Raw genomic sequence first — 60,948 nt, 5'->3', positions numbered from 1 at the left:
GTATCTACACCCTCGCACATATAAACAACAATATACTTAATACACTCAAACAATACTTGTATTATTATCGTGTTTATGAAAGGTAGTATACACTCACCTGATCAGAAGATGATCGGATAGCACTACGGCTCGTAGGAGTAGTATTTCTCAGCAGATCTGGAAGATCTCTACAAAAATCGAACTTCTCGCGGGCAGAGCTTCGGCTCGGAAACCGCACTTCTCGGGATCTTCGGGATCTCGGAACTTGCTTCGGGACTCGGGAATATTACCGGGGCTTCGGGGTATTTCTGGCACGCAAAACAATGCAAAACGGGAGAGAGAAGAGAGAAAAATAGCAAAGAAACTCGACAGCCTCGCATCCTATTTATAGGAGGCTGGAGCCTCGGAGTACGCGAGGCGTACTGCTCCGAATTCGTCACTGCATGCGTCATCCGAAGTCCTCGAGTGCGAGTGTCGACATTCTTCGCTGTACGCGGGGCGTACTTCGGATGAGTCCGGTGACTCCTCTTCGGATAAGGTCGGATTTAATAATTAAATTTAATTATTAATTATTTAATAAACTTCGAAAATTCATATCTTCTTCATACAAACTCCGTTTTCGACGTTCTTTATATCCACGCGAAGGTGAGACTACGCTCTACAACTTTCGTTTAGACTCTATCGGCTATTTTTGACTTTATTTTTATTATTTATTTTTAATAGGCCAGGACAGAAAATTTCGTTATAAATTCATAACTTCTTCGTTTGACGTCCGTTCTCGCCTAACATTTTATCGCTTCGATACTAACAACGAGATCTTCGATTCTCATTTAGATCACTAAGGCTACATATCGCTCTAACGTAAATTTCACTTTTTACGTCATTCAGCGGTGCCGGTTCTGTCGCGAAACTTCGACAGGTCATAACTTCTTCGTTATAACTCGGATTTCGGCATTCTTTATATCTTCGGAAACCTTGTTTCAACTACTACAACATTATATAAAGATATCAAGTTTATTATTCACTTAAATTTTGACGCTTATTTTTATTCTTAATTAATCAAACCACATAATTAAGCAATTAAGTACAAAACACATAATACTCAAATAATACACTTCTATTATTTCAAAACTGGTTACAAAGGTTAACCTAGACTATTACATTGCTAAAAATGGCAAGCCCGGAAACACAGGCATTACACTTGTCAAAGTGATGATTCCAAACTCGGGCAACACTTCGCTTCTAACGATTCTATTTTCCTTCGATGAAACCTAGCATTATTATCGCTAAGTTTTAGTCTAATCTTTATTGCGATTAATTATTAGTCTAGATTCATCATTAAATCAAAGACTACTTCATGATCTATCAAGTAAGGAACAACCAGGTATGATCATATAAGAGGTAGGGTTTGTTTGGTATACGAAGTATACTGTTTGGAAATCCCACTGTAAACATCTCACTAAATCACAACCTAGACATCATCCTCGTAAGTAGATCAATCAGTATAACGACTTTGAATCATTGATAAATCTTATTGATAGGTTCATAATAACGATACTATATTTAAATATAAGTTATATTTAAAGTAGGTTAGGCGTATCTCACTTATAACGTGTTTTGCTAAAAATTGGGTTCCGTTGGAGTAGAGCTTCTGGACTGAAAAACTCTTTTTCTCGGAGCCTTCGGGCGCTCTGGGTATTTCCTCTAGCAACTTGAGGTTACTAGGGATTCAAATTTGTTTTAGGAGTCTAGAGAGAAGTTAGAGAGAGAAAGAAAGGCTTATGGTGTGAAGAAAATATGAAGGATTCAGCCTTTATTTATATAGGTTTTATCGTAGAGTAGGCCCTAAGTTTCGTCCGTATCTTCTGCTTACGAGCTCCCTTTTATACGTTATTTATATCCACATGTTGGTATTTATGAGTACTACAACTTTCATTTAGACCCCGTCGGCTAATTCTCATTCTATCTCCGATTTGCAAAAATGTATCGAATTTATCGCACTCGAAGAGTAGGGACTAAGTTTCGTCAATATCTTTAACATACGAGCTCTATTATCGACGTTCTTTATATCCACACATTGGTATTTACGAGTACTACAACTTTCATTTAGATCTCGTCGGCTAATTCTCATTCTATATCAGATTTACAAAGCTGTATCGAATTCGTCGCGCTCGAAGAGTAGGGACTAAGTTTCGTCCATATCTTTCGTATACGAGCTCTGTTTTTGACTGTTTTTTTTATCTTTGAACTCCTATTAATGATATCTTCATTTCTTGTTTACATTATTTTTTCTAAAAATTAACCGATCTAAAATTCAAATTTCGGGTTGTGCACTGTTATGCTAAATGTTGGAAAAACCACAACTTCTTCATACGAAGTCAGATTTTGACGTTCTTTTTATGCACACTCTCGGTTTAACATATACCACAAATTTCGTTTAGATCTTTAAGTCTAAAAATTACTTTATTGTAAATTCACTTTTTACGATTCCCGGTGTCGTGCCGGTTTTGCCGTAAAACTTCGACCGGTCATAACTTCTTTGATATAACTCGGATTTCAGCGTTCTTTACATGTACGGAACCCTTGTGACATATAATATAACTTGGTAAAAATTATTTATTCTAAATAATCTTATATCAAAAAAAGTTATTTTTGAGGCTTATTGTCTCTAAATTGACTAAACCGAATCTGCGAGTGTTACATTGGGCACCATATGGGAGGGTCTAGAATCCTTATTGGATAATTACTTGGTCATTAAGTAGATATCTCTAAGATTTGACTTTTAAATCTTTACATTTTAACCCTTTTAAATTCTACAAGATTCTAGTAATTTTTTAAATACAAATAAATTTTCAAACTAGATCACTAATACTCTTTTTTTTCAATTATTACTTAAATTGTCCTTGTGTAACCCAAAATGGTCATTCTATAAATAGTAACATTACCAAATGTTATAATTGTAGACACTATTTTCAACACTACGATTTAACTTACATCCATGGGAGAGTGTAAAAACATTTAAGTACAATAGTCATTTTGTGTGGTAACCGGACAACATCTGCATTTTTCAAGTTGGTTTTTAATTTATGTATGAAACTTGGTAAACAAATAATAATAATTGAAGTTATTATTTGTGACTAATAAACATATATTTCTCAATATCATTTGTCAATTCGTTTACTTTGGATTTTACTAACAAGTAAGAATTAGTTCACAATACTGATCATCATATTGTTTATCTATCAAGTTTGTAATATAACACCAACTTCCTCCCTCCTCCATCCGCATACGATAAACACTGGGACCTTCCACCACCCTTTGAGCCCTCTTTGTATCTCCTATTGCCATAACTTTTGTCCCCTTCTCATTCTTGGTCAACTCTCCCGTGAAATGGAAGAAAGTCACTTTCTATTGAGTTGTAGGTTTTTAGAAGGTTTATGTTTAGTAGTGGAATGGATGAAGGTTGATATTTGCATACTTAGCTATATTTTTAGTATAGATTTATATCATTTATTAGATAATTATTTACATTTTATGGACAAAAGGTACTTAATAATGTTCAAATTGTATTTTCAGTCTAGAAGGGAAGCTCGAAAGCAAAAGGAAGCAGGAGTTACGATCGGAAGCTCGGGAATGGAAGAAAGAAGAAAGTTGCCTAATTCTGAAGCTACTCGGCGAGTAGGGACGACTACTCGATGAGTACATACGAAGGTTGGCAAAGATATACGTGAAGTACTTGTCGTATATGGATTCAACAAAGGGACTCGACGAGTAGCCCCATATCTATAAATAGCAACCACAAATCCGAATGCGGTCTCTTTCTGGCTTTTGGAGAACTTACTTGGCGACTAAGGAACTTGCTGGAGATCAGAAGAATGTGTGAAGAACCCTAATCCTTTAATATCGGAAGGAATAAGGCAATATAATTAGTTTTTCTACTTTACTTTTGCATAGAACGATGTTAGGGTTACTTAGATTTGTTTTTAGCTTGTTACATACTGATATCATGAACTAAATCAGTTAGTTTCTGTTTTGGGAAAACGAATTTGCTCCTATGGTTTGATACACTCTTTTTATTAATTGTTAATTGGTGATTTTGTTAAATTAAGCTTGTTAAAGACCCTTATGCATTAACCATAACTATTTTCTGTTAATTGCTAAGTAATTAAGTTGCATGAACATCTCTTGATTGCTTATCTCATATAATTCTATGTGAACACATTGCTATATGCCTAGGAATAATGAATATGAAACTAGGATTAACTAGAGAATGGGTAAATTAATGTGTGAGCTTGATTGATACACCATCAACAAGAGGTTAATTGAATCATCACTTCAATTAGCTAATTACAAGTCTTATTTAATCTGCATAATTGAACTAGGAGGCTTATTAGTTTAATCACTTGATCACTGCTTAAATTAATCTATTTTCTAAGGATTGGTAATAACGAATGTGAACCTAATCACCATAATCGGTAACCAATAACAATTAATCTATCACATTAACATAAAAATGAACCATAGGAGTAAATGAGTTGAACCTAAACAAAAACCCTTTTTGATCATTGAATTTAGTTGTTTAACTAATCAACTAATAGCTGAAAACACGTAAAACAACTAAATTGAATGATCAAAAAGGATTTTTATTTAGGTTCAACTCATTTACTCCTATGGTTCATTTTTATGTTAATGTGATAGATTAATTGTTATTAGTTACCGATTATGGTGATTAGGTTCACATTCTTTATTACCAATCCTTAGAAAATAGATTAATTTAAGCAGTGATCAAGTGATTAAACTAATAAACCTCCTAGTTCAATTGTTCGGATTAAATAAGACTTGTAATTAGCTACTTGAAGTGGTGATTCAATTAACCTCTTGTTGATGGTGTATCAATCAAGCTCACACATTAATTTACCCATTCTCTAGTTAATCCTAGTTTCATATTCATTATTCCTAGGCATATAGCAATGTGTTCACATAGAATTATATGAGATAAGCAATCAAAAGATGTTCATGCAACTTAATTACTTAGCAATTAACAAAAATAGTTATGGTTAATGCGTAAGGGTCTTTAACAAGCTTAATTTGACAAAATCACCAATTAACAATTAATAAAAAGATTGTATCAAACCATAGGAGAAAATTCGTTTTCCCTAAATAGAAACGAACTGATTTAGTTCGTGACTTAAGTATGTAACAACCTAAAAACGAATCTAAGTAACCCTAACATCATTCTATGCAAAAGTAAAGTAGAAAAACTAATTAGATTGCCTTATTCCTTCCGAGATTAAAGGATTAGGGTTCTTCACACGTTCTTCTGATCTCCAGCAAGTTCCTTAGTCTCCAAGTAAGTTCTCCAAAATCCAGAAAGAGACCTCATTTGGATTTGTGGATGCTATTTATAGATATTTCAAAACAAGGGCTACTCGTCGAGTAGCCTACAGACTCGTCGAGTCCCTTTGTTGAATCCGTATGCGGAAAGGAATTCACGTATATCTTCACGGACCTCCGTACTGTGACAATCCGAAAATTTTTCCGTCATGATAACCCGTTCCCGTCAGCGAAACCGTCTATCTTTCAAATTTTCCGCTAACATTTCGGGTTAGGTCATTTAAATTGAGACTTTTATAATGACCTTGTGAGTGTCCAAACCCATTAGAAACACATGAATACACCCCAAATTATTAATTGGAAAACTTTTAGTTTCGACCGCGTCAGTTTACGGTAACTTAATCGGGTACGACCAAAAGCCCCGTTTAACGTCAGTATCAAGTAGAATTCCACCGAGCCCCAAACCCGAACCCTATTTAAAGTTGAGTGGGATTCATTTTAAGCTTTTCCACTCTCTCTCTCTACTCTCTCTCCAAAAACTCACTCTTGGATCCAAAAATCACTCATATCAAGCCCCAAATTGGTATGTAATCCTTCCTAACTCATAGATTAACAAGTTTAGCTTGCAAATTCATGGTTAAATCATGAAATAGGACCAAAGACATGAGTTTACGGGCCTGGAACACCCTTGGGCCGCAAACTCATATATATTTTGAGCCTTAAAACCCTTCCAAACCATATTTGGAGCTTAGATACGACTTAGGGGATTACAATACTGGACTTAGAACACCAAAACTTGACTGTGCAACAAACGGATAACTAAACTTTACTTATAAGAAAATATGGGATTTTCTTAGATAACGACTTTATCAGAAAAAACAAAGGAAACCTGTTTATTACTGGACTTAAACAATGTAAATATTTCTATGTAATGTAATGGTTGTGTTTACTACGCTTACTATGTACATTGTTTGCGATACTACATGACGTCCCCCACCCCATAACGAATCCGCCATCGGTTTCGGGGTGTGACAGATTGGTATCAGAGCCCTTGTTTATAGTGAACTAGTATACCAAACCTTACGTGCTATAAGACTATGAACACTAAGGGGCCGAAATGCTCTGAACTAAAAGTATACTTTAAAATATAAGTATTTTCAAAAGTATACAAGTATACCTAACCGCTGGAAACCGTAACTACGAGTAGAACAGAACATAAGTAATTGAGTGTTGTATGTTGCGGTTAAACCTGGACAGTTATGTAGTCGTGTCTAGGGTCAATATAGCATGATCAACTATATTCATTTGAGACACGGCCAACATGTGCTTGGGAGTGACTGTGATGTTCAGCATGCCTAAAACTTACTCAATACCCAAACAATGAGTCGTCGTCACAGCGAAACATGAAATACTATGGGAGTATTTCTAGAGCCAACTTCGTTATAGAAATCCTCATTCCAGCGTTACTCCTCAATCATTCCTTTAGCGATAGTTTATTTGCTTTGATAACTCTTTCCTGCTTATCGCTTATAGAATCCTATATCTGTCATAATGAGATATCCCCTGTTCCATATCTCTTGATTAAATTCCGAGGACTTATGATCCTCTCTTTCCTGGCTATTATAGATTAAGATGCCTCCAAGGAAAAGACCCAACTCAAAGAACAACAATCCTCCTCCGCCACCACCTCCTCCTCAATTTGATCCCGTCATGTTTCAAGCAATTGTTAATGCTGTTGTGGCTGCAACCATATCGCAGATGAACCTCGTTGGTTCAGGCGGGCCAAGAGGTGGTACTCAGCCCCAAAACCAGGAAGGTAGCCAGGGACACCGGAAGGAGTGTTCCTACAAGGACTTTATGAACGCAAAACCCACATTCTTCGATGGTACAGGAGGTGTCATTGCCCTAACTCGGTGGTTAGAGAAAATCGAATCTATCTTCGAGATCTATGCCTGTTCATAATCCGACAAGGTGAAATTTGCTGCCTGCACGTTCACCGATAAAGCTCTGACTTGGTAGAACGGCCGAGTCAAATCCTTAACCCTACCTGTAGCCAATGCTATGGGTTGGGAAGTCCTTAAGGAACTGCTGCTCGCGGAGTAATGCCCTTGGGGTGAAATGTAGAAGCTGGAGCATGAACTCCGGAACCTGAAGATGAAAGGTTCCGATATCGCCGCTTACACTTCCAGATTCGATGATTTGGCGCTTCTTTGTCCGGGAATGGTTACCCCGGAAAACAAAAAGATTGAGAGGTTCATATGGGGGTTGACCCACCCAACCAAGGGAAATGTTTTGGCTGCAAAGCCAGACACATACGACAGCGCCAAATGCCTAGTGCAAATCCTGATCGACCACAGTGACGACCTAGAGGAAGCATCCACCACTCCTGAGCCGACAAAGAGAAGCGGTGAGAAAAGAAAGTTTTGGAAGAAGAAGAAGAATTAGTCTTTACAGGAGTCCTCGAAGAAGCAACAAACAGTGGCAGTCTACGCTGCCACTACCCCTGCTGCTATTTTTGTCGTCGGTTCCTCAGCCCAAGCACCTATCACTGGATATGTTGGTATTCTTCCGTGGTGCAACCAGTGCAGTTACCACCATCATATCCCTAGCCCATGTCGTGAGAATTTTACAAAAACTGTGGCCAAGAGGGTCACCTTGCGCGAAGCTGCAGAACCCCAACCCAATCAACCAATCAAGCTTTCGGAGCGGGCATCAGTCAGGCCTGCTATGGTTGTGGCGAAGTCGGGCATTACAAGAGAAACTGCCCCAAGGCAGCAGCAACTGGCAACACCGAGAGAGTCCTAGCTATGGGACAAGATGAGGCAGCCGTCGATCCCACCGTTGCCGCATGTATATTCCTCTTCGACAACCCTTATGCTTACAATCCTTTTTGATTCTAGTACTAAAAGATAATTTATTAGCTATTCATTCGAACATCTTCATGAACATAGTCCTCAACTAGTAACCAAAACATTTACCATCGAGACGACTAACGGTGAGAAAGAGAACACTGCACCCTTACCCTGAATGATCATTCATTTCTCATTGACCTAATATCAGTTACCATCAAGAGCTTTGATGTTCTTATGGACACGGATTGGTTGAGTCCCAACCATGCAGATATCCTTTGTTACAGCCATCTGTCCCAATCTCCCCTCTGATCAAACTCTTAGGATCTACAGTGATAAACTTAGTTTCAGCCCTCGCATCGCTTCGTGCATCAAAGCTCAAAAGTTTCCCCGAAAGGAGTGCCATGCATTCCTAGCCCATGTGATCAATGAGAATTAGGAAGTTAAAGAACTTGAGAGCATCCCCGAAGTCTGTAATTTTCCTGATGTCTTTCCTGAAGAGCTCCCGGGAATTCCTCCCGAACTTCAAGTTGAGTTTTCGCATCGATCTAATTCCTGGAGCTACCCTGTAGCTAAATCTTCCAATCGCTTAGTGCCAACAGAAATGCAAGAGTTATCCCGTTAGCTTAATGAGCTACTCCGCAAAGGGTTCATCAGACCGAGTTCCTTACCCTGGGGAGCCCAAGTGTTGTTTGTTCCTTTTGAATGTGTATCGACTATTGCGAGTTGAACAAATAAACCGCCAGAAACCAATATCCCACTCGTCGAGTTGATCCTACTCTTCATGCTACTCACTGAGTCCACTCAAAGGACTCGCCGAGTCCATTCAGATCTCCTTACATGCAGAGAACTTTTGAGTCATGCATGGACTCCAAAGTGTAGATCTACCCTTCCCAAGCCTATTCCTCACGTAAATTTGCAAACTTTACGTGTAGAGAAGGAGATCTAGGCAAAATACACCATAAACTAGGGTTTAAGGCAAAGAGGCTCCATAATCAACTCAAGGGAAGATACTTTATGCTTCTCAAGACCATAATATGCTTAGATCCGAAGTAGCAACTTCAGATCTGGCTTCTAACTCAAATGGATATCATTATGGCTAAAAAGCCCCAACAACCACACATAGATCTAGGTGCAAAAGAGTCCAAGAAGTAGTTTATTACCTCCAAATGCTCAGAAATATTGTCACAATCCCAGATCTATAGTCCTTTCTTGCACCTCCAAGTTCCGTCTTCCTTCTCCAAGCTTTAATGCACCCTTCAAGGCAACAAATGGCTCAAACAATGGATATGCCGGCTAGGGTTTGGTGTTCTGGGTTAGAGAGGCAGTAAAGGAACCCTAAGGAGGAGAATGAGGCGCTTAAATAGGCTCCAAGTCCCGAATTTAGGGTTTTCCTCGTACAGACCAGACTCGCCGAGTCCCCTTGGCCGACTCGCCGAGTCGGTCACTTACTCCTCGACCCGGATCCCGCTCGGACTCGCCGAGTTCCTCCTTGGACTCGCCGAGTCGCCCTTTAAAATTAGGGTTTTATTTCCTTTCTTGGCCTTCCAGACTTTGGGTGTTGCACCTCGAAAGTAATGCTGAAGTACTGCAAATCTTTGACTGCTATCCTCCCCGGAAATCCCACACTATCACACCATAAATATTAAGTTAATACCCATCATGACCTTCTTGACTCAATATCCCCACCATGCTCATAATTTCCCAAAATACTCCATAAGTCCAACAGTTAAAACTTGGTCAAAGTCAAAGTCAAAGTCAACTATCAAGGTCAACAGTCTATGGTGACCTCAACTCGTCGAGTACCCTCAGCTACTCGCTGAGTTCTTGGCATAACTCGCCGAGTCACTTGAGTGACTCGTCGAGTTCCTAGTGTCAGTGGTCGTAACTCCTTGGCTAACTCGTCGAGTTTTCCCTTTACAACTCGTCGCGTTCATATGTGTCCAAAGGTTAGGAAAACCGTAGCCGACTCGCCGTGTCACTCATCTGACTCGCCGAGCCCACGACAATCTTCATCGGACTTGCCGAGTCGACCGTGCGACTCGCCGAGTCCCTTCAGTCATTCATCCATATAGAGGCTTTTTAGGCCATGCTAAGGCTCCAAATTGTAGATCCAGCTTCCTAAGGCATGTTTATCACGTAAAGTTGCAAACTTTACGTGCATGAAAAGCTCTAAAGTCTTAAAATGACAACACCAAGCTTGTAAAGAAGTCTCACACTTGAGGGAAGGCTCATATTTGACAAAGCTGATAACTTCATGGATCTAGAGGCCATAGGGAGTCCGTATCTGAAGTTGCAACTTCAAATCTTGGCTCAAACACAAGAAACCTTTCCTAAAACCCTACCCAAAAGAGATCAAAGATGAAATGAGCCAAGGAAACAACCTAATACCTTCAAGAGAGTGCCAACTAAAGTAGATCTTCGCTTCCCACGAGTTCCTTGCTTCAATTTACTTGTTTCCCCAAGAGTTTCCTCACCAAGATCCATCTTCCAAGCTTTAACACACCAAAGAAACACACACACACACACACACAATTTAGGGTTTAAGGGTGCCAAGGAGCTGTAAGGGGAGGTTGGGGGAGACCAATGATCCTTTAAATATGGTGAAATACCCAAAAATTTAGGGTTTCATCTGCCAGCTCCTACTCGTCGAGTCTCTTCTTGGACTCGGTGAGTAGGTCACTAAAACGCGTGGACCAACCCGTTGCTATTTGACGAGTAGGGATGTCAACTCGTCGAGTAGACCTCGAAATCAAGAAAATTCTTATATTAAATCAATACCTGAGAATCGGGGTGTTACAGTAACATAAAAAAATATATATATATCAAGGATGGTCCAAGTTAAAAACGAAAAAAGAAAAAAACAAGACTTAATTCAAAATAATCATATAAAAATAAGGACCATTTTGTAATTTACTCAAATCCATTAGTTTCTTCTTATTAGTCATCGTAGTATTATTAGACTAGGTTGCCAATTTCTATAAATATGATTATTATTATGTATATATTACACTATTAGTCAACAAGAAAGCTCAATCAATTACAAAATTTAACATGGTACCATACCCTAATCGATCTCGATCTTTCATTTCTCCAAAGATGAATTCCTAAAGCAACTAAATAAGTCGGCCATTCTCGTTCTCTTTCTTTCTTAGTTGTTTCTTTTATATTTGTAAAAATATGGTTAGTTAAATCAAAAGACTGGAAATCGGATGCGCAAAAAGTTTTGTTATATATATATATATATATATATATATATATATATATATATATATATATATATATATATATATATATATATATATATATATATATATATATATATATATATATATATATATTCAAAAAGCACATGTTAGTGTGGTTCCAAAAATATAAAATTTGTAAAAAATGAACATCATATGAAAGAAATATGAATTTTATAAAATATAAAAACCAATCGCCCGTAAAAACTTGCGTCAAAAAAATTAACAAAAAGATCAGTTGATTTTCACCTAAAAGGAGAATCATAATACCCCTTGAGATAAGATTTTTAAGACACAGAAGACAAAAAACGAAGCTCGTATGAAGGAGTTATGATTTTTATAAATTAATTTTGGAATCAACTAAAACAACCTAACTGAAAGTTGTAGTACTCATCAAGACCATCGTGTGAGTATAAAGAACGTAGAAAATGAGGCTCGTACGCGGGAGTTACAAAAATTTCAAAATCCATAAATCCATGTGCGCATCACGTGCACCACGTGTAGCGTGCACACTAACACCAGATTTGCGATGATACGAGTGACGTGGCCCAAGAGAGACACGTGTCCGTGCCCGGGTGGAGACAACGCATACAGGTGCGACGCACACCTTTAGAAATACATGATGCACGTCTCAAGACTTGCTATAAATAGCGGGTCGGGTCAGACCATTTCCTCACACCTTTCAAATCCTCTATGTCGATCCTTAAGCCTCCCGACCTCCTTAGTGATCCGGAGTTTCGACGCGACGCTCCCGAGCCCCTGAAAAGCACGCTAATAGGATGAGTTCACTGTTCACGACCCTACTTTTACATTTTCAAAAGTTTTCCAAGAGGAATACATGATAATTAATAAATTATTGATTTCTAAAAACATCATTAGATATTATATCATAATTTGTCATGCAACATTGATGTACTCGAATCATTAGGATAATATTATGTCTGGTAGTCACTCTGCCAAAATGTCACGGATAATATTATACTTAGTTGTTATATTGCATAAATATTTAGAATAATATTACGTCTAATAGTTACTCTGCCCAAATCTTTAGAATAATATTATGTCTAACTGTTACTATGACCAAATTTGTCAGATAACGTTGTATCTTGGCAATACTCTCCCCGAATACCCATTCGATCATGTCCCGTCATGGTATCATTTAACTTATATTTTCACCAAAGGGTTGCCTAGAGTTCTATTCGATGATTTCTGCATCAGTCTCAATATTTGGTCACCTACAACTTCAATTACAAGGGACCATTAGATATTTAGATATACCTTTCCTAGTCACGTTTATTTATTTATTTATTAGACTAGGTTACTATTTCCATTAACATTATTATTATTATTATTATTATTATTATTATTATTATTATTATTATTATTATTATTATTATTATTATTAGACAAAAGTGCAAAAATGGTCCCTGTGGTATGCATTTTTTTGGGGTTTTAGTCCAAACCTCGACTTTTTTGGTTTCATAGTCCTTTTGAGCTAGTTTCGTTGCGTTTTTAGTCCCTCTAAATAGTGAAGTGACTGTAATACCCTTGGGGTATTTATTTTTCATTTTTATTTCAATTTTTTAAATCTAATAGTTATTTTAATAATTAAAAAAAGGGACTCACCTCTCCCTCCATCTCTCTCTCTCTCTCTCTCTCTCTCTCTCTCTCTCTGATGAAGATGAAGTTTCTTCAATCTTTGAAAGCTTCAATCTTTAAATGCTTCATATTTGTACTACCATGTTGCAACCAAAATGAACTCATCTCAAGATAAAAACATCTAAACTCATTATAGAAAAACAAATCATTGGTTAGATTCAAGAACAACACACATACACATATTAAATCTAGATTTATGGGTTTGTTCTTCAACATACATACTCAAGAAAACAAAATTTGAATAATATATTTGATTTTCTGGGTTTGCTCTTCAACACATACAAGATTTTGAATTTTAAATCCGAATACATCGAGTCCGAAAAATGCTTTTTGAATCTGGAACTAAAACATGATTTCATCGTCTAGATCATCATCTTCACCCAGAAGCTTGAGATCTCAAAGAGAAAGTACTCTACTCGAGTTCATATTCCCCTTGTTTCTTTTTTTTTTTTCAACATATTCCTCAACTTTGCAGGACACGAACCTTCAATCAAGAAACCAAAATCCTGAAATACCCACTTTAAAATATCCATCAATGGATTTTCCAAGTTCAATAGGTCACCATATTAGAACCAAGCAGTTATGAGAATCATCAATCAAGCTTCCACAACAACCAAATTGAAAAAATTATAGGATCGACAAACCTGTTTTCTAGATCCATTCACCAGATGATGCTTCGTTGTGTGGCTCCACTATCGACCCATTCCAAATGTCTACCCTCGTCTCCAATCTGACCCATCCAACGCCTCTAGTCTCTTTCGTTCCTTCATTGTTTGATCCATCACGAGTGTCTTTGTTTTGTGTATCTGTTGAAGAAGATGAACATAATATCGTTTATCTCTACTGTCACGACCCATTTATCCCCAAAAAAGAGTTGTGTTCTCCCTAACAATCCATCAAAATCAATTTCAGTTTCAGTAATATAAAGATTAAAAAACAGAGCAACAATCACTACAACTCAATTTCTCCAATAGTCATCACCGATTCAAACTGATAGAATCGAACTCTCCAGAAAACACATTATTCAAATCGGGTCCTCCGAACCCCACCTCCATGACTGCAACTGTGTGATTTTTATTTGAATTGGAAGACGATTAATTATAGGAATATGAGATTCATGTATGAATCTGAAAACACAGCAGCCTCCTATAGGAAGAACATAAGTTTTCCATCCTCCGACGATTCATGACATAGAGGCGGTGGTGGTGTAGGCTTTTAGGGGAGAGAGAGAGAGAGAGAGAGAGAGAGAGAAAGAAAGAGAAATGTGGGTCCAATTTATTTATTAAATTTCTTTTTCATTTAAATTAATTAGAAAAAAACATTAAAGAAATATCAGAAGGGCATTACAGTCATTTCAGTTTACCGAGGGACCAAAAACACAACGAAACTACCTCAAAAGGGCCACCAATCCAAAAAAGTCGTGGTTTGAACTAAAACCCCAAAAAAACGCATACCACAGGAACCATTTTTGCAATTTTATCTTATTATTATTATTACAGCATTGGTTAACGAGAAATATCAAGAAGTTAGACAATCTTACATAAATAATATTTTCTTGTATTAAAATTTTTGATTGTAGCAACGTATACATCAAATTTATCTGATTTGGAGTGATAACGAGTCACGTTGTCAATATCGGATTGACATGTTTAACTTTGAAAATTTTAACCCAGTCTACTCAATCTAATATAATATGTTTATTATATGAAATAAAATCGTATTTACATCTTTTTTTTTTAAAGCGCAACATTTTTAATAATGAAATGAGCTCAGGTTTATCCCACTTAATTCTTTTTTAAAAACAAATAAAACTTACACCTAATACCTAATTAAATATGTTGCATACTCTAATAATTAAAAAAAAAAACTAGATAAAAAAGTTACAAACTTTAATAATCGTTTAAGTTTGAAAAAAAATACAACCACAAACACATACACAAAGATAAATAATTAAAATATTGATTGTTAACTATTAAATTTATAATAAATAATAAATGAAAATAAAATATATATTCTAAGCTGATTGACGAGTTGAAATAATGAAATAATATTGCAGAAAATTTCAACCCAACTTATTAATTATTAGACCGACGGGTCCAATCGCTTTTTGCGAGTTCAATTGATAATAGATTCTCCTTTAAATTTTTCCATGATCATATACCCAATCGCCACATATTTTGTTTACTCATAAAGTATGTCATGCACTCATGCTATGTGTCAAATTAAATCCATGTCAAAACTTAGAGAAACAAATTAAAAATCTTTAATCTAGTTTGGTTAGTTGTGGATCTCCCATTGTGTATCTGTTGAATTAAAAGATGCAAATTCGTAATTGAATTAGCAAATGAGTGAGCAAAACTTGATTTTGAATTCACCTATATTTATTGAACTGTTGATGATTTTTACTCATCGTTGATTGTATTTTATATTGATTTCCGTTTGTTTTATGGTTTTTCCAAAAATAAAATAAGTAAATGCTTATAATATTAAAGTCAAAATACAAAAATCAAAATATTATTATAACTCAATAGGAAAAACATGTCGTAAACAATAAACATAAATGATTATCTCATTTTTCCTTACCTATCATTTTCTAAATTCCTTCAAATTTTTATATGAAACATTCGAAAAAAAAAAAATCCGCGGCATATCTATCACCACAATTTTCAACGCCATTTCGCAAACATCTAATCTATCATCTTCATCCAAATCATTTTCCCGAAGGAAGAACATAGAAATCAAGGAAAATTACTCGATAACATCTATCTATCAAATTACGTCCGTGCATAATCAAGTCAACAAGTATGGAAGAAAATGAAGAAGTCGAAAAAACGCCATTGACAGACACCGTCGTCTACATTTGTATAATTGCAGGTTCTGCTGGCTTAATGTACGGATACGATACCGCGGTTTCAGGTGCTACTTAATTTCTATCAAATTGTAGATGCAATTCGCAGAATTACATCAAAATAGTTGTAGAATATTATATTAAACCTAACCTGACCTTGTGATCGATCGTATTTGTAGGAGGTGTAATGATGATGAAGCCATTTCTGAAAAAATTCTTCCCGGCGATTCTGTTGAAGATGATAGATAACGATATGAAACAAGACCAATATTGTAGATTCAATAGCCATAGATTAACGGCGTTTATCTCGTCGATGTTCATCGCTGGATTGGTATCGTCGTTGTTAGCTGGTCGTGTGACGAGTTTGATCGGACGAAAGTTTAGCTTGATTACGAGCGGAATCCTGTTCTTGACCGGAAATGGCCTTGAAGTTTTCGCACAGAACCTCGCTATGCTTATCGCCGGCCGCCTCTTCGTAGGGTTTGGAGTTGGCTTCGCTAATCAGGTGTGCACTTTTTATATCATGTAAGTCCCTTTAGGAATTCGCATAACAAATTAAATTAATTTTTATTATTATGGTAATTAAAAATATATATGATTAAATAAACAAATAAGAACTCAATAAAAAAAAAACCGAAAAGTTTTATTTACAATTACTTATAATCTGTTTTCTACAAGGCTGCTCCGGTTTACATAACAGAAATGGCACCATCAAAATGGCGAGGAACGCTCAACACAGCTTTCCAATTCTTTGTATGTTGCGGGAGTGTACTCGCCAGCATAATCAATTTCGGTGCGAGTCACTCAAACACCAACCTTGGCTGGCGGCTTGCGTTGGGATACGCAAGTCTGCCAGCCACCCTGTTAATTGTCGGGGCTATATTTATCCCCGACACCCCGTCCAGCTTGATCCAACGGGACAAGCTGGATGAAGCATTGACCACACTGTCCAGAGTGAGGTCAACTAAGGCAGAAGCCGAGGCGGAGCTAAAAGACCTTGTTAGCTCCACCGAAGCCACAAAGTTGAATACACAGAATCCGTATCTAAAGATATTGGAGCTGCGATACCGGCCACAACTGATATTGACCGTGGCGATTGCGGGTTTTCAGCAGTTGACTGGGGTGGGTATGGTGGCGCTTTATGCACCGGTGGTGATGAGGACTATCGGGATGGGGACGGAAGAATCGTTGTTAGCTGCGGTGGTGATCGGGTTTGTGAATTTGGTGTCGGTACTCATGTCAACTTGTATGGTTGATAAAATAGGAAGACGGTTTCTGTTTATAGGGGGTGGCATACAAATCATTTTCTCTCAGGTTTGCTTCTCCTTATGAAAAAAATAAACTAAATGAAAACTCAAAAAACCAACAATAAAAAAAAAACTCAGCCAAATCGAACCATGATCATCCCTGTTATTCAAACTATTGAAACAAATAAAATTGAAGAACTTACTTATAAAAAAAATCAAATGAAGGTATTTATCGCGTGCACACTAGCCATTCAATCACAAATCGTGATCGAGGGGTTTCCAAAAAACTACGGGGTGGTGGTCCTAGTCCTAATGTGTCTCATCTCATCGGCATTCGGATGGTCATGGGGCCCACTTACATGGCTCGTTCCGAGTGAAATTCTACCAATTGAGGTCCGTGCAGCTGGAACAGGCATAAGCGTTGCAACAAATTTGTTAATCACTTTTATCCTGGCGCAGTTATCGATGGCGATGTTATGTTATATGAAATTTGGGTTGTTTTTGTTTTATGGTGCCACGACTTTGCTTATGACTATGGTTGTGGGTGTATTTTTGCCTGAAACCAAAGGGGTCCCACTTGAATCGATGGAGAGTGTATGGAATGAGCATTGGTTTTGGAAATGGGTTCTTTCTAGTTAGATTTTTTTGCAAATGTTTAATGTTTAATTTTCCTCCAATTTTTGGATCCCTCAACGGAAAAGGGTTTGGTAGCAAGTTATGACACACAATTGTGATGGGTAATCATTCTGCAACAAACTCCATAGCATTTTTGTATGTGATTTGGCATCCGGAATGCCTTCCCTCCGAATTTAGCAAAGGGATACACCATTGATATGGACAAATAGACTATCACTACTTGTTAGAATTAGTAGGAAAGTTTTGTAGTTGTTTGGAATTTTATTGTAGAGTTAAATCAATATAGAATGAGATGAAATATGTCGCAGTTGTTTTGAAGGGATTTAGAATGTTTTTAAGAGATGAAAGGATTTAAAGAAATGTTCTGTAATATGGAAAACACTTAGAAAAATTAACAAAAAGAAACGTTAAAACTGGCCCATGCAGGTCTCGAACCTGCGACCTTCGCGTTATTAGCACGACGCTCTAACCAGCTGAGCTAATAGGCCGAATCTGACAAATTACAATAAAAATGTATTAAATAGTTATAGATCCTCCGACTCTGGTTTCAGTTTCTGTTGTCCTAGCCAATCTTAATCATAAGTTTTTTTTTAAGTCGTTATTGCTCATTGCTTTTGTCAATTTAATTGAATTGGTGAACGTTGGATTTGTTATTGAAAGTTGAGACTAACATTATGTTATTCAAGAGATATATTGAAACTTTCAGTGATTTTTCATTGGGGAGGCTTGCAGACTATCATATGATAGTGACATAGTGAGAAATATAGATTAGACTATATGCAAATACACTACTTGATCATACATGCAAAAGTTCATACTTTTATACCATGTAGGTTTTGAACATGTGATCTCTTGTTTATTTTAAACGGCTAACTAAATTTATACATTTTGTTTGTAGTGAGATTTGAACATTTAACCTTTAGCCGAAGGTCATCAATCAAACAACAGTATTTGATTGATACTACTATGCCAAAGAAATGAACTTTTACATAGTTCACAAAAAGAAAATTATATATGTATTTTTTCATGTCATAGCAATTTTAATCTTTGATAGTCTAAAATCAATGCATTCTAGTGAGTCACGACATTAGTTATGACCATTGGTTATTGGTGTCTTTTTGCCTAAAACCAAAGGAGTTCCACTTGAATGGATGGAGAATGTATGTAATAAGCATCAGTTTAAAGTGGGTTGTTTCTGGTTAATAAGCATAAGTTTAAAGTGGGTAGTTTCTGGTTAGATTTGATATCGGTTTAGGTAAAAAGTGTAACATCCTAAGTGCGTTAAATATCTTGGCTTTGCATCATGAATGATTCCCCTCCAAATTTTTGTGCCTTTTTTTTATATTCCCTCCAAAATTAGCAACGGACTACAATTTCGTCACAAAATTGATTGGGACAATTATTGTGTAGCGAACTCCATAGGAGAACAGCTACAAATTATGATTTTTTTAGCAAAACTTTGTAGTTTCAAAATTTTCTTGTAGTGGTAAATAAGTGTAGTATGAGATGAAGTATGTGGCTACTGTGTGGTCGTTCGTTTTCAAAGGATTTTAAATGTTTGTTTCAAATGGTCCTGTGTTTAGAAGGAAAGAGGGTAGATGTTTGTACTTTGTATATATTATGTAAAAACTAAAAACAAAATAAAAGACAATCAAAATTCTTTTAATATGGCCCATGCAGGTTTCGAACCTGCGACCTTCGCGTTATTAGCACGACGCTCTAACCAACTGAGCTAATGGGCCGAATTTGTTTCTTTAGCACATATACTATACAAATACAGATCTCAAGTGGTTTTAATGATCTACCCCAACACCACTAGTACTTTAGACTTGTTTGTAATTAATAATTAATAAATATTTCTTATAGATTTATATCCTTTTTTTTTTTTTTCAAATTTAGATTTTTTTTTGCAAAATTAATATATATATATATATATATATATATATATATATATATATATATATATATATATATATATATATTAAAAATGTCTCAAGTTAGGAACAGTACAATACCTGACCGGGGAACTATTCCTTGGGTTAGTTAGTATACATGGGTTGGTTTAATCCCACCGATCCACCGCCTCACTGATCAACTGCCTCAAATGTCTACGTGTTCTAATTTTGGTCTTCTCCACCTTCTCTCTTATGTTTCGTCTCCACCAATCACCACTCTCTCCGTGAATGCTTTTCTTCCGCTTTCGATTCGTCTTCATCGTCTTATTGTCACCACCTCCAAATTCTTCATACCACGTCTCTTATTAAGTGTTCGCAATCTACCGCCTCTTACCCACGGATAGACCTTCCCGATCCTTCCATCACCACTCTCATTTTCTTTTCGCTTCCCTCTCCCTTTTCCATATCTTTCATCAAACTCCATGTCTTGCCCTAAATCGCCGCTTTTTGCACAAGTATACGGGAAGGTTGAAGAAGCCAAACAACTTCTTCGTTCTTTCACTTCACTTCCGACTCTGTTTTTATTTTTCATTTGTTTCGTTTTTTAGGGAATCTTCTGATTATCACCTTCATCTTTGTGGCGTCGTCTCTACTTCCCTGTTACGTCATCTGCGTCTGCGACTTCCGACTTCCTTCTGGTGTTGTCGTTTTCATTATTGATTTGTTTCATATTATTTCTCCTAAAACTACTAATTTTAGAAGCGGCTCAAGATACACACACACCCCTCTCACACACATACACACAGAGATAGTAGGATTACCGATTCTGAAAATTTTCAGCAACAAACGATGCCGCTGTGCGACGTCGTACAATACCAAACTGGCGGGGATGCAATCATCAACTGTGGTATAAACATCTTTTACAGAACCTACGGCGGTTGCCCCGTCAAAGTTCTAATCATCATAGGTACTTCCGATAAATCTCTTTATCTTTCTTCCTAAATATAATCTTACTGAATTCTTATCGATCATAGGCATTTCCGAACTCTCTTTATCTCTTTTCCCTAATTACAATCTCATTTCATCAATAAAATGACATGATGGTTTTTTTTGGTCAGGATTAGCTGCGACCCATGATTCATGGAACCCGCGAATCTAGGGTGTCCTCGGAACCGTAAAACCAAACGACGACGATGATGATTGGAGCTCCATTGAGACACGTATAGGTAGTGACGTGTGTGTCGTTCACAATCGGGGAGTAGGTCGTAGCTCTATACCAACTAAAAGGTCAAAATATACGTAAGGATATCATTTCTACAATCAAATTTCTCATCTTTTTTGGGTTTATTTTGCTAATTATATTGTGGGTTTTGAAAGTTCTTTATATTAAGCATAAATGAATGAGTTAAAGATGCGATAGATATAATGGACCATTTGGCTTGGAAGAAAGCTCATGTATTTCAACTCAACTATGTTATTTATGTAGAAAGTACATTCATTGCCTATTTGAAGAATTTGAATCTTCAAAATCTAAGATTGTGTTTTATTGTGTGGAGGTGGTATGATTGCTTCTTGATTTTCTAAGTTATTTTAAATCAAGATATAAGAAGAACTCAGAAGATTAAACATCCATGTGAGATTCCGATGGTTTCTTTTTCTTTTTTGTTCTTGAAGGAGAAAGAGGTAACAAACAATGAAAGTTGCAAACTTTAACATTTCCAGTTTTGGTTTTGAAGTTGAGTACGACATCTATTTAACAAATAAAAATCATTAATACATCTTGAATCATTTTGTTCTTGGTACATTTATGTTATATATCTACACCATTTTTTGTTTTTTAGCATTCTAACAAAATTTGGTTTGTTCCCTGTAACTAATCTTTTGCATTTGTTTTTTTATAGTGAGAATTTGTATTGATTAGTCAGTGAAACGTGTCTTTCAGCTCTACTTTTAGGTGACTATTTTGATTGCTTAAAACTCAAATTGTAATCTATTTTTCATCAATTACTTGTGGAATTATATTTGCAAATCTAGAAAATGTTGAGCTGCAGATTATTTATGTGAAACACAGGAAGTATGGATGTACAAATTCTAAAGAAGAGTTCTCCAAACATCACCAGCAAAAAGTTGTATCCTTTTTTATGTTTTTTCTAACAAACAAACCATAATTCTTTAACAGTTTTATGCTTGTGGGCTTGTCTCATATTTTCTCTCTATTATTATTACACTCAAGAACAATTAACTTGAAGACTTTTATGTTTTTCTTCACCTGGGGTTTGGAGGAATGACGATAATTAGAATCCACAAACCTCGTTTCATAATTTCGTCCTGCTATGGACTACTGAAAATCTTTGTGATAGCAATCGACTTCCTCAGGCTTATCAAGTACAAATTTATCAGCCCTTATGTGAAATCATGGAGGTAATACTCCTTAGATTAAATCATCATATTCTTATACTACAACTGTATTTTTTTTAAATAATTATTTTAAACTGTTTGTTATGATAGGGGCATAATGCATTATTAGATCGATCAGGCTAAATAAAATTTTGTTGGGGAAGCATAATTTTCAGTTGGTTCTCATTTAAGGTTTATGATAATTTTTTTAGTCAATTCAATGTATCCTAACGATTTTGGTCCATGTTCTAAGTAAAATGACTATATTACCCTTTCTCTAATTATTTTACGAAGTTTTAATTATTTTATATTCATATACTTATTACTGTAATCTGAATTTTGGGCCTACCCTGAACTCTAGTTCTTCCCTTTTTTTCACGAAGCTGAGCTATGGTAAAAATGGTAACACATTCATTTTATTTGGAGAAGGGTCCAAAACTTTACAAAAACAACAAATAAGGGAACCATGGTGCAAGAAAAAACTTTTCGTGCTTAATATTGCAGATAAAAGGGATATTGGGGGATCATTTGTGTAGTTTGTCTATAACTAATGCTGATATAGATTTAAATGTAAGTTGTCCGACATTACTCTATAGGTTGTGTAATTAGTTGTGTTGTTAACATGCTAAAGTAAAGGTATCCTACTTTGTCTTCTAAAACCTTTTTCAGCAGTTAAGATTGCTACAGATGCAGATCTTGAACTTTACCATCTACGTGACATGCCCACTACTATATTACAATGTTCTTACCTTTCATGTTATTCTTTATAATCTTCCACACACTCGTATTAAACTTATGTTTCTCATTGCAACTTTCTTTTTGGTTTTTTTCCAACCTACATGCCTTTACTCTTCACCTACCTTCTTTTTCCCTCAAAATGGGGCTACATTTGTGATTATCCGCTTGTATCGGAATGTCGTATCAAAGATGATGTTGGTATGTCTATAAAATTTATTTACCATTATGCTCTTAATAATCAAAGTAAATTACTTCATATCTATTGTTGATTTTTTTGCAACATTTTTGGTCCCTGTTCCAAGAAAACGACTATTATTGGCACCCAAAGTTGCAAAAAGCACTTCATGTCTATTGTGTTTGATGTGGTTGATTAGTTTTAAAGAAGATCAAGTTGGGCTTTGTAGTATTTTGTTTTTTTTTTTTTTATTTTGGCTTCATTGAGATTATTGCATTTTTTGTTTTGAAGTTAGGAATGGAGTAAAACCTCCATTGCATGGGGTGAAGGCAATGCTTTTATTGCAATACCAGGAGAGGATGACTGCCATCAACTTGGATATGGATTATTTAATTGAATACATTACCCGGTAGTAAAAAGTACCAAGTTGTGGTGGTTGCATGTTATTTTCTCCATGGTTACATAATATATGTACATAGACAACAGAACCAGCGCACATGACATTTCAACAACCATCTGTTATTTCATTGAGGTGAATTTTTTTACACGATATAGCAACGTGATTTCATTACTTTTTTTAATATAGCGTACTATTATAAATGCAACTAAGTTGCTACAACTTAAGACATGATTGAATATTATATTCTGCAGGTATATTGGAATGATCATTACTTGGAGTGATCTTAACGATGTGAGATAGAAGGATTCACAATGACATAACTAAAGGTATATCAAGGGTATAATATCCATGTTTTTATCTTTAATTACTTTGTTTTAGCATTGCTTGGATCAACATAAGAGTTTTCCATCATAATCATTTCATCATATGTTGACTTTGATTTAAATTTCATAAAAATGGGGTTTTTGCTAGAAATTTTAAAAAGTTTGTTCTTAAATGTGGTGTTGGATAAGATCTTACAACATTTTTGTGTGTGTGGAATGCAAGGATATATAATATTAAATTACAATATCCTTTGGTGATTATGCAAAAGTCATATTTCATTGTTTTTAGTTCCCATTATTTATGGTTTTTTGTTGTTAAAAGGTGTGGACCTAAAGAACAATAAATCAACCAATTACGAAATGGATCGGATGATTCTTGAAGAAGTGTGATTTCTTCCCTGTTATTAGTTTTCATTCCTTACAGAGGTGGTGTTTTTTTCCATCTCATCATGGAATTGAATGATAGTTTCTGATATGACATATTTTTATTTATGAATATTTGACATCACGGGTCTATTAAATATACTGATTTTTTATTATAGTAATATTAATCAACAGAATAAGATGTTACTTGGTCTCATTTCAATACCCTCCAACCCCCGCAACGCGGGGGAAACCTATCTAGTTACTCATTTATAAAATACTATACGTTTATGTAAGTATTTATTATTTAAATATGGTATATTTGGAAATTTTAAATGTAGAAAAGTTTCATAAGGTCTTATTCAGGGTCGGTTGTTGCTTTGTGTTTGTGTTTGTGTTTGTGTTTGTTAGTTTTAACTCCAACGAAAAGACGACATGATATGATAACTTTTTGTATATTTCAAGCTATTCCATGTATTTGAATCGCTTAAAATGGATCACTAATATGTCTCGTGCCTTTTTATTTTCATCTTTTTTTACGCTTCCTACAAGCTGTCAAAATAACAACGTACTTTACTTTTCACTCTTAATATCAATAGGGTAAATTATATAGTTGATCCCTATGGTTTAGGGTAATCTACGTGTTTGGTTTCTATCAACTTTTTTTTTTTAATTCAGAACATCCTTATATTTATATTTTTATTTGTAACACCCATAAAATTCAAACCAATTTAAAACTTTTTAAAACACTTTAAACCATTAAGTTATTACAATTTGTTTTCAAAATAGTTTAAACATCAGAGTATCCCCAGAATCAATCATGAAAATATAAGGAGGTGCACGATAACGACTTCACATTCCCGCGATCATCAGAAGTACCTGAAACAATAATCGATAAATGTAAGCTCGAAGGATTAGTGAGTTTGTAACATCCAAATTTTCAAGACCAAAAATTTCATTTTTGTTATAACATTTCATAAACATTTTATTGAAAATATAACCAAGTTATTTCATTTCATAACCATAACTCACAAGTATCAAACCTAGTCATAACCTAATAATATTGTCAAAGTACAACCCCAAGAAAACTCATAGTGCGGAATCATGTGTGTGTGATGTGTTGCTACCGTGCCGACTCCTTCCCCTTCGATGAAGAGGTACCTGAAACAAAACTGAAACTATAAGCACGAAGCTTAGTGAGTTCCCCCATCACACCACATACCATATAACTGATGGATTATGAGCATAACATCATTTCTATGGTGTTCATGCAACCCTAATTGTTTTGATCTAGGTTTTTCTAATTTGAACATACAACATTGAATACCAAAGCAATAAACCCTAATTGACTAACATACAAATCTAAAAATCACATATGAATAGGGTTAGGAATATTACCTTGATTGTTATGTAGCAGTAACAATCACAAACCTTCTTGATCTTGACTTCTGAAAGTCTAGTGCCCCAAGTGTTGCACCTCTAATGGAGTCACAAACACCATACGCAACAATAATGAACAAGAGAGAGAGGAGAGGCACCAAAAATGTCCAAGATACTCTTATGAATACTTAGCCACGTTTTTGGGAGCCTTATGGGTCCTTATACATTTGAGGCTACTAGGGTTTTTAACTTGGAAACCCTAATCCAGTTGCTTTGTCCTTAAGTAGCCCAAAGATCCTTCCAGAAGGCCCCTTGGACGATTTATCTATGGACTCCCATATAGAATTCGTCCATTGCTTCCTTATGGATCTTAAGCCCAACTCTGTAACTATCTTATAATTACAGTATCATTCCCCTTAATTTAATTAATCTCTTTTGACCCCAAAATCAATTCTAAATTAATTTTTGATCAATACTAATTAAACAATATGATTTCACTTTTAATATATTATTAAATCATAATTAATCCTCTTTCTCCTTAATTCATCCTACCGGTTGCTATGGTGAACGAAACCCAAAAAGACCATGCTCATAATCGGGTCAAGTACATACCAAAATAGTTATGGGCTTAGACACCTAATCCAACAGTCTCCCACTTGGATAAGTCTAATAACTATTTTGCAAGTACGACTTCAAAACATGATAAGAAATCGTAGCTTTCAAAAGCCGTTGTTAACTCTGGTCTTATCAGTAACGCGACCTTTAAATAAGGGATCATATATTCCTCCATTATAGATATTGTATAGACATGAGACATGGATTATAATCATTCTCTCAGTCTATGTGTTGTTTCCTGATTTCCGGTTTTGATGACTGGCAACAGACTATGATTGAACACATCAACTTAGTCTTGGCTTGGCCAAGCGCTTAGGGTGTCATCACTAAATCATCGAGGGGCCCACGGATATTGCTTTTATCCCATTTTGGGTAAAAGGAATGGATAAACTTTGACTCATATGCTTGCTCTATTTACTCATAAAATCACACACAACAATATGTTTCATAGCACCAAGTTACTGGTGCGTTTACATATTATCAACGAGAAACTGACTCGTAAACTGCAACTATATGTCTCCGTTTGAAGAATATAAGATATTATCGTCTCACTAATCACTCGTGATAAAATCCATGAAGCGATTCAAGTGAGTGTGGGTTTAATCCAATACTCAAATCTTATTTCATAAGTACTCATGAACGTTGTGGAAGACTTTTGCTATGTCTAATACACTTTAGACAATCTACAAGTAATTCATGACAGTCTTCTTTCATACCTACTTCCAAAGCATAAGCGACTGTGGATGGTTTGAATAATCTTATTATTTGGGAAGTCAAAACATGCGAAGTGAATCACAAGAATAATACTAATCCTATATGGACCCAAAACTTTTGAGTATAAATAAAACACATTTATTCAATCACCACATTGATTACTCGTTATTCATTGTATAATGTTTCGAATAATCAACTTATTACTTGAACTATAACAACAGTTGTCCCATGCTCCAAAGCATTCATACTATGTTTACCTATGGTTATTACTTTGTGAAACAGATCAATTGAAAACATTTCCAATGATGCTCATTTCACAATTTCTAATCCTTATCACTAGTGTAAGAATACCAAATTCTTGACACTATTAGAATATGCTAGATTCTAACGTTTTATGCAACGATCCTTTCGTAATGTCATATAGTCAAAGTCACCAAGACTTTGCCAATGAAATTACAAAATTCTCTATTGAGGATTGTTACAAGACAATTCCATAGATACGAAGTCTCACATTCAAAGTACATTCCTTTGAACATCCTTCTTGCATCAAAGTTTCTAATCTAGACATAAATTCTTAACGTCAAACTCCCAATATGTAAACATTTCCATATTTTTCATATGAAAACTCATTCTAAATAAAGTCTTATCTATTCATAATAATGTCAATATGGTCCATCCATTACTATACTTCCAACTATCCACAAGCGACCAATCATTGGCGAACCTTAGATCGTCCTTGACAGTTGTTTAATTATTGTAGTCAAATCCGGTTCCAGTCCTTTTTTACCTCTTAACGCCCTAGGTATTTGGAAAATTTAGAACGGTCGAATATTATAGCATATGCAATCGATCCTATACCCGAAGCGTACAAGACACGATTCATAATGAAAAACGTGATACTTTACCAGTTTCTTGCTATAATATTGTTTATATAGAATCCTTTTAAGTTGAACCTTTTCAACATAACATCCATATATGTCCTTTGACTAAATTTGATTTAAATTTCTTGATCCAAGCTTTTGGATTTTGAAATGAAGTATAATATTCTCTCCCTTAATTATAACAAAACAACTTTTCAACCCCTGAAACTTTGCAAAGTGAAAATATTGCTAACTTGCAACACTTAAAATTAATAATCATGCTCCTACTAACATGATAATTATATCCATACTAGCATAACATTTATGCTCCCACTAGCTTCAACACGTATTTAGAAATCAGCTAAACTTCTAGAAAACAATACTTATTGACTTTCTCAATGATAGTTCATGCTTCTGATATGAAATGCTTTGATAAGCCTTTATCTAAGCTTCTCAAACTCATACACATTTCCTTATATAGCTCATACGCGTGTCTAAAAATTTCAGCACTTATAGCAATAATTCTTAAATGTTTAAAATAATTGCCAAATATCACAATTCGAAATATGAAGAGGGATGCCGCAATCATAATCGATTTTGAGAATGCAATTTACACAATCGCTATCTCCTTAAAATCTTCCTTGTGAAAGCGTTTCCTCACAATCATTTTCATGAAGGAGAGAAACCTTATGACACGTAGATTTTATGGTGTTTGTGTTCCTGTCCATGTGAATTTGTCATAACCATAATCATAAGACAAAGTTTGTGACAAATCCAAACTCATATGGACTGAACTTTTTCAATCTTTATTTCCTACCACCTGGCAGCATAAGGGCCTACCATGTCTTCCAAGTAGTCAGGCAGCTCACCCATACAGATCAATGAACTTTCATTGATCAAGGTGTATTTCCTTTATGCATTCAAATGAGAACTCTTAGAACTCACATGCAAAGATAACTCTACCGTAATGGCACAGAAACCAATAATATGTCAACATGATAGGTTATAAACCTCAAATCGTGTGCTAGTGATAAAAAACTAGGTTTACTCTTGATTAGTTCTTGAAACTTTTCAAGACCATTTAGACTCCCACTAAACTCTTGACATATAATACTCTCTTGTCAAGAACTATTTCTTGACAAACAAATACTCAATAGTTAGTGCGAATTCTTATCAAGACAACACTTCACACAATTGGTCTTAGTCGGTCTTTGTCTTATCAAAGACATCACAACTTATCAATTTCAAATGTTCAAGAATAAGAAAACCTTTCCTACTCCACACTTGATGAGTGTTTTAAACTTACTGAAGACGTATAACTCAATATCACAATCTTGGAGTACGATTCTAAGACTTGATTCTAGAACGAAGTATGATTCAACTTTTGATTTAACCACTTCAACAATTCCTGATTCCTCTTCTTAGCCATACTAGTGCACTAAGATTTACTTAGAGGATTGGTTGTAATATAGTTTCATAATCAATGAGTTGATCATAAAACATGATACTAAAGTATTCTCCCATCTTTTCAGATTGGAGAAACTTTTATCTTTCTTCCCAATTGATTCTTCTTATTCGTTCTGCCATTCATTGAAACTTTTCAATGATTCAGAATTACACTTAATCTTGTAAGCATAACGACATTTACTAGAATTTTAGTAAATCATGATGAATAATCTTATTGTTATTTGTGGTGGATCTGATCAGTGCACAACATTGCGTATCAGATCTCCTAGTCTTGACTCACATACTTACATGAACAAGTAATTAGTTTTAAATTCCTAAGTACCAAGATTTTCATACATCACATGACTCAAACCATATGATTCCAACCTTATGTCCAATTGAAACTTGGGCATTGGGAATCTTTCCTTACTTAGAAAATTACGACACTACCATAAATAACATAACTAAGAATCACATCCACTTAATATTGCTTATAATAGAAACACACAAACATCAATTTTCACAAATGACAATGTAAGGAGATATATATAAGACAAAACTCAAAATTTATTTTATTTATAAAAAGGTGCGGAAAACTTATCCTTACAACACAAATTCAAATGAAAACGATGTTATTACATATTCCTAAGCAATCTATCATAACTCTAAGAAGCAACTCAAAATCTGATCATCGAATCATGCGATCGAAATCCATTTCTTCGTGATCAGACTCAGCTCACTTCTTCCTTTAAGCTCCTTTTCTTTTCTTCAGTCCTATAACACATCAAAATGAAATATTATCACATCATGTATTAAGAATCTCCAAATAGGAACTTAATAAAGTTAGATAGTGGATTTACCTGAAGCAGAGTCATACATCTTGACTCTCCCGTCCTCGCGATCTCTCAGGTAAATCTGGCAGCTTCGCATCTAATGTCCCTTCTCTTGGCATTGAAAACAAATGGACTCTTTTGGAATGGTACACGGGACAATCTCAGACTTAGCATTTCTATTGCGTAGAGAAAACTTTTCTGGACTTCCAATGTGGCCATTGTCCATGGAAGTATGGGAGGTTGATCTACCAAACAAATTTACTCTCTAATGAACTCACTATATAATTCGGGAAGTGATTGAAGAACCAAGTCAACAGCCAACTTCCTTGAGACAATGACACCCAACATTCCCAAATCTCAATGTGTGACTTCATCTCCAAGACGTGTGCATACACAAACTTTCCATTTTCGTATTTACTTGCCAATAGGGCTTGAGTAATCTTAAAATTTTCAAGTCTTCGAACTTGTGGGTCAGGGAGAATAATTTGAGGAAGTGAAGTTCCACTTAACCATAAACAAGGGATTGATCTTTCACCTTGATCGTTACGTGGACTTCCACTTTTATGAGGAAAACTTTTTCCAAAGGATTTGGAAATACCATAGTTGTCATAACTAGACATCTACAAGACGGGATAAAATTCAAGTTAGTTTATTGAGTCCTTAATAAAACACCCAAATGAGATATCAAGGCTAGGATCTAACACAACATTCTACAAATCGGAAGATGTATTCCGTAATCCAGCTGCATAATATTTGAAGGTAGGTAAATGACGATTTACCAATTTCCACCATGAAAAACGAAAATTGAAAATTAGGTTTTAAATGAATTGAAATTCCTAGATCTTTTGAGATTCATTGAACTTTTCAATGGCATGTTTAATCTCAATTATGCTCTTCAAGTTTGTGACTGGGATGCTGAGGATCACAAACATGGTGTGGATAACCATGCAAATTAGCTTGGTACTCTCAAAGATGTCCATCACCTAATCAATGTGACGGTTAACCACACACACTCTATTGATCTATGATAGTCTACGAGCTACCCATTGACATCCTTCATTGGTCTCATATTAGTGTGCTGGTTAACCACACACGCTCCACTAACGACCAATAAGGTGTAATATGAAATTTCATGGATTAACACCAATTCCACAATTTTCCTAAAGTAACTAAGATTTGGGAATTTTGTAAAAGTGTTTAGTTACTTTGTATTTCATTATACTTATAATGGAAGGTTGTGTCGTATCCTACCCGTTCGGCTAACGACCCTCCACTAGTCAAGAATGTGGTGGGTAAGAGTGGATACCTAATGGCGGTCATTTTACAGGTTGCTTCCTTAAACACCCCTTATAGAATAGCTTCATGAATGAGGCCTACTAACGGTAAGACTGACTCTTTACTCATACATATATAATATTAGACTTTTACTTTTATATAGTATAAGGATGTATTTTGCACTTTTAAAATACTATGTGGTCTAATTTAATAAAATTACACATTTAATTTAATTAAATATAAACCATATCATTATGGATTCATTGACTATCTTTTAATTATACACTTAATTAATTTAATAAAACCATAAGAATGTAATTTGAACTTTTCAAATTACTAGGCTTTTAAAATTTAATATTTCAAAATTAAAACCTTTTAATTAAATTTTAAATTCCAAAACTTGAGGACAAGTTTTGAAATCTTTCAAAACATTAGGGTTTAACTAATTAAATTTCAAAAATTAAAACTTTTAAGTTCAAATTTAAACTATAAAACCTAAAGGGTGTAATTTGAAACTTTTCAAAATTACCAGGTCAAATAAGTGACTCATAATAATCTTATATTATCCATATTTAACCAAATCCATTAATTTTGATAAGGATAATCATTCCAAACATAAAAAAATCGATTTTAGGCAAGAAAAATGAGTTTTGGTACTTATTGTTGGTGATTTTATATCACTAATGTTATTTAAGTGTAATGAGGTTAATTTGTTGATCAATGTCACTTTGACAGTTCTTGAACAAATCGGTATGGTGTGGAGTGCACATTTGTTTAATTTTGTCTTTGTTAAGAGTATACTGCTATTTAGGCGCGAAGCCCCTAAACGGATGGGGGTCCGGGGGCAGCGCCCCTAGGAGCGGTGTCCAAGTCGCAGCAGCCCCTGGCTAGGGTCGATATTTTAGACGCAAATTTAAGTTAGTTTATTACTATACTAAAAATGCATCAGAAATCCGGATTTTTGGTAAATGTACCCAGTTTTGTGATCCATATTCTAGACCCGAATTTAAGTTAGTTTATTACGTTTTGACAGTTTTAGGACATAAAAATGTCATGTGGCAGTTTAAAGACTAGAAGTTTTTCTGGTTATATGATCATATCCGAAATTTGTTGTTGGTACTCTTTTTCTTCATAACATCTTGAACATCTCTCTTCTGTTTTCTCAATTCTGAGTCTTATCTGATTAAAGATTAGGAGTACCACCCAAATACTTTAATCTGAAAGTGAAAACCACAATTCTTATAATTTCCAAACCTTTTCTATACCCAAATTCTTACAATTATCCTTATCGAGAATCGCTCAAAAAATCGAAAATCTCGGCAACAGCACCATGGACTTGCCGAGTCCAATGATGGACTCACTGAGTTCATGCTACTCGCCGTGTCCACTGATGGACTCACTGAGTCGGCTGCGCGGACAACAAAAATTTGACTTTTTGATCCGTTGGCAGTTCACTTTTGCATTTATTCAACTAGAAAAACGGCCTAAGCTCTGATACCACTGATGGATTATGAGCATAACATTATTTCGATGGTGTTCATGCAACCCTAATTGCTTTCATCTAGATTTTTCTAATTTAAACATACAACACTGAATACCAAAGCAATAAACCCTAATTTACTAGCATACAAATTTGAAAATCACATATGAATAGGGTTAGGAATATTACCTTGATTGTTATGTAGCAATAACAATCACAAACCTTCTTGATCTTGACTTCTGAAAGCCTAGTGCCCCAAGTGTTGCACCTCTAATGGGGTCACAAAACCATAAGCAACAAGAATGAACAAGAGAGAGAGAGAGAGAGGAGAGGAGAGGCACCAAAAACATCCAAGATACTCTTAGGAATGCTTAGCCACGTTTTTTGGGAGCCTTAGGGGTCCTTATATAGTTGAGGCTATTAGGGTTTTCAACTTGGAAACCCTAATCCAATTGCTTAGTCCTTAAGCATCCCAAAGATCTTTCCAGAAGGCCCCTTGGATGATTTTTATATTGACTCCCATATAGAATTCGTCCATAGCTTCCTTATGGATCTTAAGCCCAACTCTTTAACTATCTTATAATTACAGTATCAGTCCTCTTAATTTAATTAATCTCTTTTGACCCCAAAATCAATTCTAAATTAATTCTTGATCAATATTAATTAAACAATATGATTTCTCTTTTAATATTTTATTCACATAATATATTAATAAATCATAATTAATCCTCTTTCTCCTTAATTCATCCTACCAGTTTCTATAGTGAAAGCAACCCCAAAGGACCATGCTCATAATCGGGTCAAGTACATACCAAAATAGTTATGGGCTTAGACACCTAATCCAACAATAAGAAACATACTGTCAGGCATACCAGGGTGCCCGACCTACCCCTGCTGAGCATATCGGGGTGCTCAACCTACCCCTTATCAGACATATCAGGGTATCTGACCTACCCCTTCCGTTTTGTCTCAACTGGTTTCGGGGAGTATTTCACTTCTGACTACTACATGATAACATAACATAATCGTACTGTCAGGCATACCGGGGTGCCCGACCTACCCCTTTGGTCCTTTGACCGATTACGGAGACTATTCCCCCTACTACCACCATCACATAATATTATACCATACTAGCATATAAAACATAACATATAGTGGCAAAGCTAGATAATTATCACGAAGACAATCATTTAACAATAACTCCTACTAGTGGGCCGGTATTGTGGCCATAGACCCACCACTACTGGAAGGTAACTCACCTCAATGTCGCGAAGTGTCTAGACTGTCCTCGATGTTGGGATCAACTTCTCAAACTCCTACACATAATAACCTTCCTTAATTACCAATACATACTCCTATCCCTAATCAAGGGTTAACTCAAGTTAAAGGTTAAGGTCAACATTATGGTCAAAGTCAACTTCTGGTTGACTCAACTCACCAAGTTGGTCCACCAACTCGTTGAGTCCCATAACTCAACGAATCTCAACTTCGTGATCTGACTCGTTGAGTTTCCCTCTAACTTGTTGAGTTTCTCCTTATGACAGAATTGGGACTTTCCATTTGAACTCGTCGAGTCCTTCCTTGGACTCGCCGAGTTCATTTTCATATCAATCAGGACATTTCCTTGAACTCGCCGAGTTCATCCTAGAACTCGTCGAGTCCTTTGAACTTCAAGTCCATATTCACGTTCATCTTGTTGAGTCCCCCTTTCTAGACTCAACCAGATTCCTCGAAAACAGAAAAGGTTGGGGAACCAATACCCAACTCGCCAAGTCCGAAAAACAACTCGGTGAGTCCCCCAAAGTCCATATCTAAACAGTCGATTTTAGTTAGACTTAATGCATCCAAAGTGTAGATTTTACCTCCTTGGGTCGATATAGCACGTAAATTCATGAACTTTACGTCCATGCATGGGTCTTCAAGCTCAAAAGACCCAAAAATGGAGTCTACAAAGTGAATGGGGCTCCCATGGCCATAAAGTTGGCACATTTATGCCATGCGGACCCTTCAAGGTTCAAGATCTAAAGTTGGCACCTTCATTTACAACAACCCTATCGTCTACCTATGTATCCACACCGACATTCACATCAACAACGTCTACCCCGCTACTGTTTGGTACTCTATCAACCCCTTCATCTACACCAACTCCATCAACAACCCCTTCATCAACACAAGCTAGATCATCTACCCCTTTATCCACACCAGCTCCATCATCAACCCCTTCATCAATACCACTTCCATCATACATCCCTTCATTTGGAGCAAACCCACAAACACCGCTTGATGAACAAAACGAAACACGAGTTGATGGATGCTTACGTATTACAGTTCAGGCAAAGGAGTAAGTTAAATCTGTAACTGATTTTCATATATTTTGTTCAAGTTTGCTTAATTTCATAATTTTTATCAAAGTTAAACATTACAACCATATTATATTGTTTATTTTGTCCTGTATGTTATCACTTTCATGTAAATGTTCCTACATAATTATAAAAACATTCCTAGATAAAGTGGACCCAAAAGGAAATAAGTGGGGAACTTTAAGCGAAGAGACAAAACAATTTTATTAGGAAGAGTTTTAGGTAAATGGTTTATTATTTATGCTTTATTCCGTTATTATACACATCATTCATTTATGATAACTCAAATGTTATTATGCATTGTAGAAAAAATGCTATTGGGATGTTGTAGTTGATAACTCAATCAAGGCTCATTGGGAACATAAGGCCAAAGAAATGTATCGGCAGTATATCTATGATATGAGCACACGAAATCCAACCCATGAAAAACCATCTCACATAGAACAACAAGTGTGGAATACTTGGAATGCAATATGGAATTCAAAGGAGTTCAAGAAAAAATCAGAGCAAAAAAAAAAAAAAGGCGTAAAGGTGTAGTGGGTGGAAAAGCCCCACCTACTCATAATGGAGGATTTGCTTCTCATAAGCAAATTGATGTTGATATGGTAAGTGTTTTTTACTGGGTCATATCATTATGATAACATCATATTTTCAATTGATCTAATGGAGGTGTGTCTTGAGTGTTATAGCGTCACACTTATTTTTTATATATGATTACTAGTTGATATGTATTATAGCATCCCACTTTATTTTTATATAACAACTTTCTTGGTTTATTATTGGTTAGGAAAGTATTATAGTTTGCTATGCTAATATATTTCATTCGATACATCTTCTGGTGAGATTTTATATATTTGTGATATTAATGTTAGGAGGAATACACGGGAAAAGCTTCATAAGTCTATGATGTATTCATGTTTACTCATACTAAGGAACATGATAGAAAGACATTCCTAGATGACAAAGAGAAAAAAGTTCATGTAAGTTTATTTAAGTAATTATATAATATTAAATTAAAGATGTTGTATAAATTGTATATTAATACCATGATAACATTGTAGGATTTTATTGAGTCTAGACGCGCGGATTTGGAACTATTAGGAGAGGAAATTGATGAAAATGAGTTGTTTTATACAGTTATTGGAGGACATGACCGTAAAAGAAAATTTTATGGGCTTGACTCATATGGAAGATCCATTTTTCCTATAGATTCTTCTAAAACATGCACTTCACCGCATACAAATTCTGAAAAACATCATCTCGAGACCAAGATCCAAAAGCTAGAGGAAACTATAGTGCAACAAATAATTGGCTTGGATGAAGTGAGAAACACGATCAATGATATGATAAACGTGAATAACTAGTGAAATTTTCTTTATTTGTTCGTTTATCACTTGTAGCTACATTTTAGTTTTTAAATAATTTGTCTCACGTTTTGGACAAAGTATGAAAACTTTGGAAGATACCATGTTTTTATTAAGAACTCATGTAACTTTGTTTTATTTTATTTTGCATTTCCATAATGTTTGTTGTGAGAAAAATTAGCTTGGAGATGATTTTGAAGTAAGTTTTGTGTGTATTTTGCCATGGAATTGATCTTGTCACCATTTTTCATTATGGAACTACTCCGTAGTTATTTTTATATGCATTTATCTACGAAATTATTTTATAGTTAAATTGCTATGGATATTCTACGAAAGTTATTCCGTCATGTTTTTTTTTCTATGGAAGTAGACTGTAGTGAATTTTCTACGGAAATTTTTCGTCATGGAAATTGCTACAGAATTTCTCCGTCATGGAATTCACTACAAAATTTTTGTTACGAAATTAGTTTGTAGTGAGTTTGCTACGAAATAGTTGCTATGAAATTAGTTCATCGTGATTTTGCTATGGAACATTTGCTACGAAATTAGTTTGTAGTAATGTGCTACGGATTTGCTATGGGATGGTCCGTAATTAATTTGATATGGAATCGTTACGGAAAATTTTATAGGTACTTCAATACGGATTAACTACGGAGATCGTATGTAGCTATTTTGCTATGAAAGAAGGTTGTTGCAGATTCTATAGCAAAGGTGCTATAGATTATGTAACGACCATTTAGCTACAAAGAATTTTACTATGGAATGGTGTCATAGCAAATTTCATAACTAATCACGTTTACCTACGGAATTCTATGCTTTAGCTACGAAACATTTCCGTAGTTAAATCGCCTTTTTCTTGTAGTGACTCTTCAATACACTCTAAACCCGATAGTGACTATAAATGCCCTAAAAATAGCGAGATTCAAGCCCTAAAGAAGGTCGAACAAATAGGAAGTCAAGGATGAAGCTTTTTACCTCAAACAAAGCTGGAAAGCAACCAAGACTCTGGATCTACTGTCTACTTCTTGAACCTCCAAGCCTTTCCTTACTTCACCAAGCTTCAAATCACAAAAATGGCACCAAAATAGCTCAAGAACACTCACAAATGATTAGGGTTTCGAGAATGGGGTTTGAGGGTGATGGAGGCTGGAGTGGAGGCCATTTAAGGTGTTTAAATAGGGTGCAAACCCTCAAATTTAGGGTTTCATCTAGACAAGTCTACTCGACGAGTCGGGGGTTTTGACTCGGTGAGTAGAGTCTTTCCACCCGTGTTCAAAATTTCCATCTACCTGACGAGTCAGTCCACCAACTCGTCGAGTCTAAGCGTAAACATGCAAAACTTAAATTAAAATACTTACCCCCCCAAAATACCAATGCCATACAATCATAACCATATCATATAATCAAACAACATGCATAATGAGCCTTCAGCCTGACTAGACCGCATAGTAGGCCTTCAGTCTATCTGGACCGCTCTTCGAGCCTTCGGGATGTCTGGACCGCCTTGTAGGGCCTACAACCTATTCAGACCGTTTTTCGGGCCTTCGGCCTGGACCACCTCGCAAGGTCCTCAGTCAATCCGAACCGCCCTGGGTATGTTGGCCTTCAGCACAAAGAAGGACCGTCTCAACCCAACCCCCCAATCAAACAAGCATGTGCTCATAAATATCATACACTAGCATATATAACAGGCAAACCGATCTAACAGATCACTAATCATAGCAACATCCTATAACCAGGATATAGACCTAACCGGTTACTAACATAGCATCATCCTATATACCAGGATACCGACCTAACCAGGTCACTAACCATCTCACCATCCTAACTACCAGGATGTAAATCAATAAGCATATCATGCAATAACCCGGATACAAATCCGAAAAGGGCAGGCATTGGTGTCGTAGACCCGGTTAGTATAGTGAGGAGAACTCACCTGGCACTGCTAAAGTCCTGCGGATGAAACTCCAGCGGCTGGTTGACCGATTCCCAAACTGTCAACATCAAACAATAACCAATTAATAATTGGGTTCCAAGCCCAAGGTCCAACTCACACTCCAAAGGCCCAATAGTCAACCAATGGACCAAATCCCAACATATGGCCCAATTTTCTAAATTGGGCCCAAACCTCTTCATGGTCTTATCTTAATTCCCAACCATTTAGTCCGGTTCAAACATTTGGCATTTCAATTGGTCCAACCTCTCATAATCCTCAAGCCCCAGTTATGGCCCATCTATGACCCAAAATTTCAAACTGGGCCCAAACCCTCACATGGGCCTTACCATATAGCCTATCTAAATATTTTAGTCCGTTTACTTCTTCTTGGATAGCCTATAAGTAGCCCAATCACCAAAGCCCAATAGAAAGGCCTAACTCAAGGCCCAAGTGAAATTAGGGTTTTCACATGAAATGTCGATTAGGGTTAAGTGTTCCTACTTAACCCATTAAGGACATAATCCACTAAGTCCCATATTGCCTTAGGTTAATTTCAAATGATTATTAATTAACATTTTCAGTCAAATAAATAATCTAGTGCGGGTCCCGATCAATCCCCAAAATTAGGGTTTCATGACATTAGGATTTTCCAAACCCTAATTAGGGTTTCCAACCCAAATAATAGCCTATTAGTCGAATGGTTAGGATTTTAGGTCAATTAGGGCTTCGTTGGGCCCATTAGGGTTAAACAATTCGGGCACCACCCACTACACCTCGGGTAGTGGTGGTCAACGGCGACTCACATCGGTGGCCACCACCTCGTGGTGGTGGTTATGATTTTTGGCTAGAAAATTTTCAAGCATCCCAAAATAACAATCACAAACACAAAGCACATAGCCACCCAAGGTGGCGTCTGGTGGTGGCTAAATAGCGGCGTAAGGTGGCAACCACCACCTCACGGCGGTGACAGGTTGATTTCTTTGATTATCCGACTGTACAATACATTTTACATCGAAATATCCAAATAAACACACACATATAAAATAACACACACAACCACCTTGTGGCCGCATGCGGCAGTCGGAGGTGCTAGCCACCACCTCGCGATGGTGGTGGTGGCCTTCTTATGATTTTCGGCCAAGAAACGCACACACAGACACACACTCTTCTGGTTGATGTTTGTGAAATAGACCCAACCACCCACCTGGTGGCGTACGACGGTAATAGTAGCATCTTCGGCAACAGCCACCATGGCCGGCTGCCATGGTGGTTCTTCATGACATCTACTCGACAGGAAGTACACACACATGCGCATACGCATCACAAACCACGGACATAAACACCCGTACTCACGTGAAACACAAAAACGACCGCCTCTCGAGGTGGCAACAATGACCGGAGAAGCCAATAAAATGGAAGAGTCGCATGGGGCCAGCAGCGGACGAGCTAGGACGTGGCACTGATGAACCTCGACGAAACAGAAGAAGGAAGGGTGGGCGACTCCCACCGAAAACAACAACAACAAGTACGAATCTCTCCTTCAATCTTCGACCGACGTAGTGTCGGCAATGGTTACAGCTTCGCTTGGTGGTTTCCGACCTCAATAATGGAGATAGCAGCGGTGGTGCATCCAAACCCAGTAGTGGCAGCGACGAACAAAAAGAAGAAGGGATGGAGAAGAGAAGGTTAGCGGCTTCAGCAATAGGGGTAACAGTATTCGTCGGTTATCTTGTCGGCCGAAGAACGGGAGTGAAAGGGTGGTGGCGGCTGGAAGGAGGTGAGGTGAAGTTGGCAGCTGAGAATAGTGTATCTAGGGTTAGGGTTTAGTGACTGGTGCAAGGTGATGGTTTTAATACACAATCATATCAAACTTTTGTCTAATTTCTTTTCAATATAAGTACATAATTTACCCTTTTAGCCCCAACCATTCAAAATCCTTTCGTATTAAGTCCAAATGATACCAAACACCCCCTGACTTTTGAAATCTTTTGCAAAATAAATCCTAAAATTACACTTTAACCCCCATAGATTCAAATCTTATCATTTGGCTCCCCGAAACCAACACCCCGCTAATTATTATTTGATTTTGGGCTATAATAATATAAAATAATAATAATAATTAATTCTCGGGGTTTCGGGTTTATTATTTAATTATTCTATTTTAAACGGAATGTTACATTATTGCATGCTTGGTCCCTATTTGTTCTAAAAAGACTGATTTACCCTTACTAATTTCTTTTATATTATTCAAAATTATCAATTAATTAAAAAATATATATTAATTAAATATGAAAAAGATATTAATTAAATGTTAAATTTTGATTGGTCCCACCACCCCATTACTTACTACTCCACCCACCCCACCTCACACGGCCACACCCCCACCATATTCTTCTCTGGTAAACAAACCAAAACTTCGTCTTCTTCGATGAACCACCCATAACTCCGTTTCATCCTCTTTCTCCGACCAAAACACCGACTTCCCGCTTGCCCACCCCCTTGGTGTTTCTAGCAAGATCCATAACCAAGCTCATAACTACTGATCAATTTTACGAAAAATAAAACACCAAACCAAAACCAACATCCGATGAAATTGAAATCTCAAAACAAGAAAATGTGATGAAATAAAATCATAAAATAACACACAAAATCTAAATTACAACCCAATCGATGAACTTAATGTTTTAGATTTCACACCTTAAGCCATCAAATCCAAAAAAATCCCATAAAAATATTTTCAGCATTTGGTTTCGTTAATAGATGAGAAAGGAGAAAATAAGGGGAGTGGAGAGAAGTTGAAACCAAACAATGGTGATCTCTATGGATCTGGCTTTCAGATTTCATTATATTTTCTTTCTCCTGATGCAATGACACTCTAATCACCAAACCCTAGCCGCCTCTGGTTATTTTCTTCTTTCATTTTCTTTTTGTTTCTGCTGATAGACAACAAGGTAAAGGGTTTTAGAATCTGGTGATAGTCGATGAGGACTGAAGTAATGACAGTGGTGGGTGGACTTTCATTGGCTGACGGTAATGAGCTGAGAGATCTTTTCTATGGCACAACCACCAGAAACTACAATCCATGGTTTTGATTTCACGATGGTGGCTTTAGGAATGGTTGACAGTCTAGGGGTTTAAGGGCAGGGACGGTTCCACTATGGTTCCCATAGTGGCACCGACAACCCCTGTTTTTTCAGATACAGTGTAAAAAAATTTGAATTTTTTGTTTTTTCTATAATTGTGCCACTATATAAAAGGAAAAATGTGTCACCGGTAACACCTACTACGAAATCATGCATCCATCCCTATTTAAGGGAGTTCGATGGTCCGGTAATGGTGGATTCCGTCAACAGTGCTTCATCTGTCACATTTGAGAAAGAAAGAGAGAAACAATAGAAAATGAGGAAAGAGATGTGACTCGATGTTGAAGTTGAAGGAGGGATAAAGGATGATGCAAGTCACAGTAGGGCAGGAGGAGGTAGGAAGGAGGCAGTTGACAACGAAGAAGGTTGAGGAACTGGATCAAACATCCAAGAGAGAGGGACGTAGAGGGAGTAGATTTTGGTGGTGGGCCTATATGGATTTTTTATTAAATAGTTTTTCGAAACAACAATTAAATAAAAAATAATTATAAAATAAAATTATAAGGGTAAATTTGTCTTTTTATGCTAATAGGGGACCAAATACGCAACAAAATAAAGTTGTACGAATATTCCGAGTTAAAAAAAGTATCTAGGGACCAACCAAGCAAATTATACAAAACCATAGGGACCATCGTGTAATTTACCCATATCAATATATTTACACGTAATAGCAACCTACTCTACTCTTTTTACGAATATAAACAATGTATACTACTAGAAAACAACCATTTAATAACTCACAAACAATGACACTCGCTGATAGAGGACACACATGTGTGCGTGCCCTAAAAAATAATGTCAGTTTTGCAAAATTTGAAGGATAGAGGACATGCATTGTGTGTGCCCTAAAGTTAGGGTCAGAAAAAAAAAAAAAAAAGGAAATGTTGAGTGCGCTTTTCATAAAATGTGTGTCACACCCCCGAACCAGACGGCGGAAACGTCCGAGGCTGTCGTGACTTAATTGAATACCATAACATTGAATATATATGGAACATAACAACATTCGTCACCATGCATTAATATAGTACAACCGATAAAGTTTACATGAAGTACATTGTTTAAACATTACATTCCCAAAAATAAATTGTTCGACTCGTTAATAAGTAAACTACAAGCCATCACTGAGTACATTTTTCCTTTGAATCACTGGTTACCTGAGAATACAAGTATTTTGAAAAACGTCAACATGTGAAATGTTGGTGAGTTCATAAGCGGTATTTGAAAAGCAATGTTTTGTATCATTTTGAAAACCACCAGAAAATCCGATATTTTCTTAAAAGAGCTTTTGAAAACGTTTGTGAAGATCCATAGGTATGCTTGTTTGTTTCTATAGTTGTAAGAAAAATGTTCATCAAAATTGTGTACATTTTGAAAAATGTGTGTATTGAAAAACCCTAGGAAAACCCGATGTTTTCCTAATTCTTTGAATTCCATGAAGTTAAAGATAAAACCATTGCAGCGCGTGAAGTCATTAATCCCAGGCGACATCGGATTATTTTTGCGCATGATTAATTGCTATAAACACGCGTTACACAAACGACCCGTTTATAACTATACTAACGATCCCGTAGGCGTCGTCCGTACTAATCACGTTATCCGACCGCCCTGACTTCGAGTAATCCCACATCCGAAGAGAAAGAGGACACGAAGACCCCGATGACTCCATTAACCGGTTGGGGATAAAAAAAAAGGTACGAGGGGCCCTTGACCCACCTCGCATAAAATACCGACTTTACTAGCAATACCATAGGACCCTTGGGGACCAATAGTATAAATGCCATTGAAAGTCCTTTTACGCTGTGTTAGATCATGTAAGACCCAACAACTCGTAAGGTAGAAGTCTTCGAGCCTTAAGATCAGGTCATTGGGCTAGCCAGGCCCAACAAAAAAGATTTTACACTTTGGGGCCCAAAGATGGTGCGTAGACGTCTGTGCACTCTCACGTGTGTATTGAATTACCAAATGTTTTCGTGTATGATTCGAGTTATCGTTGTGTTAGTAGTTTCGGAGTATTATTGATTCGAGACCGAATCAATTCGTTTAACAACGATTTTTGGTATTGTTGTGTATTGTGTCGGTAGTCGCGGTGCCAATATTTGATCAAGTTGCGCGTATTGAATTAGCCTTGAAAGTTTTCTGTTTTCAGCCCCTCATTGTTTGTAAAATTTACTTTTTCAACCCTCTAATTAAATAACTTTCCGGTTTGGTCCTTAAATCATTTTTCTTGACATTTTAACACCAAAAATTATTGAAATTAATATTTTTCAGCATATTTTTCATTGAAAACAGTTTAAGTTTCTGAAATTGCAGTTTTCTCGGTTATAACCCCTCTTTTTCGCAATTTTTACAATTTTGGCCCCAATTGGAAATTTTTTGCAACTTTGGTCCTTTTTAAATTTGAAAAGCATTTTAAACCTTTGAAAAGTACTTGTAACACTAGTAGTCCACTGTTTTACAGAAAAACAAAGTTTTGGCCCTCCAAAACAGAAAATTTCGCATAATGGGCCCTATTGGGCCGAAATTGTCAATTTTAGCCCATTAAACTTGAAATTTATATTTTTAATCCTCCAAATGAGTATATTTCCAGAAAATATTTTATTGAAACTGTTTTGACACTCCTCATCCATCAAAATTCGTGATATGTCATTTTGGGCCCTTTATATTTTTAACATTTTATGTCCAAAAATTGAGTTTTTAGCCCAAAGAAGATGTTATTAAGCCATTTAGCTATTTTTCTTGGAACACTTTGCATGTAGAATTATATTTGATGCTAGTATCATTTAACATAAAGTATATCTCGATTTTTAGAGGTTTATGGCTAGATCCAACATCATAAACACACAAAATCACACATATAAGCATAGAAATCATACAAGGCATACAAAACACATATAGATCTACACTTTCACTTGTATTCACCCCCCACAAAACTCATAAAAACAGAAAATAGGGGGTATGAAGCTCACCTTAGGGTGTGATTTCGGTTTTTGAAGAAAAGATGGGAGAAAACTTGGTGGTTTTTGGCCTTAGCACCCTTTTCATGAAGATCTCGAGTTTGATGTGCTTCTAGGATGTAAGATCACGGGTTTTGCATGGATTAGGAAAAGATTTTGATAACAAAAAGAATCTAAGTCATAGATCTAAGCATAATCTTACCTTAGATGAAGAATTTGTGGAAATATCCTCTTAAAAGCTTCCTAAATTTCGAGATTTTGGAGTGGAGAGGGAGGAAGTGTTCTTGAGCGTTCTTGAGAGAGTTGGAGAGATATTTGTGTATGTGTGTATGTGTTTCGACCGAGAGTAAGGGAGGGAAAAGAAGAGAAGTGGTCCTTGATGAGATAGGTGCTTGGAAGTATGAGTTCCATGCATGGATATCCAATGAATAAAAATGAGGTGGCAATCCAAAGTCAACTCCTCCTTTATCCTTGGGCTTGGGCCGAAAATAGAGAGGGAAGGAAAGATTTTTGGGCTTTTTGCCTCTAGGCCCAATATTAGAGTTAGTTTGGGTGATCATTGGCCCTATAAAATAAAATTGTGATTTTTATTTTTCATTAAGCTAGATTAGGTTAATTATGGATCAAGGCTTTTAATTCATTTCATTCTAGGCCCACAATGGCCCAAAATGTTAAAATAACTGATTTTGTGGGTCCAATTAGAGCCCAATTAGGGTTCTAAGCCCATGATAGTCAAATTGGAAGCTTATTGGTCCATTTGGGCCCAATAAGGAAGTCCTAGTCCAAAGTGGACCTAAACAAGAACTTTCAGGGTTTTCAATTGTTTGATGACTATTTGTAGTAATTGTATGATGTATTTGATTGAAGTTTTTGATTCACATTAACTTGCGTGTATAGATTACATGACACAAAATTTCCAGTGGTGACATCATCCCCCCGTTAGAGGGAATTTCGTCCCGAAATTCTGTTTGAAAGCTAGATTTGAGAATGCTAGAATAGGTGAGGGTACTTTTGCTTCATTTGATCTTCGCGTTCCCACGTGAATTCTGGCCCACGCTTCGCGTTCCACCGTACTTTCACGATTGGGATGCGACTTTGCTTAGTACGCTTCACCTCCCTGTCCATGATTTCGATTGGTTCCTCAACGAACAGGAGATTCTCATTGATTTCGATTTCGTCAAGAGGAATGACAAGGGTTTCATCTGATAGGCACTTCTTCAGATTAGAGACATGAAACACGAGGTGTACACCGTTTAGCTCTGCGGGTAGTTGCAGTCTGTAGGCTACTGGACCTATTCGGGCGACGATTTCGAAAGGTCCAATGTATCGTGGGTTCAATTTTCCCCATTTTCCAAAACGGATAACTCCTTTCCAGGGTAAGACTTTCAACAGTACTCGATCGCCGACCTGAAATTCTAAGGGCTTTCATCGTTTGTCGGCGTAGCTCTTTTGTCGGTCACGCGATGCTTGCAATCGAGCTCTGATTTGAACGATCTTTTCTGTGGTTTCGCGAATGATCTCCGGTCCCGTTAGTGCCCTGTCCGATGTATGTGTTTTTGCTAGTTGGGTGTCACCTACTTCCGCCCAACATAACGGTGATCTACATTTACGCCCGTACAGTGCTTCGAAAGGAGCCACCTTGATGCTCGAATGATAACTATTGTTATATGAAAACTCGATCAAAGGTATGTGGGTATCCCAAGACTTCCCAAAGTCTATCACACATGCACGAAGCATGTCTTCAAGCGTTTGAATGGTTCGCTCACTTTGACCGTCCGTTTGTGGGTGATACGCGGTGCTCATGTCGAGATGAGTTCCCATTGCCTTATGGAGTGATTGCCAAAAGCGCGAAGTGAATCTACTGTCCCTATCTGAGATAATAGAAACTGGTACTCCATGGAGTCTCACGATCTCCCGAATGTACAAACGTGTCAGTCTTTCCATCTTGTAGGTTTCTTTTATAGGCAGGAAATGGGCAGACTTCGTCAGTCGGTCGACTATTACCCATATGGTGTCTAGTCCGTCCGACGTCTTGGGTAGCTTGGTCACGAAATCCATAGAAATCCCCTCCTATTTCCACTCAGGGATTTCCGGTTGCTGTAACAATCCTGAGGGTTTCTGTTATTCCACCTTTACTTTGGCGCACGTAAGGCACTTACTAACGTAGGTCGCGATTTCCGCCTTCATGTTAGGCCACCAATAGTGTTGTTTAATATCCAAATACATCTTGTCGAAACCGGGATGAATGGAGTATCGTGTATTGTGGGCTTCCTTCATAACGGCCTCCTTAAATCCTCCGATTTTTGGGACCCAAATACGATTCATGAAGTAGTATACCCCATTCTCCCTTGTTTCTAGGTTCTTCTCCATCCCGCGCAATGCCTCGCTAGCTCTATTTTCCATTTTCATAGCCTCCGACTGGACTGATGCAATTTGAGTGCCCAGATGAGATTGAATGGTTATCGAGAGAGTTTTCGTACGACGATTAGAGTACTCCTTCCGACTTAATGCATCAGCTACCACGTTGGCCTTGCCTGGGTGGTACTTGATCTCACATTCGTAGTCGTTTAGCAATTCAACCCATCTTCGTTGTCTCATGTTCAGCTCCTTCTGGTTCAAGATGTGCTGGAGACTCTTGTGGTCCGTGAAGATGGTGCACTTTGTACCATACAGGTAGTGCCTCCAAATTTTCAGAGCGAAGACCACGACTCCCAATTCTAGGTCATGGGTCGTGTAATTTACTCCGTGCGTCTTTAGTTGGCGGGACGCGTATGCTATCACTCTTCCATGTTGCATGAGAATGCAACCTAATCCCTGATTCGACGCGTCACAATAGACTACAAAATCTTCCGTTCCTTCAGGTAGAGATAGTACGGGAGCGCTACAGAGATCTTGCTTCAAGGTTCGAAACGCAATCTCTTGTTTGTCTGTCCATTTGAATGGTACGCACTTTTGCGTAAGCGAGGTAAGTGGCTTGGCGATCCTAGAGAAGTTTTGAATAAATCTCCTATAGTAGCCTGCTAGACCCAAGAATTGACGAATTTCAGTGGGCGTGGTCGGAGTTGCCCATCCTTCCACAGCTTTGACCTTAGAGGGATCCACATGAATTCCGTATTGGCTAACTACGTGGCCTAGGAAGTTCACATTCCGGAGCCAGAACTCACACTTAGAGAGTTTGGCGTAAAGCTTTTCCGATCGCAGAGTTGCTAGGACTTGTCGGAGATGTTGGCCATGCTCTTCTTTGCTTCGAGAATAGACGAGGATGTCATCGATAAACACAATGACGAAGTTGTCAAGGAACGGTCGGCAGATTCGATTCATTAGGTCCATAAATGCGGCAGGTGCATTTGTTAGACCGAAGGGCATTACGATGAATTCATAATGTCCGTAGTGGGTTCGGAAAGCGGTTTTAGGAATATCCTCTTCCCGGACTTTGAGTTGGTGGTATCCGGACCGTAGATCTATTTTAGAAAAATAACTAGCTCCTTAGAGCTGGTCGAATAGATCATCGATTCGTGGAAGTGGGTAGCGGTTTTTAACAGTGAGTTTATTTAACTCTCTGTAATCGATGCACATTCTAAAAGATCCGTCCTTCTTTTTGACAAAGAGCACTGGAGCTCCCCATGGCGAGTAGCTAGGTCGGATAAATCCCTTGTCCAGAAGCTCACTGAGTTGGCTGGACAATTCCTGCATTTCAGCAGGAGCCAACCGATAGGGTGATTTAGCGAGAGGAGTTGCTCCTGGAACGAGGTCGATTCTGAACTCAACCTGTCTCTATGGGGGTACTCCCGGAAGATCTTCAGGAAATACGTCTGGAAATTCACACGCTACCGGAATATCTTGGATGTTAGTCTCTTCCTTGGTCTTATCCACTATGTGAGCCAAGAACGCCAAGTTGTTCTTTCGTAGATGTTTTTGTGCCTTGATGCACGAGATGAGGCGAAGATTCATGCTGGGTTTGTCTCCGTAAATTACCAGGGTTTCGTGATTTGGGAGACGAAGGCGAACGGCCTTCTCGTGGCACATAATCTCAGCATGGTGGGGGCTTAACCAATCCATGCCGATAATCACATCAAAACTCCTAATTGACACTGGCATTAGGTCTATTCAAAAGACGTGTTGGTTAAGGGTTAGGGTACATCCGATGTAGATTTCCCCAGTGGATTCGGTTTTCCCATTGGCCATTTCCACCGTATAGGTTTCATTTAGCTTCTGGGTTTGTTGTTTTACTAAATGTTTAAACTTCTCGCTTACGAAAGTTCGCTCTGCTCCGGTGTCAAATAAGATGCATGCATAAGTGTGGTTTAGGAGGAACGTACCAGTCACAACTGCGGGGTCCTGAACTGCCTCAACCTGACCCATAGTCAGCATCCTTCCTGCTCCTCTGTTTCCTGAATTGTTGTTGTTAGGGCAATCTCGATGGAAATGCCCCGTCCTTCCACACCCGAAGCAGGTGTGGCTAGGCCCTGCATTATGGCCGCCGGCATTGGTGTTGTTGTTATTGCGGTGGTTTTTGTTGTTGTTGTTGTGGTTGTTTCCCTGATTTTGATTATGGGGAGGATAAGTCCTGCAGTATCTTGCAGTGTGTCCCCTTCGGTTGCAACTGGTGCAATGGAGTTCCCTGCATTCGCCGTGATGATGGAGACCGCACTTATTATATTTGGGCAGATTACCGGAATAGGGTCTTGAAGCATTTGAAGCAGCTGAGGCTGGAGCATGTGGTGTGGCTGGAACCGGTGCGGTGACAGCGTTAACTGCCACTGTCTGCTGCTTTTTAGAGGTCTCGGGGCCCTGACGTCCCTTCCTCTTGTTGGTCTTCCCTTTCTTGCCATCACCCTCCTTTTTCTTCTCAGCCTCCACTAGCTTCTCGCCCTTCTTGTTGTTATGATCATACAACCTCTTCGCCAATCTCTTCGCACTGTCAAATGTTTCAGGGTTCGCAGCTATCACATTCCCTTGAATGGGTGATGTTAGTCCCCAGATGAAGCGCTTAATCTTCTTTCCTTCCGATGTGATCATACCCGGGCACAGCAGGGATAGTTCACTAAATCTCGATATGTAGGCATCGATATTCGCATTCTGCACAGTGAGGTTCCATAGCTCTTGCTCCATCTTCTGTATTTCGCCTCGTGGGCAGTACTCAACCATTAACATCTCTTTCATTTCTGCCCATGGTATAGAGTTGGCTACAGGGAGCGTCATGGCTTCCACGTGTCCGTTCCACCAAGTAAGTGCTTGGTCCACAAAAGTGCAGGCTGCGAACTTCACCTTCATCTGTTCAGGGCAATCACATATCTCGAATACCGATTCCACCTTTTCAATCCATCGCTTCAGAGTGATCACCCCTCCAGTGTCGTTGAAAGTTCGTGGTTTAGTGTTTGTGAAGTCCTTGTAGGTACATGTCTTGGTGGGTCCTTGATTCATTCCGTTGTTCGAACTTCCGGCTCCTTGCCCATTGACTCCTCCATTGTTCCCTTGATGAATTTGCGCAATCGTTGCAGTGACTGCTGCAGATACAGCTGCTTGGAACGCGACTGAGTCAACTTCAGGTGGGGTTGGTCCTGGGTTTCCGCGAGTAGGTCGGAGAGGCATCTTTCTGTCACAAAACAGAAAGATGTTGAGGGTATGTGGTTTCTGTGAGGTCGTGATCCTACTAACTAGGTGCATGGTACGAACTTAAACACTACTACCATTGACCATTCAATCATAATTTCTCAACACATAGCAATTTGTAATATCGTAACAAAACACGTAAAATTTTATTAATATTATCCGCATTTGATACATGAAAATTTTGCTCGTAAGAGCATACATGAGTGACACTAATTCGACAACATAACGGCTCTATGAGTAGTGTAGTCACTTAAACATAGAGTCAGAGTACATAGCATAGTTCCTAATGACCTACTATGATAAGTCTATCCCTAACCGTGACGAGCTGCATCCGCAGGTGGTGCCGAGGATGTGGATGCTCCCTGAAGACGAGCCACCAAGCGTTCTGCGTCCTGAAGTTGAGACTCCCACCTTACCTGCCTCATGTGAAACTCCCGAAGGACGTCACGCGTCTCCTGTTCTGCACGCTCGACCCTAGTCCACAGCTGGCGTACCTGATTAGCAGTGCCCTGAGCAAGGTCGTCGGTGTCCCGTAATCGTCTCACCATGACCGGTAGGGCTCGGTCGGCCGGTCCTCCATCCCTCAGGTCAAAGAACTCACGTGACATGCCAAACGGGGGTCGATGTCCCTGATGTCTGCTCCATCTCCAAAGATCAATGCCCCAAGGAGGGGTAGGACCAGTGGGGCCCACACGGTAAGCAGGCACCCTGATCGGGTAAGGGGGATTGATGACCTCGGACTCCGCATCCGAATCACCCCCTTCGCTGTCATCGAGCTCCTCTTCAAAATTCTCTTCGTCTTCTTCGGGTTCGGCAGGCTCACCCTCGACTTCTACCTCCGGTTCCCCGTCAGATTCCTCTTCGGTGTCTTCCTCAGGTTCCTCTTCAGGCTCTTCCTCAGGATCCTCCTCCTCTAGCCATCCGTTGTTTCCCTGATTAGGGAAATAGGGGTCTCCAGGGTGATGAAAACCAACCATGCTGTCTGCGCGAGTATGTAAATATGCTAACATTATTCCTAGGATGCTATGACTATTGTACGGACCAAGCAAACGTTCTCTTTTAGTGATAAAGGGTATAGTTTTAGGTTCCCTAGCTATCCCGATCTCATCAAGACGTGTGTTAGTTTTACTTTGGAGAGAAGGTAGTTGATCAGGCTACATTCCCTCCTTGGTATCACTAGGAACAATCTCGAATTAACCGAGATACTAGCATTACTGTGTTTGGTTCGGCGTTATGTCCCTATTCCTAATGCAAGCAAGGGTGTTTTATTTACTTGTTTTGTTCAGAGTTATGTTAGTCCCTCTTTTTGGTTTATAGTTGCATATCAATGTGTGGCTCGACATGCTAGTTCACTATAAACAAAGCTCTGATACCAACCTGTCACACCCTCGAACCAGACGGCGGAAACGTCCGAGGGTTGTCGTGACTTAATTGAATACCATAACATTGAATATATATGGAACATAACAACATTCGTCACCATGCATTAATATAGTACAACCGATAAAGTTTACATGAAGTACATTGTTTAAACATTACATTCCTAAAAATAAATTGTTCGACTCGTTAATAAGTAAACTACAAGCCATCACTGAGTACATTTTTCCTTTGAATCACTGGTTACCTGAGAATACAAGTATTTTGAAAAACGTCAACATGTGAAATGTTGGTGAGTTCATAAGCGGTATTTGAAAAGCAATGTTTTGTATCATTTTGAAAACCACCAGAAAATCTGATATTTTCTGAAAAGAGCTTTTGAAAACGTTTGTGAAGATCCATAGGTATGCTTGTTTGTTTCTATAGTTGTAAGAAAAATGTTCATCAAAATTGTGTACATTTTGAAAAACGTGTGTATTGAAAAACCCTAGGAAAACCCGATGTTTTCCTAATTCTTTGAATTCCATGAAGTTAAAGATAAAACCATTGCAGCGCGTGAAGTCATTAATCCCAGGCGACATCGGATTATTTTTGCGCATGATTAATTGCTATAAACACGCGTTACACAAACGACCCGTTTATAACTATACTAACGATCCCGTAGGCGTCGTCCGTACTAATCACGTTATCCAACCGCCCTGACTTCGAGTAATCCCACATCCGAAGAGAAAGAGGACACGAAGACCCCGATGACTCCATTAACCGGTTGGGGATAAAAAAAAAGGTACGAGGGGCCCTTGACCCACCTCGCATAAAATACCGACTTTACTAGCAATACCATAGGACCCTTGGGGACCAATAGTATAAATGCCATTGAAAGTCCTTTTACGTTGTGTTAGATCATGTAAGACCCAACAACTCGTAAGGTAGAAGTCTTCGGGCCTTAAGATCAGGTCATTGGGCTAGCCAGGCCCAACAAAAAAGATTTTACACTTTGGGGCCCAAAGATGGTGCGTAGACGTCTGTGCACTCTCACGTGTGTATTGAATTACCAAATGTTTTCGTGTATGATTCGAGTTATCGTTGTGTTAGTAGTTTCGGAGTATTATTGATTCGAGACCGAATCAATTCGTTTAACAACGATTTTTGGTATTGTTGTGTATTTTGTCGGTAGTCGCGGTGCCAATATTTGATCAAGTTGCGCGTATTGAATTAGCCTTGAAAGTTTTCTGTTTTCAGCCCCTCATTGTTTGTAAAATTTACTTTTTCAACCCTCTAATTAAATAACTTTCCGGTTTGGTCCTTAAATCATTTTTCTTGACATTTTAACACCAAAAATTATTGAAATTAATATTTTTCAGCATATTTTTCATTGAAAACAGTTTAAGTTTCTGAAATTGCAGTTTTCTCGGTTATAACCCCTCTTTTTCGCAATTTTTACAATTTTGGCCCCAATTGGAAATTTTTTGCAACTTTGGTCCTTTTTAAATTTGAAAAGCATTTTAAACCTTTGAAAAGTACTTGTAACACTAGTAGTCCACTGTTTTACAGAAAAACAAAGTTTTGGCCCTCCAAAACAGAAAATTTCGCATAATGGGCCCTATTGGGCCGAAATTGTCAATTTTAGCCCATTAAACTTGAAATTTATATTTTTAATCCTCCAAATGAGTATATTTCCAGAAAATATTTTATTGAAACTGTTTTGACACTCCTCATCCATCAAAATTCGTGATATGTCATTTTGGGCCCTTTATATTTTTAACATTTTATGTCCAAAAATTGAGTTTTTAGCCCAAAGAAGATGTTATTAAGCCATTTAGCTATTTTTCTTGGAACACTTTGCATGTAGAATTATATTTGATGCTAGTATCATTTAACATAAAGTATATCTCGATTTTTAGAGGTTTATGGCTAGATCCAACATCATAAACACACAAAATCACACATATAAGCATAGAAATCATACAAGGCATACAAAACACATATAGATCTACACTTTCACTTGTATTCACCCCCCACAAAACTCATAAAAACAGAAAATAGGGGGTATGAAGCTCACCTTAGGGTGTGATTTCGGTTTTTGAAGAAAAGATGGGAGAAAACTTGGTGGTTTTTGGCCTTAGCACCCTTTTCATGAAGATCTCGAGTTTGATGTGCTTCTAGGATGTAAGATCACGGGTTTTGCATGGATTAGGAAAAGATTTTGATAACAAAAAGAATCTAAGTCATAGATCTAAGCATAATCTTACCTTAGATGAAGAATTTGTGGAAATATCCTCTTAAAAGCTTCCTAAATTTCGAGATTTTGGAGTGGAGAGGGAGGAAGTGTTCTTGAGCGTTCTTGAGAGAGTTGGAGAGATATTTGTGTATGTGTGTATGTGTTTCGGCCGAGAGTGAGGGAGGGAAAAGAAGAGAAGTGATCCTTGATGAGATAGGTGCTTGGAAGTATGAGTTCCATGCATGGATATCCAATGAATAAAAATGAGGTGGCAATCCAAAGTCAACTCCTCCTTTATCCTTGGGCTTGGGCCGAAAATAGAGAGGGAAGGAAAGATTTTTGGGCTTTTTGCCTCTAGGCCCAATATTAGAGTTAGTTTGGGTGATCATTGGCCCTATAAAATAAAATTGTGATTTTTATTTTTCATTAAGCTAGATTAGGTTAATTATGGATCAAGGCTTTTAATTCATTTCATTCTAGGCCCACAATGGCCCAAAATGTTAAAATAACTGATTTTGTGGGTCCAATTAGAGCCCAATTAGGGTTATAAGCCCATGATAGTCAAATTGGAAGCTTATTGGTCCATTTGGGCCCAATAAGGAAGTCCTAGTCCAAAGTGGACCTAAACAAGAACTTTCAGGGTTTTCAATTGTTTGATGACTATTTGTAGTAATTGTATGATGTATTTGATTGAAGTTTTTGATTCACATTAACTTGCGTGTATAGATTACATGACACAAAATTTCCAGTGGTGACAATGTGTGTCATCTAAGTGTGTCCTTTTTTAATAATTTAATGTGAAACACGCGTTTTAAGGCGGGATTTCTCCCGCCTATTGGATCCCAAAAATTAACCCCCCCGCCTCTTCGAAGTAGCAAGAAAAGCCCTAGGGCCTTCGTCTTCATAGCATAATTTCTCTTGCTTTCGTGATCAAATGCCTCATGACGACGATGATAACGATCATCGTCTCGGAGGAGTCACCCCAATCTCCATTTTCATGCGACCCTTCAGCAGCTACACCGCTATATCCCTTCTGCAACGTCAAATTACCGATTCCCAACCGCGCTCATGACGTCATTTCACGACTTACTTTAGACGAGAAAGTTTTGCAGTTGGTTCACGGAGCGCTTGGGATTCCTCGCCTTGGGATCTCCGCTTACGAGTGGTGGTCGGAGGCATTGCACGACACTTCTAGACAAAGAAAGGGTGTGAGATTTAACGGAACGATCGCCGCCTGTACAAATTTCCCTCAAGTCATCCTCACAGTTGCTTCTTTTGATTCACATCTCTGGTATCGAATCGGTCAGGTCAGTCTTCCATTCTTATTGATGATCTAGGTTTTCTTTTTCTTTCAATTTCATGTTCATTTATAGTTATCATTCAAAAATTAAGCAACATTCTGTTCCATTTTGGTTTAGATCGATAGTTCACTACAATTCTCTGAGACAGATTGTGAGCGAACCTAGGGTTTTTGTTTATCATACTTCAAACAGAGAGCAAGCAAAATATTTGAATATTAGTCAAAATTACGCATGACATATCTCGGGTCTCCCTCCTACATTATAGAGTTGTACGTTGTATTTTCTCATGCAATGAGTCCACAGATAGTAATGATTTTCTTCTATCTTTTCTATTAGTTAGTCTCCTCTTTTCATCTTGTAATTGGCTGTAAATGGAAGGTTAATGATGTACTTAAACTTTTTTATGTTAGTGAATATATTTGCCACTGAATCTTTTAAATGATTCAACAACAGAGTGTACGATTAGCTTTATGTTCACCTAGATTCAAAAATGTAAGAGTGATTAGCTTTAAGTTCAGTATAATAAGAACTGGTTTAGGGATTTTATTTTTATTTTTTATGCATCTTTCTTAATATCTTATCACCCCTGTTTTGGCAGTTGAAATCGATTTGTTGAATGTAAGTTTATCCTTCAAATACATACAAATATGACTATTGTTACTCATCAAGTGCTTTTTCTTGAACAGAAGCTGGTAAAAACAACACCTGCTAAAGAAACTCTTCAAACGGATCCAGTAAAAATATCACTCAAGAATTGCTTAGCATGCAGGTAACACATCCTGATCACTAACTCCTAGAAGCCATTATACATCAAGTGTTGATGAATTGAATAGGTAACAATAACATTGTTGTAATTATGCAGTGGGTGCACCCTTCCACTTCAGGTAAATTCCTTTATATTAGCACCCTTCCACTTTCTTTATGAATCAATGTGCAATGAGATAGAGATAGCTTAATTAAATGATCACAGAGTTCAGAAGGTATTTAGATCACATGGGTGTGTGAGTGAAGAAATAAATGGAAATAATAATTCAAAGGTTAAATAAAAGTCTGATTCAAGGATCCTATTGGTTGGTTCTGGTGCATATGAGCAATGTGATGGCTATTGGTGGTGCTGATAAATCCTCCTCCTGATCTGGTGGTAGTGATGACATTTTATTTACAGGTTTCCAGGTGTGCCATACTCTAAGAGGCGAAACAGGGTCTGGTATGTGTACTCTTCTGATTTCAAAGATCAGAGAAGAGTATCTTGACAGGATGATGATGACATTCTCGGTCTTTCCATCTCCAAAGGTCTCAGACACTGTTGTTGAACCCTACAACGCCACACTATGAGTCCACCAGAGCTTCCGGAACCTGCACTTGGAATTAACTTTGCTAGAGATGGAATGCCAGAAAAGACTGGCTAGCTTTAGTTGTTGTTCATGGCTTCTTTCTTTTGCCTTCTATTTTGGGGCTAGATTTGGATTTGATAAAGCTGATATGTATTATGGTATTTGTATTTCTTTCTTTTATTATTTTTAATGATTCAAGATTCCATTTAATGTATAATGGTTCTTATTATTGACCAAATTGGAATATGTAGGAAGTGTCTTTTCAACATGATAAATGATCTCCCAACAATCTTTGAAGTTGTGTCAAGGGCAGCTAAGAAGCAAGTGAAGTATAAGTCAAATGTGTCAAACCACAGCAGCAGCAAGTCAAAGTCAAACTCTAAGGTTCTCTTCTCTATTTCAATTCCCGTGTGTTTCTATAACAAGCAAATGAAATAAAATCCATTTTTATATTTTTACATGATATGTATATTTTTTGTTTAGACAACGGTTCGTGCTGGTGTTTTCTCAGCATCTTGCTGAGCTGGCAATTTTTTTTTGTTTAGATAGCGGTTCGTTATTTTACTGAACACTAAAAAAAATTGCTTTCAAGTTGAATTATTATATTAAAGTGTAATAACAAACTAATCATATTAATTTTGTTTCCTATTAGGAACTGCTAAAGAAAAGGAACCAAAAACCAGCTCCACCAGCTACCTCGGTTCTTACATATATTATTCTGTGTCTACTTACCCCCCCCCCCCCCCCCCCCCCCCCCCCCCCCCCTGGTCTCTAAAATATGTTATATTATGTTTCTGTAAGACAGATGAGAACAAACGAGGATGAACCTGAAATCAATAACATCACAGTTATACTGGTATTATATAATAATTTTCATGTTCAATAATCATTCATCACAAACTAGTTATTGGATCTTTGTAGCATATATCTAAATCTTCTCATTGTTTTTGATGTGTTTAGCATCACAAGGAGTTGGAATTATCTCAGTTGAAGGAACAAATTGAGATGAACAAGGTGAACTATTATAAGGATGATTTAAAAAAAAATTATTTGTAGTGTTTTGCTTGACAAAATCAGTAACAGTTGGTTAGTGGTTGCTACTCAGCAAGCCTTGTGTTAATTACAAGCTAAAGCTGAAACATAGATAAATAAAGCACAAAAGCTTCTGTTGGATAAAGATGCAGAGTTACTTGCAGCTGAAGAAAGCCTTTTTGGATTAAAACAGGTAACTCCTTATTTACTAAATTACTAGTAAAAATGGCATTTACTGGTTTGACTTTGGTATGTTCAAGTTGACTATTGGGGTGAGGGTGAGAGTGTCGAGGTGGTTGGTAGCTTCAATGGCTGGAATCATGGTGACAAATTAGATCTGCAACCTTCTTCAAACATCACAGACCCTATCGAATTCAGGTTTCCAACTCTTTTTCATTGCCAACTCAGCATCATCACCATAATTATAATTTAACAAATAAATGTTTTTTCACCAGAAACAGTAGGCTGTGGAGATCCATGTTATGGCTGTACCCTGGGATCTATGATATATATATATATATATATATATATATATATATATATATATATATATATATATATTTGTATTTTTGTTGACAAGAGTTCAAAAAAAGAAAATGATGGAAAGTAAGTGCATTTCCTAATAGGAAACCAAATTAATATGATTAGTTTGTTATTACACTTTAATATAATAAGTGTAATAACAAAATAATCTTGATTTCTACTCCATGAATATTTGATAGTAGGATACTTTGAAACCAAAGCCTTGATTGAATGTAATCTTGATTTATTTTATAGACATACATTCATTAAATAATGAATTTGATTGAATGTAATAGTGTCGGTTGCCTGCTACCATTTGGTGCCTTTCTCACCCGAGTGCTCATGTACGTGCCCTTAGCACCTCTGTCTTAGAGCCATTTTTCATGCTGACTTGATCAACCCAATTGGATTCACGCTATTGAAAAAGGCGGAGTCACTCACTCTGTTTATTCAACAAAGGAACCGGTGGCAAACCGATGATATGGAGGATTTTTTTAACATGATATCTGAAACAAGGTTCCCCTTAATAACAATGTAGTATTATGTTATATAGTTAGGGAAAACCTCTTAATAACAATGTAAAATTAGATCCTCTTAGTACCAATGTATTACAATTTTTGACATGATGTTATTGGATGAAATTGATTGTTTTGGTATATATTTATTTATATATTTTTGTATTATACGTAAATCAATATCGTAAAGGCATGTCGTATATGCATATCGTAAATGGTTGCTAAAGTTTATGACACGCAAATGCGTGTCATCTTCATTTATGACAGGGGCTTTAATGATACGCAATGTGTGTCCTGAACGCGCATCGTAAGATTATAACACGCAAATGTGTGTCGTCTTCCTTTATGACAAAGCTTTCCTTGATACGCATTGTGTCATAAATGCGCATCGTAAATAGATGATGCGCAAAAGCGTGTCGTCTCTCGTTATGACAGGGTCTTCCTTGACACACATTTGTGCGTCGTCTAAGCGTTTTACGACACGCATTGCACGTCGTCTGAGCGTTTTACACACGCATTGCGCGTCATAAAAGGTTGTTTTTCTAGTAGCATATTTTGCTTTTTACTCTTAATAGCAATGTACTTGCATTTTTTTTTGTAACTTCCCAAAAACTTATGACCAAAAATTTCATTTTTGTATTAACCAAACATGTTTACAAAATTCATAAGGGAAATCAGAGTATGGCAACAATCATCCAAAAATACATTGAGATCAAATAAGGCGGAAAATCATAGTGTGTGTTATGCGATCATCCCGAGCTCTTCCCCTTCGAAGCAGAAGTACTTAAAACATAAACTAAAAACTGTAAGCACAAAACTTAGTTTGTTCCCCCAAAATACCATATACTATACATATATGTTAGCTCAAGGCTATATCGGGTCTATTTCACCCTGTTTCTATTTCACCCCCGAGTCTATTTCAATTCACATGTCAGCTCAAGGTTATACCGGGTCTATTTCACCCCCGAGTTTATTTCAACTAAATCAATATTTTTCAACAATACGCGTCCACTTCATACTTGGGTCTATTTCACCCCACATACATACAATAAATAAGCATACATGCATACATCAAGAGTCACAAAGACAACAAACACATACAACCCTAGTGTCCTACAATATAATGAGCAAACTCACCTCAATTCGCTGGTAAACAAATAGATGCTCGGGCTGTTAAACCGAAGAATCCCCACACTAATCCATCAAATAATACCCTAACTAATAATTAGGTCATAAACCATAACCATAAATCTAATTCATTAGACCCGACTCCTATGGTAAAAGGGTCATTTTACCCTACCCCTTAATCGGCCCAAATAACCATGACCCAAACCCAACAGCAAACGAAGCCCAAAATGGCCCAAAACCTTCTAAACCCATAGTTGGGAGTATGTTGAATGTACCTAACTCGTACACCCTGTGTACTCACGCCGACCAAAATACGGGTTTCAGACCCAGTACGTGCAACATACATAGAAGTACGCCCGACGTATTGGTATGTGAACTTGCCTCATATGGATGGCTTAATCTCTTAAGACCCTTTCCTCCAAACTTCATATATACTCCAAAACAAGGTCTTAATCCATAAAGTCGAAAGCTTTAAGCTTATACATGGCTTAATAAGCCCCAAAACCCAATTTTAATACCATAACCTCATGAAATGAACATCAACCCTTGCATCGTTGAGTTAAACCCATAAAGCTACCATTTTTATGCATAAGGGACCTCAGAAACACTAATATCTACCATCCTAACCTTCTTGAGTAGCTTATACTCACAAGAAACAACTCAAGGGACCAAAATATGCCAAGAACTCTTAAACTAGCCAAATCTAAGAGATGAATCAACAAGGTTGAAACTTTATACCTTCATAGACTTGCCAAGATGATGAAGATTCTGGATCTTCAAGCTCCACTCCAACCAATGCTTGACCACCAAGATCTTACTTCTTCACAATGCACAAAACACCAAAAGTTTATTACCAAAGCTCAAAAACACACAAAGAAAGGCTAGAGTTTCGTGGGGAGTCTTTAGTGGGAAGGAGGCTGATGAGGGGGCATCCTCAAGGTCCATAATGACTCTTAAATAAGGGTCACACTCTAAAAATTAGGGTTTGTGGTACTAACGCGGAAGCAAAGGCGAAGCTAAAAGAACCGGTTAGCTCCACTGAGGCCACTAAATTTAATACCTAGAACCTGTATCTAAAGATATTGGAGTTGAGGTACTGCCACAATTGATATTGATTGTTGCGATTGCGGGCTTTCGGCAGGGGTGGGTATGATGGTGCTTTATGCATCGATGGTGATTAGGACTATCAGGATGGGGACAAAAGTCTTTGTTAGCAGCAGTGGTGATTGGGTTTGTGAATTTGGTGTTGCTACTCGGTAATCATGTCAACTTGTATGGCTAATAAGATTGAAAGACAGTTTCTGTTTTAAATCATCTTCTCTCAGGTTTGCTCCTACTTATGAAAAATAAATAAATAAATAAATTGAAGCGAAAACTAAATGAAACCCCAAAAAACCAACTTGGCTGTTGGTTTATGTTTATAGACAATTCATGGAAAACCCCTTTTTATTAATTTTTTG

General features: G+C 37.3%; 2 protein-coding genes, 2 long non-coding RNA genes and 2 other non-coding genes across 14 annotated transcripts; 3 read left to right on the top strand and 3 right to left on the bottom strand.

Moving 5' to 3' along the window:
• Positions 1–13,227: 13,227 nt before the first annotated feature.
• Positions 13,228–16,156, bottom strand: LOC145014429 (uncharacterized). 2 transcript variants are annotated; one of them, XR_013665529.1, is made up of 3 exons: positions 16,071–16,156; positions 13,711–13,872; positions 13,228–13,584 (listed from the first exon to the last, which is right to left on the bottom strand). It is a non-coding gene; the product is annotated as an uncharacterized LOC145014429 (long non-coding RNA). The 2 variants fall into 2 exon arrangements; XR_013665528.1 differs by having other exon boundaries at positions 13,233–13,572.
• On the top strand, positions 15,645–18,062 carry LOC145016482 (sugar transport protein 5-like). Its single transcript, XM_078974785.1, has 4 exons — positions 15,645–15,982; positions 16,094–16,419; positions 16,593–17,228; positions 17,387–18,062. Exons 1-4 carry the CDS (start codon positions 15,871–15,873, stop codon positions 17,798–17,800), a joined length of 1,488 nt encoding a protein of 495 aa, XP_078830911.1. The 5' UTR covers positions 15,645–15,870; the 3' UTR covers positions 17,801–18,062.
• A 149-nt stretch (positions 18,063–18,211) lies between these two features.
• On the bottom strand, positions 18,212–18,285 carry TRNAI-AAU (transfer RNA isoleucine (anticodon AAU)). Its single transcript has one exon. It is a non-coding gene; the product is annotated as a tRNA-Ile (tRNA).
• Positions 18,286–19,465: 1,180 nt separating this feature from the next.
• On the bottom strand, positions 19,466–19,539 carry TRNAI-AAU (transfer RNA isoleucine (anticodon AAU)). Its single transcript has one exon. It is a non-coding gene; the product is annotated as a tRNA-Ile (tRNA).
• A 408-nt stretch (positions 19,540–19,947) lies between these two features.
• On the top strand, positions 19,948–24,377 carry LOC145014193 (uncharacterized). Of its 3 annotated transcripts, XR_013665447.1 has the most exons (8): positions 19,948–20,659; positions 20,811–20,991; positions 21,594–21,646; positions 21,764–21,821; positions 21,975–22,113; positions 23,294–23,534; positions 23,654–23,728; positions 24,048–24,375. It is a non-coding gene; the product is annotated as an uncharacterized LOC145014193 (long non-coding RNA). The 3 variants fall into 3 exon arrangements; XR_013665446.1 differs by having other exon boundaries at positions 21,764–22,113; positions 24,048–24,377; XR_013665448.1 differs by having other exon boundaries at positions 21,764–22,113; positions 22,201–23,534; positions 24,048–24,377.
• A 30,141-nt stretch (positions 24,378–54,518) lies between these two features.
• On the top strand, positions 54,519–58,477 carry LOC145017146 (putative beta-D-xylosidase 7). Of its 6 annotated transcripts, none has more exons than XM_078975220.1 (11): positions 54,519–54,963; positions 55,644–55,726; positions 56,123–56,449; positions 56,543–56,675; positions 56,944–56,991; positions 57,097–57,147; positions 57,252–57,305; positions 57,397–57,516; positions 57,584–57,701; positions 57,779–57,929; positions 58,142–58,477. In XM_078975220.1, the coding sequence occupies exons 1-3, from the start codon at positions 54,598–54,600 to the stop codon at positions 56,208–56,210; spliced, it is 537 nt and encodes a 178-aa protein (XP_078831346.1). In that variant the 5' UTR covers positions 54,519–54,597; the 3' UTR covers positions 56,211–56,449; positions 56,543–56,675; positions 56,944–56,991; positions 57,097–57,147; positions 57,252–57,305; positions 57,397–57,516; positions 57,584–57,701; positions 57,779–57,929; positions 58,142–58,477. The 6 variants fall into 6 exon arrangements, with proteins under 6 accessions (XP_078831346.1, XP_078831345.1, XP_078831348.1 ...); XM_078975219.1 differs by adding an exon at positions 56,775–56,842 and having other exon boundaries at positions 57,397–57,701; XM_078975222.1 differs by adding an exon at positions 55,820–55,841 and having other exon boundaries at positions 57,397–57,701.
• The last annotated feature ends 2,471 nt before the right edge of the window (positions 58,478–60,948 follow it).

This window comes from Lactuca saligna, chromosome 9 (genome assembly GCF_052625555.1).
Source record: "Lactuca saligna cultivar CGN05327 chromosome 9, ASM5262555v1, whole genome shotgun sequence".
Lineage (NCBI taxonomy): Eukaryota > Viridiplantae > Streptophyta > Magnoliopsida > Asterales > Asteraceae > Lactuca > Lactuca saligna.
The sequence above is the reverse complement of the archived record's forward strand: the minus strand, read 5'-3'. Positions and strand labels throughout refer to the sequence as shown.

Coding starts and splice junctions, on each gene's coding strand:
- LOC145016482 (XM_078974785.1), top strand. CDS start 15,871: ATGGAAGAAAATGAAGAAGTCGAAAAAACGCCATTGACAGACACCGTC. Junction 16,420..16,592: donor GAGTTGGCTTCGCTAATCAG/GTGTGCACTTTT, acceptor GTTTTCTACAAG/GCTGCTCCGGTTTACATAAC. Junction 17,229..17,386: donor TACAAATCATTTTCTCTCAG/GTTTGCTTCTCC, acceptor AATCAAATGAAG/GTATTTATCGCGTGCACACT.
- LOC145017146 (XM_078975220.1), top strand. CDS start 54,598: ATGACGACGATGATAACGATCATCGTCTCGGAGGAGTCACCCCAATCT. Junction 54,964..55,643: donor TCTGGTATCGAATCGGTCAG/GTCAGTCTTCCA, acceptor TTTCTTGAACAG/AAGCTGGTAAAAACAACACC. Junction 55,727..56,122: donor AAGAATTGCTTAGCATGCAG/GTAACACATCCT, acceptor TTTTATTTACAG/GTTTCCAGGTGTGCCATACT.